Source organism: Lactuca saligna, chromosome 9 (assembly GCF_052625555.1).
Source record: "Lactuca saligna cultivar CGN05327 chromosome 9, ASM5262555v1, whole genome shotgun sequence".
Taxonomy (NCBI): Eukaryota; Viridiplantae; Streptophyta; class Magnoliopsida; order Asterales; family Asteraceae; genus Lactuca; species Lactuca saligna.
Window position 1 is genome coordinate 179,144,431 of NC_136425.1, and position 72,089 is coordinate 179,216,519.

The 72,089-nt window shown below is 38.4% G+C and overlaps 1 long non-coding RNA gene, 1 other non-coding gene and 1 pseudogene across 2 annotated transcripts; 1 reads left to right on the forward strand and 2 right to left on the reverse strand.

Moving 5' to 3' along the window:
- Nucleotides 1-8,345: 8,345 nt before the first annotated feature.
- On the reverse strand, nucleotides 8,346-9,378 carry LOC145018028 (uncharacterized). Its single transcript, XR_013666793.1, has 2 exons — nucleotides 9,041-9,378; nucleotides 8,346-8,556 (listed from the first exon to the last, which is right to left on the reverse strand). It is a non-coding gene; the product is annotated as an uncharacterized LOC145018028 (long non-coding RNA).
- Nucleotides 9,379-9,536: 158 nt separating this feature from the next.
- Nucleotides 9,537-10,836, forward strand: LOC145018027 (protein IRX15-LIKE pseudogene; annotated as a pseudogene).
- Nucleotides 10,837-22,294: 11,458 nt separating this feature from the next.
- Nucleotides 22,295-22,401, reverse strand: LOC145019107 (small nucleolar RNA R71). Its single transcript, XR_013667426.1, has one exon. It is a non-coding gene; the product is annotated as a small nucleolar RNA R71 (small nucleolar RNA).
- Nucleotides 22,402-72,089: the final 49,688 nt, after the last annotated feature.

The following is a 72,089-nucleotide window of genomic DNA, read 5'->3' on the forward strand; positions in this document are numbered from 1 at the left end:
TTATATTCAAATTGTGATCTTCTCGCATAAAGGGTAATATAAAACTATATTTTGGTAATGATAGTCATATTTGGGAAAAGCATTTACTTTTGCAGAGAAACAAACATACAAAACTGTCGGATCTTGGTAGAAGACTACTTTTTATACTAGTAGAAAATATAGGATTTTATAGGAGTTTTCAAACATATACAAACATTTACATTGAACATTTACAAACATTTACATTGAACATTTACAAACATTTACATTGAACATTTACAAACATTTTCATCGAACTTATACAAACATTGACACTAAATACTTATGAACTTACCAGCTTAAATGCTGATCTACGCTTTCAAAATAACTTGTATTCTCAGGTCATCAGTAGACAGGTACTGATGACAGGTTTTGAAATACGGAGGGCAGTCAAGACTCGTCTTTTATTTTGATTCATGTTTTGGTGTCTTATTACATTCAAAGAACACACTTGTATGAAATTATACTATTAATACAATGGATGATGTTGTTGCTTGTTCACTACTTTGCAATGTTATGATACTGTACATGATGTCCTCCACCCTCGAACGTTTCCGCCATTCTGGTTTTGGGGTGTGACAGATATTCACGAGTTTGTGAGTTTTTATAGGGTGTAAAACCTTGAATTAGATGGTAGAGAAGCCTCGTGAGCGGGAGATGGAGTTGGACTTACGCATAAAGCGGAAGCCAGAGAAGGCACAGACAGTAGTAGGTCAGGCTAAAAAGCCTACGACCTCAGATTCTTCTAGTATGGGCCACTAGGGGCATGGCCGGTGTGCCAAGTGTTGTAAATCGCGCAGTGGGGCTTGTTGGATAGCGGGGTTAGGATGTTATGCTTGTGGGCAGCTGGGACACCTGAGATGGAGTTGACCAAAGAAGGGGTTATTTATTTTCACTGCAACCAGATCAGCCACAAAACGGGCCGATTGTCCGAGGTTGCGGGGAAGGGGAGGAGCAGTGGCGGTGCCCGCCCTCGTCTCGATGAGGATTACCAATAGCCACCCTACTAAGGCGGTTACTCCATCGGTGAAGCTGCACGTTTCAGTTGAACACCGAGGAGGCTCGGGCAGTGCCAGACGTTGTGGCTGGTACACATTTTATCTTCCTACTCTATACTTGTTGCATTGCTTATGTGTATATTGTGCTTATGTATGGGGCCTTTTTGGTCAATGGTATGTCAGCCCCCATTTTCTTCGATTTGGGAGCTACCCATTCTTTTGTATCTATTGTGCTTAGCAAGAAGTTTCAGGATGCGCAAGGGACTCTAGATTCCCTGCTTGAGATCAAGATTGCGGATGACCGCACTGTGGGTGCTGCGAGGGTGTATCGGGACTGTGTCCTAAATGTGCTTGGAAAGAGGTTTCGTGTTAATCTAGTCTTGTTACCATTGCGAGGGCTGAAGGTGATCTTCGAGATGGACTGGTTGGAAGCCAATGGGGAAATGATAGATTGTGAGCACCAGTTGGTGAGGGTTCGAACCCCAAGTGGGGAAGAACTGGTTATTCATGGAGATAGGGCCTCGCGGGGGCCAACCCTCTGTTCAGTTGTGAGGGCTAGAAGATTGCTTCATCAGGGTTGTTCGGGATTTTTGGCTTATATCTCAGACACGAGGGTTAAGACCATGATGGATGTGGGTAGTGTACTGGTTGTACAGGAGTTTCGGGATGTCTTTCCCGATGAGTTACGTGGAATGTCGTTGGATAGCCAAGGCACCGTACCGACTAGCTCTGCCCGAGATACAGGATCTATTTATGCAGCTTCAGGAGCTACTAGACCGAGGGTTTATCCATCTGAGCAGTTCCTCGTAGGGAGCACCGATGCTATTCATGAAAAACAAGGATGGGTCACACTGAATGCGTATTGATTATTGAGAGATGAACAAAGTGATAGTGAAAAACCATTATCCGCTACCGAGGATCGACGATTTGTTCGATCAGATGCAGGGTGTGTCTAGGTTTTCCAAGATTGATCTTCGGTTATGGTACCATCAGATGAGGATTTAGGATGAGGAAATACCGAAGACAACTTTCAGGACCTGGTACGGGTACTATGAGTTTGTGGTGTAATAAGGGTTTTTAGACCATGGAGTTATGTCTTAATGAGCTAGGGTTTTGTCTAAACCCATTAAGAAGGACTTAGGATGGGTAAAGCTGGAAAATTTAGCCTTAATAGGTGATTTCCAGAGTGTTTATGAAGTTTAGAGTTCAGATCTGAAGTATAGGTGCTTAATCCTTTAAGATAGTCCAGCAGACCGACGAACTCGACGAGTCTAGGGAGGGACTCAATAAGTTTAAGCAAGTTGTCCTGTTTTCCAGTTATGGGTCAACTCGGCGAGTTAGGTGAATGACTCGGAAAGTTGACTTGGTTTATCACAAGTCTGGTTAGCCAGGGAACTCGACGAGTTGGTTAGCGATTGCATGATTATGAGCTTTTGAACTCGGCGAGTTGATGGAGCAACTCGGGGAGTCAAGTTAACCTGGAAGCATTGACTTTCACCATGGACCGTTGACTTTGACTTTGGCCAGAGTTGACTTAGTTTGACTTCTGGAGGGCATTTTGGGACTAAGTGTTATGTTGGTATTGGCAGCTCGGGGAGTCGAGTGACCAGCAGTTCGAGGGTCTGCCAACTAGCAGTGAGGGGTTATTTGCAGGATTCTACAATCAGCTTGTAAGGTGAGTTTTCTCTAGTAGGAACGGGTCTAATGCACCAATGTCGGCCGTTTATGTATGTTAGTGTATACCAGATTTAGATCCGATGTCGGGGTTAGCCCGATGCAGTCTATACGTTCTGGATTTCAGTACGATAGCGGGCGAGGCCCGAGGAAGGGTTATATATATATATATATATATATATATATATATATATATATATATATATATATATATATATATATATATATATATATATGGGTTATGATTCGATGATGGGTGGTACCCGAGGCAGTAGTGTATGTGTAGTTATACTTGTTGTCTCTATGATACTTGTATGTGCCTGGTAGGGGGATGAGTGTGGGAGGGGGCCCGTATCTCATCAGTAGCTGAATGTGGACGGGGTTCCATATCTCATTAGTAGCAGAATAGACGCGGGGCCCAAGATAGGTGGGACCTTGAGACTAGCAGTTATAGTATAGTGATTGTGTTAGCATGTTTATATGTTATTGTTGTATATGTGTAGTGAGCGGGGCCCGAAGACAGGCGAGGCCTGGAAGAAACTGATTTGTATATCGAACGGGGCTCGATGTCAGGCGGGGCCGGATGTCAAATTCATCCGATACCGGGCGGGGCCCTATGTAGCGGGCTAGGCCCAATGTTTGCAGTATGTGATTATGTATGGTATGTGGTAGATTGGGGAACTCACTAAGCTTCGTGCTTACAGTTTTCAGTTTTTGTTTCAGGTATTTCCGGTAGCGTAGGGAAGAGCTCGGGATGATTGCATATCACACACCAATAAGTTTTAGCCTGGGATGTTTACTCTAATAAAAAGAATAAGTTTTGATATGATGCTCCGATTTGATATGGTTTTTATTAATGTTTTAAAATGAAATATTTGGTCCGTATTTTGGGATGTTACAATAAGTGTGGGGTAAACATTCAATATTGAGCAAAAATAAAATGAGGAATCCATTGAGCTATCAATGCTACATATAGGAAAAAAATACTAGAGACCGATCGAGAAATTAGCTACTTCCAGACTAGTCGATTCATTCAGCAATGAAGAGTTTACATTTTTTCACGAAGACACGAATTGAGCCTAGCTACCTCGAGACGTGATTTACTATTACATCGCGATGATTTTCCTGAAATTTGAAGACCCTAACGCGCCAATTCTCACTGTGCATCGTGACGAAGATTTTCTCGTGATTGAAGTTCCAGATTTTACAAAAACCATGTCATGGCCCATTATTTGCCATGACGTGGCAACACCCCATTCAAAATATTTTCTTGAGCTTTGAAGTTTAGTTGTCTGCCTCATATTTTATTTGCAAAGAGACCACCAATTTCAGCAAGGATGTTCAGATTCCTGAGTGTTCCAATAGACAAATTCAAGCTTAGTATCAACAAGCAACTCACGACAATCATCCAATCTTGCAACTTCATAACCAAGGCAACTTTGTTCCTTTTTTACCTCTTTTATTTTATATGCTTTAATTATTTTTATACAATGAGGTCGTTGTATAAAAGTGTGGGGTAGATGATCGAATTAAGGAAAATAGCATACTAGATTGAAATAAAATATAAAAATGCTAAAAAAATGAAAATATAAAGACTTGAAAATGGTCAAAATTAGAAAAAATATAGAAAATTCAAAAATTTTGTTGTGTTAGAACTAAGTTTGCTAGTATTATGTGGGATAATTTGATGTGAATTTAAAGGTTTTGTTTAGCTTTTATGTTATAGTATATTTGTGGTTTCCCAATTCTAATGAAATCATGAGACAAAAATACGAACTTGTATAGTTTGAGAGACATAATATGTTTTGCATCGTGTACTGAAATGCATCCATAATTTATTTATTTATTTTTTGTAGCATTGCATTTTAGACTAATATATTTAACCAATAAAGGTTGAGGTTAAGTTCCCTTGCTTAAGCATATGTTTTTTTAGCTTTTAGTTTGAGAGAAAAAAGGTGAGGTATCAAAAAAGAAAAAAAAAAGTTGAGAAAAAAGGAAAATTTTGAAAAGAAAAAAAAGTTTTCAAAAGTTTGTTGAGTGAATAAGAGCTATAAAAGTATGAAGATCTTGAAGAAGTGAATAAATAAGGCAAATTGCTAAAAGCCAATGGCTATTGATTGTAATTTTTCTTTCTAACTTATTTTGATCATATGCTTGAAAACTTAACAAAAATACATTGAGGTTAAGAAAATATTCCGAGGATGTATTTGGAGAGATGCAGAAATGAATGTTGTTCAAAATGAGTGGGGAACGTTTATGAGGATTGTGAGTATTTCGGATATGGAAAGTATTTAGGATTTTAAACACACACACACACACACACACACACACACACATATATATATATATATATATATATATATATATATGTGTGTGTGTGTGTGTGTGTGTGTGTGTGTATATATGCATTTAGGCGAGACATAATTGGAGAACTCAAATTAGGTTATTCTATGTGATGTTGGTGAGAAAAGTTTTGATATAGCATAATAACAATCTAATTCGCTTGTGGACAAACAAAAGATAAGTGTAGGGTATTTTGATATTGTTATATTTATACATCTATTTATGCGTTATTGTAATACATTTGAGCTATAAAATACTATATTTTTAGATATATGATACTTAATATACTTTAAAATGTTCAAATACAGTTAAAATGAAAGGTGAGATGCAAAAGGAGTCACACGGAGCTATAAAAGACACAAAAAAGGATGTTGCTGACAGCTTGACCCCTTGTGAATGTTTTGACCATATCTCATGACTCATAACTTTGACTGACGAGATTCAAGATGTTCCAGAAACTAGAAAAATCTTCGGATGACTTTCGTGTTTGTGAAAAAGTCTGATTCTCAGTTCCCACGCTGTGGAAAATACATTTCCACGACGTGGAAAAAAATCGTGGACGCAAAGATTCCGTCTACCACGTCATGGTCCAACCTTTACCGTGTCGTGGAGCCAAAAAATCTATAAAAACACAAGATTTCAAACCCTAATTGGTGTACAGGATTTGGAAACCTATAAGTGCAACTTTTACTTCGATTTGAAGTTAAGAAACCCTCCAAGGGTCGATTTTGAAGCTAGAGAGTCGATTAGAGTAAGGATTTGAATATTCAAATGCCAATGCATCAAGATTTTGCTTCGGGGTTTCCTTGATGATCATGTCTTGCAATCTTTCAGTGATGTTTTTCTGCTTTAGTTTACTAAATATGGTGTAAAAACATCGACTTTTGTTTAGATTAGATGAACTCTAAATATATGTGTCGATTTCATAATTGATGGAGCTATAAATTTAGTTTTTGCTTTAAATATTGTTTGATAAATCTCAACCTAGGTTGTTAAAGTTTCTATTTTATTGCATTGCCTCAAAATTATCTAGTTAAACTGTAGTTAATTTCATGAACTTCATTTACCTAGTTGTTTTGTGACCATTAAATTGTTTGAGTTATAGATTGACCATATTGACCATATCCTAGTATATGTGGTCAAGTTAGTTGTTTAAGTGTGTTAGAAAGTAGTATTTAACCATAATATTTTCTTGAATACTTCACTTGACGTAGAATAGTAGTCAATAGATGTTATCATTCAGAGTCCAAATGATCTTTAAAATCAATGTAGTGTCCTTAACTTGCATGACGATTAGGGTTAAAGTTCATGAATTGACTTATGCTAGTTAGCCTGACCATGATGATTGGTAACTTTTTTTTTTGTAGCTAACTGAATTAATTCATTGCCTTGAAATCAACCATACGAAAAAAGGAGGGATTCGAAGTTAAAAGGAAGTATTTTTTGTCCTTGGTTAAAAAATGTTTTTCTAGTTGTTTACTTTTGTTAAAGCAATTAATTAAGTGTTTCACTTTAATTTTTTCTGAACTTGTAAAATCATATAAGAACCCTATTTAAAGTTTGTTACTTTAGATTAATTATTAGTATTATTTTCTTAGTTAGAATTTTGTTTCCTGTGTTCGACTCTTACTTACTTTACTTCACTACTACGTAACTAGGTACACTATCTATTGAATTTTAGTTGAGTTAAATAATCAGGATATAAATTTAAAGCTTTTTAAGTAAATTTATAAACCACATCAATTTATTTAATTTATAAATTTAAAGCTTTTTAAGTAAATTTATAAACCACATCAATTTATTTAATTTGGACGAAGAACATTACAAACATGGTTAATATCTTGCAGAATGAATATATCCAACTTGGGATGTAGTTGTGAAGTCATATTCACATCCAATAACGGAGAAAACAAAACAATTCAAGATGACACAAGAGTTCGCATGAAAGGACGAAGAACGTGTTTTTTGGGTTCTTACAACATGTTGTAACATATTACAACAATCGATAAGGTCTTTGTTGTTGAAGCGAATAAGAGATATAATGTACATTTGTGTTATATTACACAATATGATACCGCAAGACGAGGGTGCTGACATATCTCATTTGCATCAGCCTGTTTCCCTAATGAAAAGGTCATTATCCCAAAAATGTTGCATGAATTGTGTACCGTTGAAACCCACCACCATCTTTGATCCGATTTTTCTGATAACATTAGGCACGCCTACCTTCCATCTATGGATAAGTAGTTAATTTTAATTGTTATTTTATGTAAATAGTATGTTATTGTAGTATGTTTTTTAATTAAATATTATTTTTATTTTTATAATTTTTTTTATTTAGAAAAAATTAAACTAATTTTTTTAATGAAAATTAAGTAGGTTGTGAGTACGGAAATATGAGATTCCATTTGTTTGGAATGAAAAAGATAGTGATGTCTCCACCCTAAGATACTTGGTGTCATAAGGCTTTGAGGAGTGCCTTGACATTGAACTTGGCAATTCGGTGGCAAGCTCGGCATATACTGCCCCACCATGGCGGCATGTCGAGGAAAGAGGAAACACACGACAATGGGCTGCTGAGAAGAGAAGACATGTATGTATGTATTTAGATCCCATATTTTTCCACGATATTTTCTTCATGTATTCCTCAATATCCTAACACCAGTTTTCTTGCTAGATAGAACTTATACGAAGTCTATGTAAAGCTTAGAAGAAGCTTTAGATTGATTTGCATTATGCTTACATTGCATCTCTTAACACGTGTTATAACATGTGAGTACCGCCGCGTCTCCATATGTTGTTAAGTCATATTATGCTCATAACATCTGTAAAGGGAAGAAGCAACCATTCAGACTTCTTCTATCTTTTTTTTCTTTCTCTTAACAAATGTTATAACATGTGAATAGTGTGTCAATCTTCATGTAGTAAAGATATATTATGATATGGGCATATAAAATAGACAAAATTTTAATGTTACCATACCCACCAGCATTATAACCAAGATAAACATGAAACCATTTCTCAAACCCTAATAATTTTTTGAAAAATAAATAGCAAAGTAACTTATGGCCTGTGCTTTGGCCTTTGGATAACTCGTCCGTTTATCCAAACAGCAAGTTTGGGTAAAAAGAGATGTAGGCCCCGTTTGATAGTTACTGAATGAGAAAGTGCTGATTCAGAAAGATCTGTCTGAGTAAGAATTTCTGACTGATTAAGAAATCATGTTGTTTGATTGTACATCTGACTAAACGTGCTGATTGATACAAAATGACCATTTTACCCTATGCTATTCATTTTTATGCAATATAATAATAATAATAATAATAATAATAATAATAATAATAATAATAAATCCACACCAAATAATATAACCAAACATCACAAGTTTACATCTCACAAAGCAATACCGTCATCTTGAGTCCATAAAACATACTAGAAATACAATAAATTCTGCCAAATTGATTTCTTGAATGAATATTGTGCACTCATCTCAAAATCACTGCTCTTTTGTGATTTTCAAACCCTACAATCAATGAAATACAATATGTTCATCAGTAAGTAGAATGACATTTTTACCCTCAAATTATTGATTTGCAGACCATAGATGATACTCTGATATTGGCATCAACAAAGGCATCTTTGTTAATCATTGTTAATCATTGTTAATCACTTGAACATACATATGTATGTGTCCAGGTATGAATAAAATCAGCAAAGCACATTCAATATCATACTGTGAAGTGAACAACAAATCACTTGGAACAAATCAATTGAAAATTCAAACCTTTTAACTATTCTCAACAGCAAAATAACTTTGAATAGCAAAATAGATGCAAAAAACGAAACAACAACAATTGAAATAGCAAAAATCAAGAAGTAAAAATCGAAGGTTTTAGAGAAACAATGGCAGAAATCGGAACTATTGATGCAGAAATCGATGCTTCCTAGTCCATGATGGCAGAAATCGGAAGTATTCATGAGAAGAGGAAAGAAAAATTGATGCTTACCTGATCAGAATGGGAACTATTGGTGCAGAAATCGATGCTTGCTTGCTGGAGCTCGAACGGAGGGATGATCTTTCTGGTCGATAGTCAGACTGAGGAAGGGAGTTGTCGATGGAGAGCCGATGGAGAGTTGTGGATGTTGGCCGCCAATTTTCCTTGTTGGTATCTCTTTTAGGTTACGATGGGAAGAAAGCAAATAGAGGGTATGAGCGTAATTTTTCCAGTCAGCTATATTACAAAGTCTGAGCGAAAAAGTGATATGGGCCAGACCTTCTGATTGAGAAAGCTACTATCAAACACATCTTGTCTGACGGAGTCAGCCCAAATCGCTGACTCGGTCCCAGTCAGACGGTAACAAACAGAGCCGTAAATTGTAAAATAAGGTCCGGTTACACAAGAAACGGTGCCGTGTTGCTACTCGTAGGTCCCACAACTAAAATTAGGGATTTTGGGGTATAATACCCTCGTGATTTGAGCCCCCACTCTCTGTCACCTTAAATTTCTCTCCACTCCCCCCGATATAAATCAATTCTCTCTTACAACTTTCTCTCTCTACATTTCCGATGAAGCCCACCACCAAGTTTATCCTCCTCCACCCTTCCATCCAAAAGCAAGCTGGTACCGGTGGCAGTGTCGGTGGTGCTGGTGGAGCTCCTCATCCTCACCACCGTCTCTGGCTTTTCACTCTTCTCTCCCTTCTATCATTCGCCTTCACATTTTCCCTCTTCACTACACTTCCTTACTCCAGAACCACCGCTTCCTCCGCCACTGCCGCCGCTTCCTCACCCCCCTTACCCAAACCCGTATTCGACGCCCTCCTCCACTATGCCGGAACCACATCAAACTCCACAAACCCATCGCGTATGTCTTCTGCTGAACTCAACTCCATAGCTTCCGTCCTCCGCCGCTGCTCCACCCCCTGCAACCTACTTGTTTTCGGTCTCACCCACGAAACCCTCCTCTGGCACGCCCTTAACATCAACGGCCGGACGACATTCGTCGACGAGAGCGCTTACTTCATTTCAAAACTCGAAGAGAAAAACCCAGGGATCGAAGCTTACGACGTTCAATTCACAACCAAAGTGAGCGATCTACACGAATTGATCGAGTATTCGAAATCGGAACGCCGGAATGAGTGTAAGCCTGTACAGAACCTCCTCTTCTCCGAATGTAAATTAGCCATTAATGACTTACCAAATCACGTATACGACGTCGCTTGGGACGCCATTCTGATCGACGGCCCACGTGGGTATTTCCCAAAAGCACCTGGAAGACTGTCGGCTATATTCACCGCCGGCGTACTCGCCCGGAGCAAAACCTCCGGCGCCGACAAAACCCATGTGTTTGTTCATGAGTTTGATAGAGAAATGGAGAGAGTGAGTAGCAATGAGTTTCTCTGCAGCGAGAATCTGGTGGAGACGGTGGGTTTATTGGGGCATTTCGTGGTGGAAAAGAGGAATCATCGTGTAAATAATTTTCAATTCTGCCGGAAACCGCCATCATCGGCGGCGGAAACGGAGTAAGTACAGTAATCGTCACATCCAGATGGCGGCATTGGGTAAAAGTAAAACCCAAAGTAGTTTTATGTAAATACAAAAGTATTTCATGTTCGATACAAGCTCTTAATGTTTTCAAGCTTTTACTTTTGATCTAATTGCAAGTTTCATGATCATCGATTTAAAACTCATATCGATTGATCATCGACTCGATTCAAAGTCTAAAGAAGCATTTCTTGTGAAATTCAATCTTGGTTTCTTGAATTAATGTATTTTCATGACGAAAATGTCAAGTATTTAATATTTGATATGCAACATTCTTAATGAATTTACAATTTGTGACAATGTTACATTCTACTATTACATGAAATCGAATATAATTATTACATCGGTTGTTAATTCGTTTTAAAATGATTTGGACCAACACGTTTTGGATTACGTTGTTTTCAAATTTGTTTTTCAAGAAGAGTAAATACAAAGAAAATCAATTATTATATACGTCGATGTTTAAAAAACCTTAAAGCTGGACCCAAGTGATGTTAAAGTGTATAGAATAACTTTTTTTTAAATGTCGGATTAGTGTATGCCTTATATAGAATAACATTTTATTTTGGTTTAATATCGTCTTAGGAGGTGTTAATGGATTATTGGTTTTTTTGTTTAGCTAAGTAAACCGTTAAATATTATTTTGTAGAATACGAAATTAACTAGTAGTTAGAAGAACTGAATAGTTGATAGTTGAAAAGAATATGTTTTATCTGTGTAAAAGTGTTTCGGTAAAATAGTTAGTTTTTAATTGTGTAAAGTTCATTGTTTTAAAATTGGGTAAATTAATAGTTCTTATGGTTTGGGGTAATCTGCGTGGTTGGTCCCTAGAAAATTTTTTTAACTCGGGCCATCCCTACAATTTGTTTTTGTTTCGGATTTAGTTCTTTTTTTACTTGAAATGACCATATTACCCTTCTTGATATTTTAATCAGATTTTATTATTAAATTAAAATTAAAAAACATTAATAAAATGAGAACCCAATCCCACCATCTCAATAGTCACTCCACCTAGTCATCGTCGACACCTGCAACACCGTCACCGCTTTCGGTATCATTTACTACACCACTGTCGGTCTCCTCCACCACTACTACCTAACTTATGACGATCCTTTCTTAAAAAGTTGAAACCAGAAATTTATGTTTTTCTTTCATTGACATCGAAATTTTTTGATACAGACCTCTGTATCTTGTAATCACTCCAGCAAACACCAACAACCTCTTATTCAGCTATCATACATCAGTTCTTGTTAGCAAAACCAACAAAACAAAATTTAGATACCATATAAAGCTAAAGAGTGATTTTGATTCCTATTTTCATATACAACCCCTTTCCAATTTTCTAATTCTCACATACAAAATCCTAATTCGCAACCCTATAAACCGTATTATCATCTACCATATTCCTGATTCAATAGTATTTGCTCCACCCACCACCGAATTCTAGTTTGCAAAAACCTACCTACAAATTCATTACATTTACTCCAAATTCACTATATTGCATACTTGCTGAAGTCGTTTTTGGCAGTCAAGAATATGTGATCTCTAAAAACCAGATACGACACCAAAGCTTCATTTTAAACCGAAGATAAAACATACGCAAAGCTGATTTTGCAATTAAAAGGAACTTATCTCAGGTCATCCCCAGAACCTGAAACCAGATCAGTACACAAACATTGACAATCGATTTGTCAATAGCAAGATTATCGAATAACCAGTAATAAATACTCGATTATTGCAAATTACCCATTGATGTTTGTTTACCGGTGAAATAGAGAGCGGCAGAGTACATCGACGGAGTAGAGAGAGGTCGATAGACGATTTATGGATAATAGTGGTTAGTGGATGTTGCTTGACGTTGACGATGGGGTAGGCGACAACAACATTGTGGTGAATCGCAGGCTTGCAGTGATATTTAGGTCACAAAGGGGTTATTTTGGGGTTCGATCACCGATGAAGTGAGAGTTGGAAAAGGAGAGGAATCAAAGGCAGCTTGCCATTGAAGATATGAGAATGAGGAGTTCAAGGCGTCGGTGAGGAGGGTCAGGGAGGCAAACTCGAGAGTGAGGAGGTGAGGATATGAGATGCAAGGTGCAGATTCCCAGTATGAATTGTTTTAACAAATACCTTTTCTAAATAAAAAATTAAAATCTGAATATTAAATTGAAAGGGTAAAATTGTCCTTTATGTTTAATAAGGACCAAACGCGTGATAAAAAAACATATAATAAGGATGGTACGACTAAAAAATTCTTTCTAGGAACCAACCACGCAAATTACCCGAAACCATAAGGACCATTCGTGTAATTTACCCTTTAAAATTTTGTTTTTCACTTGAACCAATATAGCAATTGGTTCCGGTCCGAGCGTCGGATCAATTCTATTTGGAAGTTTTATATTTTGTTATCATTTTTGTTTTTATGTATATATACAAGTTCAAATATTAAAATAACATATAAAAATAAATTCAAGCATAAAAAAAATTCATTAATCTACATACATTAAAAAGAAAATAAATTGTATATCGATGCGAAATATAATTTTACATGAATATATAAATCAGAAAACTTTATAACATTTATCATGTGTTGTAATTTAATTTATGAGAAATTTAAATAGATATGAAATGATCATCAAAATTTGTTATGCAAAATCGTTTTATTTTTATATGTTTTTATTCAATTTAACCGATTTAATTAGGTTTAAGCATTTGAACGTGAGACAGAAATTGGTGGACAATAGACCGAATCTGTGTAGGCTTACTACGTCCAAGTCTAGGTCTGGATTTTTCGATTCTTGTACTTATTGGACCAATACAACTTTAGTTGCATATGGTATAACACATTGAAGCCTTGTCAAGGTTAGTTTTGTCTATTACTTTAAAACAAAAAAAAAATGTTGGACGGAACCTACCCGGTTTTGTACTCGGAACGATTTTGCATGATTCAAAGAACTGAGAACCGGACCTAATATAATATAACTGGTCCACGTCGTTCTCGGTCTAGTCTTGTCCGATCCCGATGTCCAAAAAAAAAATTTTATTATAAAAACCAACAAGTTCATTTCTGTCTAGAAATAAACATAAATCCGGTGCTAGTTGAACTACTATTTCTTCAATTCCCAATCCAAACAATTGGTTTGACCGAACTGGTTTTTAAAACATTGGTAAAATTGGATAAAAAAACACACACGCACCAAAAAAAAAAAAAAAAAAAAAAAAAAAAAAACACTTAAATAGCTTTTGGTATAAGTTTTTTGTTTACAATCCTAACACTAAAATATCATATTGCCTAAAAAAAGTTTTCTTTTTTAAGTTTTTTTTTTCCTTTTTTAATATTAAAAACTAAAAGAACTTTATACTTACTTTTAAATATATATATTTTTATCAATTTAACATGTTATATTGTTGGATGCATTAATTCTTCTCAAAAGCAACAAAAATTATAACATAGCATAAATAAAAAAAACTTTTATTCGTATTTTATTTTATTCACATTATATAAATCATTGGATTCATCAAAAGCATGTTTTTATTTTGTGAATTTTATGGTCTAATGCACCAAAATACCATATTTTGTGGAACTATACGTATTCTAAAGGCAAAGAGTAACCCATTAATCTGAATAAACTATATACAATTAAACACCATGCAATCATATTAGATATTTCCTATTGTATTTGTATAGGTTGATAACAGTGAACGCATTTTGATATAAAAAGATTGTCGCGAAATCAAGAAAGCAAAAGCAGATTTATAAAATAGTAAAAAGAAACGAGTTGTTCCCTAATTTCAAATACTAATCGATTGGTTGATAATAACAGCATTGGGTGATGCTTAATATTCAAACGTTAATTATGTGTTTTAACGGATTAAAATGATGCAACATTGATTTGATGTTTAAACAAGCATTTGAATAATCTGAAATTAAATTTCAACAAATGTTAATCTAAAAAAAATAAACGCTCAAAAATGTTAATAACGTTTAAAAAATGTTAATCAAGAAAAAGTAAACTCTCTAAATATAGTAGTATACATGCATGTATGCTTCTATGTTAATAACGTTTAAAAAATCTTAATAAAGAATTTATTTCATTCAAACGAGATTAAATACGATATAGTCACAACTAGGCAGTTGAACCGAGGTTTGAGAGTATATCTACCAAGTATTGGTCCAATACAATAAAACAATATACAAGACAATAATGCATTAATACGTCTTACACAATTTCATACGAATGTCCAAACTAAAAGATCAAATTGTTGAATTTAGTGGGTGAACACAGGTCATTTTGATCGGTTTTTGCCTAATACCAAATCCAAACCGCAAAGTAACGTTATTTTATTTTCAAACTCAAACATATCGGTTTCGGTTCTAGGTTTTTGGTTTTTCTCAGTTTAGTTTTAAAACTGCTACTAACCATGAAATTATTAGGTTAGGATTTAACCAAATCCAACGATATAGAAATAGATATTTGGGCGAGTTTCTCACAGCTTCGATATGTGACAACTCTTATTGATATTTAAAATATATTGGTTAACCTGTCATTTATACAATGTTTAGCTCTTATTGATATTTAAAATATATTGGTTAAACTGTCATTTATACAATGTTTAGCGTGGAGTTTCACCCCAACGTCAATGTGTGATAAGCTAAGATTCTAGAAAAATAAAAATGTCAACAACACTCAATGAGAATGGAACCTAGGTCTATTTTGTATAAGAGATAACAACCTAGCAAGCCACCAAAACATTGCTTGTGTTCTTATTTCTAAGAATATATATATATATATATATATATATATATATATATATATATATATATATATATATATATATATATATATATATATATATAATATCAAGTTTATAAACCGTGGAAACCCTAGTTATAAAATTAATTAAATTTTCATATAAAAACTTAAAATTATTAATTAATTTTTTAAAATAAACTATTAATTAAAAGATATTGTTATTAGTTATGTAAAATTATAATCATTAATTTAAATAAATATATGAAATTAATTTTCAATATATATTTGATATTTTTTATTTGTGAATTAATGAAAAAAGTAATATAAAATATAAAATATAAAATGGAAAATAGATAGATTGACAGGTATCACCATTAATCAGGAAGTCTACTAAATTTAAAATAGATAATTAATATATTAACAAGTGTCATTATATTAATTGAGATGTTTAATATGATGACGTATGGCAAAAAAAAACTATTCTTTTATTAGTATATGAGATATGAAATAAGATGAGATATGTATAAAACATGTTTACTATATATTTAATATACTTTGGTTCAGTTCAGTTTTTATTAGTTTCTTAAATTTATGAAACCATCCCAAACTGAAATTTTGGGTTTTTGAAAATCTCAAACGCAAACGTTGGTTTCGAAGTTGGTTTCAGTTTTGTCGGTTTTTCAATTTTCGGGTTCGATTTTGCTCACCACTATTAGATTATGATGGCTTTCTAAACACATAGTAAGAGAGGTATGAGGGGAAATTTCATGTTAACTAAGTGGTAAGGAGAGGGACGCCAAAATGGTTGCCTTAAATAGACAAACTCTAATGCCAAACTTCTCTGCCAACCAAACATTTTAATTAGTGACGTAGTTATCTATAATTAAATAGATAATCATCTAGTCATAGTTAAATATGTCTAATTGAAAATTAAGTACTGCTTTTTCAAAATTTCCAATCAAGCCATCCAACTATGGTGAATAATAAACTCATCATTTATTTATTATTCTCACTTTAGATTATACTTTGTGTGCAACCCGATATGCATATATATTTTTTGGGTTAATATCATATTAGCATATCAAACTTATCTTGTTTGTTTTAAAAAGTCATACAATATTTTCTTTTTGTACTTTAAAAAAATGAACTCTCATTTTTCTGTTTTAATACACCCTTATATGATTTTGTATATTGAACAAGAAGAACCAATCGAAGAAAACGAACTGGAAAAGAGAGAGTGAAATTATCAGTGAGCCGCTGGAATCAGAGTGCTCTAGGTTACCACAGCCAGAAGACGCTAGGGTTTTGCGGATAGACGAGGTTGAAGAATGTGATGATGATATCAATGAATGGGGAATTAATGAGGTAAAATGTGTAATTGGTTTGCAATTGGGAATTGGTGTTGGCTTAGTTAATGTCGAGAACTCTCCGATCTTCGATTATGATGGTGCATGTAAATCTCATGAAAAACATCATGTGGAGGGTCAAAGTTGAATCAAGGGTATACGGCCGCCATTACTTGCTCCTCCACCGGGTATATCAATGTCACGAGTGGTGGTGGATAACCTGAGTTCCAGTTGGGAGCTAATTTGGGGTTTTGCTACAAAGGATGATGAAGACTCTACATCGCTTGGGGCAATTCAAATAGTTGGGGATTCAAATGAAGATGACAAAATCGATGTTCATGAATGAATTGGTGTTAAGGAGGAAAAGTGTAACACCGTAAATTTTCAAACTAAAATTTTCATTTTTAAACATAATAAAAACACATGTCACATTTTCTCAAGAATCACAAGTATCAATTTATCAACACATATTTCAAAATTGTTTATCACAAATCCAGGATCCTCCAAAAAAACATATCTCCAACTCAATTGTGTGTACAATCAAGCTGGTGCCTTCCCATGATCCTGAGAAGTACCTGAAACACATAACACATAACACGGTAAGCACAAAGCTTAGTGAGTTACCCAAAATACCACACACAGCTCATTAGCCACCCGATGCTATAACTCAATAAGACCCTCTGGTCAATATGTCTCAGTGGGACCCTCTGGTCCCACAGCTCGGGTGGACCCTCCGGTACTAACTCAGTAAGCTCAGAATAAGACACAACATAGATCACAAAGACATAATGCATGATATCACAATACTCGATATAAACACATAAGACCCTCCGGTCACATAGCTCAGATTACCACTCTAGGTATGTATAGTGAGAAGATTCACCTCGTAAGAACTCGGATAACCTCGAACTCGAATCACCGGTCTAGCCTCCGCCTAATGTAACATCCAAAAAATTTCAACCAATTTAAACTTTTCAAAAATAACCCATATTCATTAATTCATTACAAAAAGGTTTTCAATTCATTTATTATCAAAGTATTTCCCAGAACCACATCATAATTACATAAAACATAAGGAGCGGTACGATCACGCCTTCGCCTTGCCACGATCTCCTGAAGTACCTGAAACAATACACTGAAAACTGTAAGCCCGAAAGCTTAGTGGGTTACCTCTAAAATACCAACCACATTGGATTTATGGGCTTTGACTTATCGAGACCCACTTTTGGGCCATTGGAATGGAATTATGTATTAAGCCCAATCACAGCATATGATTTATTTAGAAGAGTGATGGACTTAATGGATTAAGTCCTTAATGGGTTAAGTGAGAAACACTTAACCCTAATTATCATTTTTTGTGAAACCCTAATTTCAATTGGGTTTATTGTTGTGCCTTTCTGTTGGGCCTTGATGATTGGGTTATTAATAGGCCATCCAAGAATAATCATATGGACTGGAATATATTGATGGGCTTAGGGTAAGGCCCCTATGAGGTTTTGTCTAGATTTATATCAGAGTTTTGCATTTCTCAACTCATTAGGATTAAATTTGGCCTTTGAGAGATGTTAATATCTTATGAATCTAGTATCCAATTTTCAATCATACACCTCATGTTTTGTTTGACAAGAAAATAAAAGTAATTTGTTTTTGGTTATTTAATTATCTATTTTTAGAACATCATTCTTTGGAATTTATTCTTGCAACTGATGATGTGTTATTAAATTATCTACTCTGAGGGTAATATAGTCATTTTATATAGTAAGTCAGATGCAAAATCAAAAAGCAAGTTTCAGTCAGAAGTTAACTTAGTCAGAACTTCTAACCCAGTCAACTTCTAACTCGGTCAGCTCTAATCCAGTTAGCAACTATCAAACGAGCCCTAAGGCACCAATGTCGACTCACTAGTAGTTGATCATAGTTAAGATGATTGTCTTTATGATAATTGTCTGTTTTGCTACTACCTATTGTGTTCTATGTTCCAGTATGATATGTGATATGTGATAGTGGTAGTAGAATGGGAATAGTCCCCCGATTCGGTCGTTAGGACCGAAGGGTAGGTCGGACAACCCAGATATGTCTAACAACATGATTATGATATGTTATTATGTGATAGTGGTAGGGGTGAAATAGTCCCTGTGGCCGGGTGAGATAGACCGGTGGGCAGGCAAGTACCCCAAAATGGCCTGACACGGGTAGGTCAGCACCCCAAAATGGCTTGACATGGATAGGTCAGCACCCCAGAATGGCTTGACATGGGTAGGTCGGGCACCCTAGAATTGCCCGACAGTATATATGATTGTATGGTGTGAGGTATGATGGGGGAACTCACAAAGATTTGTGCTTATGGTTTTCAGTTTTGGTTTCAGGTACTCGTTTTCAAGGGAAAGAAGTCGGCTTGATCGCAGTGCATCACAGTATGTCTTCCGCACATGAGATCTTTGGGATTACACTCTGATATTATTTCATGATAACATGTTTGACTATTGACACTTTGGTTTTGACATGAGATGTTATTATGGATGTTTTATTACTTATGGTTTCATAATAACTTATTCAAAAATGAAATTTTTGGCCTTAAATTTTGGGATGTTACACAAGGACTCAAAAGCAGTTATCTTCTCAGATTGTGCTCTTTCTACTTGGTAGAGATCTTGCTTTAGTTGTTGATATTCTTTCGTTTCTCCACCTTGATAACCTACTCGAGCTCTCTGATATTCATAATCTCTTGTAGGATAGGGTCCGCCACAAGCTACGCATATATCGTGTGACATCCCTAAAATCTCGGCCAGAAAAGACCGGTTTCGTTTATGCTTTTAAAAAAAATTTAGAGTAAATCATTTTGATTTAAAAATGTTGCGGAATTTGTTCTCAAAAACAAAATATGATAAAATAATATTTACCAAAGCATTTCATAAAGAAATGTATTTTCATTGTATAATCAAAACTTGGGATGTCATGTTCCGATACAGACACAAAAGCATAAACAATATAACATAGACCTTACACGGTTACATACAACTACTGGTCTATAAACAAAAACATCTTCACAAGTTCTTCAGCTTATGCTCTCGCACCACTACATGTAATACAAAGAAACTGAGTGTATGTAACCGTGTAAGGTCTATGTTTTATAGTTTATGCTTTTGTGTCTGTATCGGATCATGACATCCCAAGTTTTGATTATATAATGAAAATACATTTCTTTATGAAATGCTTTGGTAAATATTATTTTATCCTGAGTCAGGCTTGGGAGCCTGGTGAGTGATATGTGCATATTTAGTTCATATGAAGTGTAGATTTTTATTCATTTATTAGCTAAATTATTTCATTTCATGGACAAAAGGTACTTAATAGTGCTTGAATTATGTTTTCAGTCCAAAAGTGAAGCTCGGAAGCAAAAGGAAGTAGGAGAAGCGGTTAGGAGCTCGGGAATTGAACAAAGAAGAAAAACACTAAAAACAACACCTACTCGACGAGTAGGGTCGTCTACTCGGCGAGTCCAAGTGATTATTTGAGAAGATAAAGATTCAAAGACCCATAGACTTATCGCATACATGGATTGTGAGATGGACTCAACGAGTCGGCACTTGACTCGACGAGTCGTTGCGTGTATATAAAGATAACTTCTCAGATCGATAGAAAAAAATTCTGGAACCCTTCTGGAGAGATTAGCTGCGATTGAAGAACCAGAGAAACCTTAGAGAACGAAGTTACAAGCTAGAATCCAATTCCGAATGAGATTTGAGGCAAATTTCATCATTCTACTCAATCTTTTGTTTTCCATTATGGCTAGACAATTAGAATTCATTTGTTTGCTGTTATTTACTTCAATCATGAGCTAAAACTCTTAAACTTCTGTTTCGGGATACAAAATTGAGACTATGGTTTGATTATTGGTAGGATTAATTCAATGTTGGTGATTTTTGTTATTTTAACTTGCTAAAGAACCTTGTGTGTGAATGATAATTAATTTTCTGTTAATAGGAAGGTAATTAAATAGCATGAACATCGTTTGATTATCAACCTCATATGCCATGTGGCCACTTTGTTATATGTCTAGGATTAATGAACATGAAACTAGAAATAATAAGAAAATTAAGTAAATTCATGTGTGAGCTTGTGTGATGACCATCAACAAGAAGTTAATTAAAAGCCAAATTAGTTAACTATTGTAAGTCTAAATTAACCCGAATAATTAATCTAGTGAATTGAATTAAATTAGACAACTGATCACTGTTTGAGTTAGTTTATTCACTAAGGATTAGTGTAGTGAATGTGAATCTAATCACTTGAATCGGTAACCAACAAAAGAGTTAATCCATTGCACCATTACCTTGAAATCAACCATAGGATCACTTGAGTTGAACTAAACAGAAGTTCCTTCCCATTATTGAATCTAGTTAATTCTTTGTTTTTCTAGTTTTTAGATTAAGTATTAGTTAGTAAGTTTCTAGTCTTGTAAAACTAGAGAAAACCCCTTACTTATTAATTAATTTAGATAGAATTAGTTTTTATTTTAATAATTTACCGTTCTCTGTGTTCGATACCCTACTTATTTAGCTTTACCAAAATTGATAGGTCCACTACCTTTGTGTGTTTATTTTATAATTAAAAGGAGGTTTAAAACTAGTTGAGTTTACACACATCAAGTTTTTGGCGCCGTTGCCGGGGAACGGTTCTAAAATTAATATTAAATTCTAATTTAATCGATCCTTTGTGTGTGATTTATCTTACACAAAGTTAATTAAAAGGTAATTTAGCAAGTAGTGTAAGTTTCAATAAAAAAAATCTGTTTTCAAAGTAACTAGAAATTTTTTTTCTGTTGTTACCTCGGACTCGCCGAGTGCACTCGTGCCGACTCGGCGAGTACATCGTTGTTTGCAATTTTAATTTTGTATTTTATTTTTGTTCTTTTTACGCGTTTTTTGTTTTGTTTACAGTTGTTTCATGACCCGAGGATCTGATACACCTCTGGTCCCTCCTCTTGAAGACCCGGAATCCACACTAAGGAGGAGCAAAGGCAAAACCGTTAGAGAATCCGCTTCTTCAAAGAACTCACCACTCAAAAACCTCAAGTCCATTTTCAGCAAGAAGAGGAGCAGCAAATCAGGAGCATCCAGTGCCTCTTTGACAATCGGAGATCCAATTCAAGAAGACACCGAGTACGAGACCGAGGAAGAAGAAGAACCCACATACGAGCATGAATCCGAGTTTGAAGACGATTTAGCTACCGCTATGGCTAATATCGATGAAGTCCTCATGGGGGAATTGAAGAAAAGGATGCGCGATGACACCGGCCCGGGACTTGTGCAGCCCGCAATTCCTGCAACTGCTACTTTCGAGCTAAAGGGCCATTTTCTCGCTCAACTCAAGGAGATTCCTTTTTATGGGAAAGACCACGAAGACGCCTACAAGCACTTGGATGAAGTAAATGATGTGGATGACTACTTTAATGTACCAAATGTGCCTCGCGAGACCCAGCTACTTCGCATGCTCCCAGTCACGTTCAAGGGTGCTGCAAAGGATTGGCTCAAGTCACTTCCTCCCGGATCGGTCACCACATGGGCCAAGATGAAAGAAGAATTCATAGACCGCTTTTGCCCGCCTTCCAAGATAGCTAAGTTGAAGAAAGCCATCGCCAACTTCGAGCAACAACCCGAAGAATCTCTTTATGAAGCGTGGGAAAGGTACAAAGGTTTTCTTAGAAATTGCCCACACCATGACCTTAATAGCCAACAAGAGGTCTCCATTTTCTATGATGGATTCAACGTCACCACAAGGCAATTGCTCGATTCACAAGGCCCGCTCACTAAAAAGTCGCCTCCGGTAATCAAGGAGTTAATTGAAGAATTCTCTAAGCATTCTAGAGAATACCAGAATCCGAGAAATGAAGTAAGTCGTGGAGTAGTGAACTCGGCAAATGATAGCATGGCAGCGGTGATAGCTAAGCTCGATAGTCTAGATAGAAGGATGACAACAATGGATCAAATAATCCATGCTATTCGAGTTGGATGCGCGAATTGTAGAGGGCCCCATCTCACAAAGGATTGTGATTTGGATGAAAATGGAAACAAGACGGCTTAAGTGGTCTACTCAAGTGGCGATAGATACGACGAGAATTGGCGGAAACCGAAGAAGGAATGGCTCCCATACGAAGAATACAAGAAGGCTAAGGAGGAGAAATACAAGCAGAAGGAAAGGGGATTTTATCAAAAGGAAGAACCGGTAATGGAAAAGAAAGCCGATTTAGAAGAAATGCTCACTAGATTCATAGCCGTGTCCGAAAAGAGACACAATGATCACGATGTTGCAATGCACGAGATTAGAAATATGATAAGGAATCAGCAGGCGTCCATTCTCAACATTGAGAAACAGCTGGGACAACTTGCACATCAAGTGAACGAAATAAGACCGGGTCAACTTCCAAGTAACACCGAAAATAATCCAAGAATGGAGAATGTGAGTATGGTGACTTCCAGCTGTGAAGAAATTTTCACACATGCACAGAGGGTCTCCAATAGGAAGACAGAAAAGACAGAAGAGTCGGCTCCAGCTAAACCCGACCAGACTCGCCAAGTCCCTCTAATGGACTCGACGAGTCCATGCGCTAATGACAAAACGTCCATTCCCTTAAAGCCATATAATCCCCCTTTGCCATTCCCAATCAGAGCCATGCTTGTTGAAAAATTTGCAGCTTATAGAGCTTTTATGGAGCATGTTAGAGCCCTACAAGTCAACGTGCCATTTGTAGAAACGATGCTTCAAACGCCCAAGTATTTTAACTTACTAAAGGGCCTCTTTGCTGCTAGGAAAGATTTAGCTGAAGTCGCAGAAATAATGTTGAGTGAGTTACCCGAAAAGAAGGGCAATCTGGGGAGTATCATAATTTCGTGCCAATTTGGAAATGCACTTGTCACTCAAGCATTGACCGATTCGGGTGCAAGCATCAACCTGATGCCTTTCTCTTTCTTCAAGAAGCTGAATTTACCAGAGCCAAGGCCGGTAAACATAAAGATCCATTTGGCTGACAAGACAACAATTCATCCAAGAGGCGTTTGCGAGGATCTTCTCATTAAAGTTGATAAGTTCATCTTTCCAGTAGACTTTGTGGTGCTTGATATGGAAGAAGACCCCGAAGTTTCGATTCTTTTGGGGAGGTCATTTTTAAACACCGCATGCGCTTTAATTGATGTATGTGAGTCTACACTAACATTAAGGGTAGGAGACGAGTTAGCGATATTTAGAGCTTTACCAGAGATCAAGCAAGAAGAGGAAGGAAAAGAAGAGCACTTATTTATCGATTTGGATGATGAGATACTATAAAAAAAACTTGCACTTTTGCAAGAAGAGGATCCAAGCAAGTTTTTGCTACCTTCTGGAGGTAATGGAGATATTGACAAAGACTTGGAGGAGATAGAAAAGCTGCTGGAAGGAGCCAACTCAGAAAACGCAGTGGAAATGGTAAAATACGATCCGACTCGCCAAGTCACTCTCCCAGACTCAACGAGTCCAGTCGAAATTACCAAAAACCTGGACGATTTAGATCTGCATGGTGTTAGTTCTCTGCATGTATTGGATATGGATGTTTTTCCTCATGCCTTAGAGGAACAAACAGCAGAAGGAGAAATGGACACTAAAGTTCAACACGTTCTTATAGCATGTCTTGATGCAATTCCGCTTGAAGATGAGGTAAGCATTGAAAAAGAGGAGAAGGCAAGGGATAGGAGAAATGATGCTGATCCACCATTCATCACTAAACCTAGAGCACGAGTTCTCACCAAACATGAAGTAATTAAGTTTAAGGAAAAGGAAATGCAAGAGAAGGTGCAAAAGAATGGGGTGAAAAAGAAAAAAAGGAGAAGGGAATTTCAAGTAGCTGAGGATGATACTATGAGAAAGAAGCAAGAAAGCTTGAAACAAGCTTACAAAAAGAAGATTCACGCTTACAAGACAAAGTAAAAACCACAAAAGATTGGGCGTGTGTTCCCGATGTTGGAAGATGACGAGACGTAGATGGGAAGGAGTCCAGCTAACGACTCCTTAAAAAGAAGCGCTTGGCGGGAGGCAACCCGTCATTTAGAGTTTGCTTTCTTTTATCTTTTTAGTTTTGTTTGATTTTTTTCGTTTTTAGGATTTTAATCTTCCAATTCATCGGACATGTCTGCTTGAGAGTGCGTATGGACTAAGTGTGGGGTGGAATAAATTTTCTTTTCTAAACAAATGGCAAAATGATTTAATTTTCTGAATTATTTGCAAGAGACTCCCCGAGTCTAACCATGACTCGACGAGTCGCTTAATATTCCAGATGGTTTTCAAAAATCGCGACCAGACTCGCCGAGTCTGAGCCTGACTCGACGAGTTGTTTTATTTATAGAAAAAAATAAATTTAAAAATTATTTACAGCCGGTAACTAGGCTTTTAACCCTAAAAAATCAGTTTTTCCCCTTCACTCGTCGTGCGCCTCCATCCTTGCTATCTGTCTCAAGCATTCAACTTCTTCAAAATTTCTTCAAGTTTTTCAATTTCCATCACAAAAGGTACTGAATTTATTCCTAATTCTGTTAAAGGATGATGATCTAGGGTAAAAATCTCATAGAATACCCGATTTTGAGGAATAGTGAATTTCTAGGGTTTTGATTTTACAACAATTAAGATGTTTTGGATGGTTATTTCTCCTTTAATACATCTTAGGAACATCCCTGGACAATACCCTTGAAGTAATTTTAAGATTTCATGGTCGGATTTTGACAAACTCGCCGACTGACTCATGCAGTTCTTGCGACTCGCCGAGTCGTTCATGGACTCGACGAGTCCAGTCGGGGACATAGGTGTAATATGTTTTGATGATTTTCTATGTTTTCTGGGTTGTGTATTCTTTGTTTTGCAGGGACAATGTTTCGCAGAGGCCAAGGTTCCAGTGGATGCCAAGAAGATTTTCCTTGGTTGAATTTTCCTCAAATCGAATCAGCTTCAACCATGTCGAGATGGAAGAAGAAGTTAGCTAAAGAAAGGAAGAAGGAGATCTATGTGCCAAATAGGGTTGATTAGGAATGGTTACAGAATGTGCGGTATGAGGAGGAGTTAGCACCTTATCTTGTGAAGGAATTTACATTTGAGGGGGAAACAATGGTTTGTGACGGTTGGAGCAGGGTCTTTCATATTCAAGAACCGGTGTATCGGGAACTTTGCTGGGAATTCTTCTCTACGGTATCTTTCCGTGGAAGTGACGATTGATACCACCCGAAAAGTTTCAGTTTTTGCCTTGGGGGGAATATCATCACTGCTCAGTTATTGATCTTGCTTGTCGGATGGGAATTTATGACCGGCCATTGGTCTCGACTGCTATTTTTCGCACCTTTATGGAACATTATCACAAGGTGTTCCCCAATGGTGTTACGAGCACGGGATGGTGGAACACGATCGCCAATAAAGTTTACATTCCAAAGTCGACCCAAGAAGGAAGTATTCGGTCGCCTACACACCGTCTCATTCACCGCCTTATCTCCACTACCATCAACCAACAAAAGGATGATGACAAGGTTTCTAACCTTGATGTCTTTTATCTATGGAGAATTATCACACCGGACACTTTTTGCAACATTCCATGGTGTTTGGCTTCCTATTTGTCGGAGGGTACGGTTAAGGATCGCAAGACATCAAAAATTAATGGTGGTATGTTTGTCACCCGGCTAGCCAACTCGTTTGGGTTGATGACCCGCAGTGCGTGCAATTTCATGACGGTGATTCCTACCCTCCATTTAATCCCATTCTTTTTAGGAGGGCTAGGATTATTAAGGACTATGGTGCTGGTCATTATGCTATCCCGCATAATGATCTGGTGTTTGGTCCCAAGGCGCCGGGAAGGAGGGTTAGATCGAGGAGAGAGCGAGATGTGGAGGAGGAACCGCTGGTAATTCCGGTGGATAATGAGGAAGTGCCAATGGATTAGTATAATATTGAAATGAGGAGAATGCAAGATCAAATTGCAATGGGTCTCAATTTTAGCAACCAATCCCACATTTGACTTTTTAACCACTTCCATATTCCGCATATCGATGGTGGTAACTTCCCATATATTCCATCCTGGGATGAGAGGATTAATGCAAGGAGGAGTGGCACAGGTGGAAGTGGAGCTGCTTATGATGAGGAGGAGGAGGAGGAGGATTAGTTCTTTATGTTTTTGTTGAACAATTTTTAATTTGTTTTTGTTTTTGTTTGGGTTTGGTGTGTTTAAATTTAAGACTTTTACTTCATGCTTGATGTTTAATTGCTTTGATGATTTTCAGATTTTGTGTCAAAATGCTTGCATAGAAGGGTCTAGAGTTTGAAAGAGAAAGAAAAATTTGAGAGTTGAAAAGATTCAAGAAATGGCGGAGTCTAGAGTTAAGGTGTCAAGTCCGGTCCCTAAGGACATGAGCCAATGAGTCTAGAATTTGTGATAAGTTTTGAAGATTTATCAGAAGCTGACACAAATGCAGAATGTGATTTTTTTTCACCCAGTGGTCTACTCGTCGAGTGCACTAAATTGACTCAATGAGTCGCCTTGTATTTTCGCATATTCAAAGTTGTCCGCGCCTATACTCAACGAGTCGCATATCAGACTCGACGAGTCACTCATTTTTGTACCAAGAGGATTGTTGATTTGATGCTGCTGAGTGTACCATTTGACCATTTATTCTTCCATATCGATTCTTGAAGATCTTACACTGTTTTCCATACCTATTTGGAGCTGCCACATGTGATTTGATGCCCAAGACATGGATGAGCTGTTTCCATGGCTAAAGTCAATAGAAGTTGGAGCTGAAAAGAAGAGTTATCAACCTATCGACTACTCCCAGGGGAGTTTGTTCCAATTCTCTCTATATTTGCATTTTTATTTTTTGAATAACATGCAATGAGGGCATTGCATAAAATAAGTGTGGGGTAGGGGGTTGGTCGCATATTAGAAAATTTAGAGTCTTAATTTAGGCTAATTTTTTTTAAAAAAAAATTGTGCATACCAAAAATATTACTTAGGAATTAATTGAGAAAATTTTGGTAAAAGCAAATTAGGATTCCATGTTAGAATTGTGTTGATAATTGCATGAAAACCCAAATGTTTAGTTGAGCCTATAGACGTTCTAGTGCATTTGTGGCTTCCTTATTCCAGTGAAATTATGGGACAAAAACACGATCTCGCTCAGCCTGAGGGATGCAATATGTTTAGCATTGTGTACCAGAAATGTATCTAGGAAAATTATTATCGTTAGCCAATAAAGGTTGAGGTTGAGCGCCCCTGCTTAAGCATGTAGGGTTTTGAGTGAAAAAAGAGAGGTACATGTAAAGAGAGAGAGAGAGAGAGAGAGAGAGAGAGAGAGAATTTCAAGAAAAGTTTGAAGAATTTTGGAACAAATAAAGTGAAGTTCAAAGATCAAAAATTCCAAGAACTTCAAAAATTGAAGATACCAAAAATCAAACAACAAAAGTGGTGAATTCAAAGAAATCAAAGAATCAAGGAAATGAAGAATTCAAAAGAGCTCCATTGTGGTATCATAAATTGTAATTCTAGATTATGTATGCTTGGGTTGCTCAACTAAAAATACCTTGAGGGTAAGAGGTTTTCTGAGGATGGATTCGGAGGGATGCATAAAATGGGCAGAGTTCGGGATGAGTGGGCGAATGTTTATGAGGATTGTGAGTATTTGGAGTATGGGGGATTATTAGGAAAATTTTAGACACAAATGCATGCATTGCGATCTTGGCACAATGGTTGGGTTAGATTGGAGTTGTCATATGTAATTCTAATGTTTTAAAATTCAGTTTTGCTTGGGGGCAAGCAAAAGTCAAGTGTGAGGTATTTTGATATGTGCATATTTAGTTCATATTAAGTGTAGATTTTTATTCATTTATTAGCTAAATTATTGCATTTGATGGACAAAAGGTACTTAATAGTGCTTGAATTATGTTTTCAGTCCAAAAGTGAAGCTCGGAAGCAAAAGGAAGCAGGAGAAGCGGTTAGGAGCTCGGGAATTGAACAAAGAAGAAAAACACCAAAAACAACAACTACTCGGAGAGTAGGGTCGTCTACTCGGCGAGTCCAAGTGATTATTCAAGAAGATAAAGATTCAAAGACCCAGAGACTTATCGCATACGGGGATTGTGAGATGGACTCGACGAGTCGGCACCTGACTCGACGAGTCGTTGCGTGTTTATAAAGATAACTTCTCAGATCGATAGAAAAAAAAATTGGAACCCTTCTGGAGAGATTAGTTGCGATTGAAGAACCATAGAAACCTTAGAGAGCGAAGATACAAGCTAGAATCCAATTCTGAAGGAGATTTGAGGCAAATTTCATCATTCTACTCAATCTTTTGTTTTCCATTATGGCTAGACAATTAGAATTCGTTTGTTTGCTGTTATTTACTTCAATCATGAGCTAAAACTCTTAAACTTCTGTTTGGGGATACAAAATTGAGACTATGGTTTGATTATTGGTAGGATTAATTCAATGTTGGTGATTTTTGTTATTATAGCTTGCTAAAGAACCTTGTGTGTGAATGATAATTAATTTTCTGTTAATAGGAAGGTAATTAAATAGCATGAACATCGTTTGATTATCAACCTCATATGCCATGTGACCACTTTGTTATATGTCTAGGATTAATGAACATGAAACTAGAATTAATAAGAAAATTAAGTAAATTCATGTGTGAGCTTGTATGATGACCATCAACAAGAAGTTAATTAAAAGCCAAATTAGTTAACTATTGTAAGTCTAAATTAACCCGAATAATTAATCTAGTGAATTGAATTAAATTAGACAATTGATCAATGTTTGAGTTAGTTTATTCACTAAGGATTAGTGTAGTGAATGCGAATCTAGTCACTTGAATCGGTAACCAACAAAAGAGTTAATCCATTGCACCATTACCTTGAAATCAACCATAGGATCAATTGATTTGAACTAAATAGAAGTTCCATCCCATTACTGAATCTAGTTAATTCTTTGTTTTTCTAGTTTTTAGATTAAGTATTAGTTAGTAAGTTTCTAGTTTTGTAAAACTAGAGAAAACCCCCTACTTATTAATTAATTTAGATAGAATTAGTTTTTATTTTAATAATTTACCGTTCCCTGTGTTCGATGCCCTACTTATTTAGCTTTACCACAATTGATAGGTCCACTGCCTTTCTGTGTTTATTTTATAATTAAAAGTAGGTTTAAAACTAGTTGAGTTTACACACATCAGTGAGCATATAAATAATTATATCTAGTTTCACCAACCAACAATAACCCGATTTCCCATTCCCGTTATCCTCACTTCACGTCCCTGAAACAACAACTATCACAAGGGACCTAGTCTAGGAATTTTCATTGGGACGGACATTATTGCAAAGGGGCTTCCTCAACAATAAATGTCCTAAAGGCAACCATGAGGGGGATAGAATACAGCAAATGAATACCCAAGTTCAATACACCTACAGGTTATGAGCCTACCAGCGTTCCACTGAACTGTCTAGAAAAGTTTGTGGTCTTCATCCATATTCTGCTGGACAACTAGATCACAATCACATCGAAGCCTCTTATTAGCTTATCACACATCAACTATCTACCTAAGTTCTACCCTACATTTTTGTAGATAACAACATACAGATGCATTCAGATGCAACTTAAAAACTGATAAGATACTCATTTAATACTCATTCCAAATAAACAGATAACACACACACACACACATATATATATACACACACACACACACACATATATATATATATATATATATATATATATATATATTTATACACACATAACACGTATTCTAAAGTAGATACATCATATCTATGTGTTAGAAGAAAGGAAATATACACTCACTTGATTAGAAGATGATCGGGTAGCACTACGGCTTGTAGAAGTAGTATTATTCGGTGAAATTGGAAGATCTTCACACACCGGGCTTCTCGCAAACAGAGCTTCAACTCAGAAACTCTTTTCTTCTCGGGATCTTCGGGCTTCAGGACTCGCTTCGGGTCTCGGGAATGATACCGAGGCTTCAGGGGTCCTTCAAGAGGGCTAGAGAGGGTATCAGGAATGAGAGAGTGAAGGGAATAACAACCAAAATCAGCTTCCTTTGGATTTCTATTTATAGGGCTGAAATATTGAATTCACGTAGTGAAATCTCAAAATTCATGTCGTGAGTTCGGTCAGGCATAGGTCATTGCATTCGCCGTCAGTCCACTTGCTTTGGAAGGCTCCAGAAGTCATAAATACTGAGTTCACATCACGAACACTATATTCACGTCGTGAACTCTGACACAACTTCGGGGTTCGTGCCCCGAACTTCAGAAATTCATAACTTTAGCATACGAACTCCGTTTTCAACGTTTTTTTTTCATGCGTAGGTAAAAACAAGATCTACAACTTTCATTTAGACTTCATCTGCTAATTTTGACTTTATTTTTATTATATTATTTTTAGTACGACAGGACAGGAAAACCTCGTTAGAAATTCATAACTCCTTCGTCTGGCGTCCGTTTTCGTCTGTCTTTCTTCTATTGCACTAATATCGATGAGATATTCGATTCTCATTTGGAAAGTTTTGGCTAGAAATCACTCAGTCTCAAATTCGAGTTTCAAGCTGCATACTGCTAAGTCGAAACTTTGGAATATCATAACTTCCTCATACTAAGTCAGATTTATACGTTCTTTTCATGCACGCTCTCGTTTTAACATATTCTACGACTTTCATTTAGATGTATAAGGCTAGATATCATTCTATCGTAAATTCACTATTTACGTCGCGCTGTGTCGTACCGGTTCTGTCGTGAAACTTCGACAGATCATAACTTATTCGTTATAACTCGGATTTTGGTATTCTTTATATATTTTGAAACATCATCACGACCACTACGTCTTTATGTATCGATATCGAACTTATTTAACATTTCATTTTAACTCATATTTTTATTCTTAATTCATTTAAGCCACACAATTAAGCAATTAAGCATAAAACACATAATACTCAAATAATACATTCTTATTATTTCAAAATGGGTTACAAAGGTTAACCTAGACTATTACATTTCTATTAATGACAAGCCCAGAAACATGGGCGTTACATATTGTGTACCACATTAATTGATTAATCCATCTTTGTGATCCTATTTTCCATGGTGTCGAATTTCGCCATTATCACCAGTAATACTTCAGAAGCTCCATCTCTATTTGATCTTCATCTCATGATATCCTCCCGTGGGTTGTGATACTCCCTTGAATGCTTGGCAAAATCTTCAATTAAAGCCTTATTAGTGGCCAGATCCTTATTTGTCATTGGCCTTTGAGAGTCTAGAAGTTGGCAAGTGCATACGTTGACTCCATCATAAAAAATTAAGATCTCTTGTTGCACACTAAAGTCATGTTAAGGGAAATTTTGTAATATTTTATTATAGCACTCCCAAGCTTCGTATAGTGACTCCCCCTCCAATTGTTGGAAATTTTGGATATTTCTATTAACTTTTTCTACCTTAGAATGAGGGGTGAACTGGTGAATGAATTCAGTCCTAAAATAAGTCCATGTTGTGATTGCTCCAAAGGGAAGTGATTTTAACCATTCGTTAGCCTCACCCTTCAATGTAACAAGCAAAAGTCGAAGCATCACCGCATCTTAACTCATGTTTGGTGTATTAAAATAGTTCGAAAATTTCACCACCTTTTCTATATGCTCAAAAACATCCTCACATTCCTTCCAAGAGGTAGATCTTTTAGCATACTAAGAATGTGTCCCAGAAGCTCAAACTTTTTTGTAGTTGGGATTTTTGGCGGAACAAGACCCGTCCCAATATCGTTACGCATTCTCCACTTGTACTCTTCCATTGTCATGGTCGTGATGTCCTATAACATCCCAAAAATTATGAGGTAAAAATTTCATATTTAATTCAACCAAAACATTAATTATATTTAAGTCAAACATTCATTATCCTTTTTCTAAATATTCAAAAGTAATTTATAAGAAAGCAATTATCAGAGTACAATCCCAAAATCATCATAATGCAGAACATAGGTGGATGCACTACAATCAAGTCGAGCCCTTCCCTTTTGAATCGAAGTACCTGAAACCATAACCATAAAAACCATAAGCACAAAGTTTAGTGAGTTACCCAAAATACCACATACCATACATACCATTAGGTCTATCCCTTACATTGGTCCCCACCCATATATTGGGTGTAACCTGCCATAATGGGCCTAGCCCTGCCAAACTCTTGGGCCTAGCCCGATCATACAAATGCAAAAGTCACAAAGACAGTTAGCACCTACATAACATACAATGGTCCTAGCCCTTCCTTTTCCACGAGCTTAGCCCAACATACAAATGGGCCTAGACCGTCATATAATGGGCCAAGACTGTCATATATATGGGCCTAGCCCAACATACCATGAAAGAGTCACAAAGACATCTAACATAACATAACCTAGTGGGCCGGCATTGGTGCCTTCGACCAATGAGTACAATGAGGAGACTCGCCTGTAGCTGCCGAAACACTCGAATAAATCTCTGACTGTTGGTCCGGAGAATCCTCGTGTTATCAACCACCAAATGACAACCAATTATTAATTGGATTCCGACCCTTAACCAAGAGTCTAAGATACTTAGCCTATAATCAGGGTAAAAGACCATTCTACCCTTCATCTCACTTGGGCCAAAGCTAATGCCCAACTTAACTACTTCTAAGGCCCAAATCCTAAACGATATTCTGAAGCGCAATATAGTACAATCTTCAAAATTGGGCCAAAAACCCATCATGGGACTAAATCCAAAGGAGCCCAAAAATACAAACCAGAAGCCCAAGATAGAAGTCTAATAGCCCAACAATGTCCAAACTAAGAAAACCCAACCAATGGCCCAAAAAAATGGTGATTCTTGAGCATGACATGCTATTAATCAAATAATTCGTCCTTTCAGATCTAATGAGGGGTCTTGAGTCATAAAAATGTGGTCTTGTTGCATAGTTTTTCTGTAACAGCCCAAAATCTTAAGTATTGTTTAATAGCATTTTGGGGCGTTTTTAAGGGGGGACTCGGCGAGTTGGAGCCAGACTCGCCGAGTAGGGTCGCAGTTGTGGTCGCGGGTTCGTGGCTGGACTCGACGAGTCCAGGTATGGACTCGGCGAGTCGACGCTGTTCAGCGGAAAACCCTAGCCGTTCAGTTTGGGACGTATATAAGGGATCTTATGCCGTCATTGCTCGTCTTTTGGCCAATTGAAGAGAACCCTAAACGTCTGAGGCGTCTAGAGCAAGCTTGAAGGCCATGGGTGACCTTGAAGGAATTGTTGTGCAAGGAGGAGAAGGGTTTTAGTTAAAGGAACTGCAGGGAGTTCGAGTTCTGAAGTTTGGGGAACATGGAAGGTACATCATTCAGGTAATAACTCGGATTACATTCTCCTGTGATTGATGTGTATATAGATTTAGGGTTTATGGAACCCATTTGGAGTCTAGATGGTTTGTTGTGTTGTTATTCAACGTTTATAACCTTGCATTAGGACCCTTAGATGTCCAGAAGGATCCATGTTTGTATATTCGGGAAAATATGTACCTCAGGAAGCAGTTCGATCGACTGCATGGCGTGGACTCACCGAGTCGGATGGTCAGACTCGGCGAGTAGCTTGAAGATTCACTGGGACTCGCCGAGTTTGTTCTTCAGACTCGGCGAGTGGAGTCGGGGTGGTCCCGCGATTCTTCCAGGAGTAACTCGTCGAGTCAAAGGGGATATTCGACGAGTAGAAGGGGAATTTTAGAGGATTGAAGAATGACCAGACTCGCCGAGTCGCCAAGGAACTCGCCGAGTCCAGTCGAGCTGACAATGGATTGTTGACCAGAGATGACCGGTGTGATTTCTTAGGGTCAGTTAACGTGGAAGGTAGAAGTGTTAATAAGAGATATATGATGTTACAGGGAGCTTGTAGCTCGGAGGATCAAGTGCAAGGGACTTCAGGAGTTGCTATCTCCCAGCGTCCGCGAGGTGAGTCTTCTCACTATACTTCACCCGGAAGGGTTTGATTGTGTGACCGGAAGGTCAAGTATGTTATGTGTTATGTTTATATGCTATAAATGGAAAGTTAGCTGCTACGCGTGATATACATGTTTATATATGGGCCGGAAGGTAAAGTATTATGTGACAGAAAGGTCAGGTATGATATATGATATATGTGTTTTATGTGTTAGAGTATGTTACGGGCCGGAAGGCAGGTTGATATATTATATATGTGCTTTATGTGTTAGAGTATTTGTATTATGTGTTATATATGTGTATGGGCCGGAAGGCAATTAATTTATGGGCCGGAAGGCAATTATCTTATGGGCCGGAAGGCAATTATCTTATGGGCCAGAAGGCAATTATTTTATGGGCCGGAAGGCAAATATCTTATGGGCCGGAAGGCGATTATCTCATGGGCCGGAAGGCATTGTGCAGTGGACCGGAAGGTCAGGGCCTGGAAAGGCGTACGTGCGTAAGGTGTATATTGGGGAACTCACTAAGCTTCGTGCTTACGTTGTTTATGTTATGTTGTTTCAGGTTCTTACAGTAGCGCGGGATGGCAACGATTCGATTGTACACACCGAAGAAAGAGTTGTGTTTTGGAGGATCCTGGTCTTCTATTATAATGAAAATGAAACTATGTTTTGTAATTCGAATGTGAATAAGATATTAAACAAGTGTTTTTAATATTAAATTGATTATTTAAATGAAAAATCTTGTCTTGAAAATCACGGTGTTACAATTGGTATCAGAGCCTTGGTTTGAGGGATTCGGACGCGCCTACGGGTAAATCTGGACTCAAACTGAGGAAGTAAGAAAAAGTTTTCCAAATAAATGGTTTTCTAAAAGGGAATAAGAGTTCAAAAAGAAAGCAAGAAAGAGCAGTGTGTACAATCAGCCAGAGCCAGACGGTGATTTCCCAAAATACCCTTACTTTTGTGTTATGAAATATTTATTATGCACTTTATGAGATATTATTGCATGCTAGAGACAGGCTAGGTATTTCATATCTTAGGACTAGAGTGGCCTGATTTGTGATGCCTTAGTCTAGGGTTGGTTGTTATATGTGTGTTATGCTTTTGTGTGTATGTGATGAGTGAGGGTATCTAGTTAGAACGCACGAGGGGTAGAGCTACAGAGTACAGTAGTACTTCCGAGGATGAGCTGAGAAGGTGGAGCTATCACAGATAGGGAGTCCTATGTATGCTTCGATGCTCGAATGCTGCTTGCTTCGTGCTTTGTGGAGTTCTCGATGATGGGAGTCAGCTACTAAGTGAGTATGACGATACTCAGGAGGTAGATGGCTGACATCATTAGGAACTCTTCAGCAGCTGATAGCAAAGAAGTGGGGGGACGGCGGAAGGGACTAAGGAGTAAACCTAGCCAGATGAGTGCGCTGGTAGAGTAGAGGATTTCGCTGGAGAGCGAGCACGCGCGATGGGATTGGTGAAAGAGTAGATTGATCAGCTACTTAGGAACTTTGGGATGGTCCGTGTAGAAAGTATGGGTAGATGTGGCAGGTAGTATGGGCTCGTACTACTGAAAGCAGAGGACCCATACTTGATACAGGGAGCATTCTGAAGGTCCTAAGGAACGGAACGAGGAGTGATGTTATGGTTCGAGTACCATACATCGGAGCAGATTGCGGAGTGATGTTATGGTCCGGGCACCATACATCGGAACAGATTGAGTTAGATGTTGTGGTCCGTGTGCTATACATTGGAGCAGATTGAGGAGTGATGCTATGGTTCAGGTACCATACACCGAAGCAAATTGAGAAGGGATGTCATGGGATGAGTACCATGGTTCGTAGTGGATGATGCTGGTGACTATCTTATTATCCGGTTATGATCGATGAGGTAAAGATCGGACGCTATGGCTTTTAGGCCAGTAGATCATGATTGAGGATGGAGAGGCGTTCCTTGAGGGGAAAGGCGAGTACCTATCAGAGTATTGTGGTAGGGAGTTAAAAGGAGAGGAAATTTCGGTCTGAGTCGAGAAATCAGTCGATAGAGGAGAGGCCACCTTCTAGGTGGGTAGTGCCATTTATGTTCGTGTGCAAGACACGAGAGGTCTGGTGTTTCAGTTTTGGATTGGAGTATACCCTGCAGGTAGTTATCGATAATGATTTCCCTCAGAGCATCAGGTGGCGGGTGTGCCGTGAGGCAGTGATTTACTGTGAGCAGACAGTCAGTTGGGACTGAGGTAGTCGAGAACCACACCACACCTAATTGAGAATAATAGGTTGTGTTATAGTGGTAGCCGTGAAGAGTTCAGTCGAGTTTTGCAGTGCAGAGAGTTTTCGTCTATGTTGAGAGTGAGTTCCTGTCCTTGGGACAAATCCGGCGTTGGATATGGGTTGATGAGTTGAGATGAGAGAAACGATGATTTTGCGGTGCAGTCTACGAGTCAAAGACGTTATCGAGCAGTGCAGATGCTTAGTATTAGGTTGGTATGGGATTTGGAACGATTGGAGGCAGCCGTGATGAGAAGTTCTTGGAGAGTTAACCAGAGGTTCAGAGTATAGAGGGTTGATCGACTTTATAAGGGGAGGGACTATTGGGTGTTGCATAGCACTTTCCTGGAGCAGGTACGATTTCGCTGGTGAGAGATAGTCGTGGGTTGATGGTATGCTAACTAGTGACGGTTCGAACCCTAGTGGGGGAGAACCGGGTGCAGTACGTAGAAAACAAAGAATTGCCAAGAGTAGTTATAAGTGGAGTATAGAGATGCAGTAGGAAATCATGAGACCAGAGGTGTCGATGATCGAGTAAAGGGGTCAGAGTGAGTTAATGCGGGAAGTACTTGAAGAGGAGAACGAACGTATTCATGACAGTTGATTGGTGTTGTTGCAAGAAGATAGAGAATGATTGGGCAGTCAACTTCCGGAGTCGGTATGTGTATCCTTGTTTGGATTTTGAGTGTCGGGAAAAAGGGATTGGAGAATTATCAGCGCATTTGGTACGTCAACGTTATCTCGCATTCCAATCGAGAAATTATATGCACCAAGGTTGTAAGGCGGGGAAAATATAGATTAATTATGGGGTGCAGGGGATCAGTGGTGGTGGTAGTATTCTGGGATATTCGGGTATGATATCCTTATTTTGGAGTTATTCGGGAATCCCGAATTGAATTGACGTGTGGCATATTAGGTATCTGCAGATTTAGTAGGAGTCTTCGAGTATGGGCATTTAGGGAGATTATTTGAGAGGATGGATTTTCGCAAGATGGGCGTTCGTTATGTTGATTGCCTCCATAGTCTGTGGTGGATGTTCGAGTCGCAATACTCATTAGTCATAGGGTGTTGTGATACTGCGTGGAGTTGCAGTACTCACTGGGTGACAAGAGAATTTTTATGTTGGAATATTTTCGAGCAGCGTATGAGGTGGAAGAGTTTCGAGTTTGGGTAGCCCTGGTATTGAGTCTTTGGAGCTTGGATGTTGAGTCGGGGGCGAGACGGGGGTCTTCGTCTCTGTCGGGAGATGCGGGGCGATACGCAAGGAAGAGGCACAGCAGAAACCAGAGATTAGGGTTGAGACGATCCTCAGTGGGATTGTATTTTCTCTCGCGAGGAAAAGAAGATTTTGTGACTTACGTGTCACTGGGTCGGGATAGTGGTCACGGGGAGAAAAGTTAGTGGAATATTTGGATCGCGATATGGGTGACCGTTGGGGGCTCAGAGGTGGAGCCAAAAGTTGATCTGGTACTTAGTCTTGAAGAGGAATATGGGAAAGGAGCTTATCATGATGAGATCTGAGGACACATTAGAGAGGGCGAACGATGCGGACGTTCGAAGACATGTTTCGGGCATGTGTATTAGCTGTCGGAGGAAGCCGCGGTACGTAATTATCATTGGTTGAGTTGTTCCATATTAACAGCCATCATTAGTGCATTAGTATGCCGCCCTTTGAGCTGTTGCATGGAAGGTGATGTCGGAATCTCGTTCGTTGAGGAAAGGTAATGCATGGACCCGAGAGTCCTTGCGAGCAGATCCGGAACGGGTGCGGTACATGGAATAGTGACAAGGTCGTCAAGCGGATTTCCTAGGTAAGGGAAGAGAAAGGTACGTGGGGGGCGAGTGCAGCATGTGTATACGATTGCAAGAGGAGAACTCGTGAGAGTTGCCCTGAGAATTGAGAATGGGTCCCTCAGTTGTCCGATATGGATAAAGTGGGCTTAGGAACGGGGAACCGGTGATTCAGAGTTTCATAACCCTTATGGGTCGTGTGATCATTGAAATTTAGATCAGAGTCGCGTCTTGGGTAATTCTCGGTTGCAGGAAGCGGTGGACAGTACAGCGATCGTGTTTTGGTCGACAGAGCAGATGCAGCAGGATTAACCAGAGGTTAAAGATCGTTAGAGTTGACAGAAAGGTTATGCTGACAGACGCCGTTTCGAGCATGGGTTTCAGGTCGGCGACCTCGTATTCCTGATAGTCTCTCCCTGGGAAGGGGTGTTTCGATCCAGGAAGTGGGGTAAGTGGGGGCCTCGGTATGTTGGGTCTGTGTGTGAAGGTGCGAAGGTAGGAAAGGTGGCCTACCGGTTGGAGTTGCCAACGGAATTGGGATGGATCCATGACACTTTTAGGTGTCGCCATTGAAGAGGTGTATAGCAGATGAGTCAGCAGTGGTTCTACTAGAGAACGATTAGGTGGATGCGAGCCTGTGTTACGCCGAGAGGCCAGTGGCCATCAGGGATCGGAAGATCAAGTTTCTGAGGAACAAGGAGGTACCTATGGTATTGATTCAGTGGCAACCGCGGAAGAGATCGGAAGTGTCTAGGGAAGCCGAAACGTGTGGTGCGGGAGCAGCAGCCAGAACTATTTTCAGAGTGAGACTTCGAGGGCGAAGTCTAATTCTAGTGGGGGAGAATTGTAACAGCCCAAAATCTTAAGTATTGTTTATGTAACAGCCCAAAATCTTAAGTATTGTTTAATAGCATTTTGGGGTGTTTTAAAGGGGGGACTCGGCGAGTTGGAGCCAGACTCGCCGAGTAGGGTCGCAGTTGTGGTCGCGGGTTCGTGGCTGGACTCGGCGAGTCCAGGTATGGACTCGGCGAGTCGACGCTGTTCAGCGGAAAACCCTAGCCGTTCAGTTTGGGACGTATATAAGGGATCTTATGCCGTCATTGCTCGTCTTTTGGCCGATTGAAGAGAACCCTAAACGACTGAGGCGTCTAGAGCAAGCTTGAAGGCCATGGGTGACCTTGAAGGAATTGTTGTACAAGAAAGAGAAGGGTTTTAGTTAAAGGAACTGCAGGGAGTTCGAGTTCTGAAGTTTGGGGAACATGGAAAGTACATCATTCAGGTAATAACTCGGATTACATTCTCCTGTGATTGATGTGTATATAGATTTAGGGTTTATGGAACCCATTTGGAGTCTAGATGGTTTGTTGTGTTGTTATTCAACGTTTATAACCTTGCATTAGGACCCTTAGAGGTCCAGAAGGATCCATGTTTGTATATTCGGGAAAATATGTACCTCAGGAAGCAGTTCGATCGACTGCATGGCGTGGACTCGCCGAGTCGGATGATCAGACTCGGCGAGTAGCTTGAAGATTCACTGGGACTCGCCGAGTTTGTTCTTCAGACTCGGCGAGTGGAGTCGGGGTGGCCCCGCGATTCTTCCAGGAGTAACTCGTCGAGTCAAAGGGGATATTCGACGAGTAGAAGGGGAATTTTAGAGGATTGAAGAACGACCAGACTCGCCGAGTCGCCAGGGAACTCGCCGAGTCCAGTCAAGCTGACAATGGACTGTTGACCAGAGATGACCGGTGTGATTTCTTAGGGTCAGTTAACGTGGAAGGTAGAAGTGTTAATAAGAGATATATGATGTTACAGGGAGCTTGTAGCTCGGAGGATCAAGTGCAAGGGACTTCAGGAGTTGCTATCTCCCAGCGTCCGCGAGGTGAGTCTTCTCACTATACTTCACCCGGAAGGGTTTGATTGTGTGAGCGGAAGATCAAGTATGTTATGTGTTATGTTTATATGCTATAAATGGAAAGTTAGCTGCTACGCGTGATATACATGTTTATATATGGGCCGGAAGGCAAAGTATTATGTGACAGAAAGGTCAGGTATGATATATGATATATGTGCTTTATGTGTTAGAGTATGTTACGGGCCGGAAGGCAGGTTGATATATGATATATGTGCTTTATGTGTTAGAGTATTTGTATTATGTGTTATATATGTGTATGGGCCGGAAGGCAATTATTTTATGGGCCGGAAGGCAATTGTTTTATGGGCCGGAAGGCAATTATCTTATGGGCCGGAAGGCAAATATCTTATGGGCCGGAAGGCGATTATCTCATGGGCCGGAAGGCATTGTGCAGTGGACCGGAAGGTCAGGGCCTGGAAAGGCGTACGTGCGTAAGGTGTATATTGGGGAACTCACTAAGCTTCGTGCTTACGTTGTTTATGTTATGTTGTTTCAGGTTCTTACAGTAACGCGGGATGGCAACGGTTCGATTGTACACACCGAAGAAAGAGTTGTGTTTTGGAGGATCCTGGTCTTCTATTATAATGAAAATGAAACTATGTTTTGTAATTCGAATGTGAATAAGATTTTAAACAAGTGTTTTTAATATTAAATTGATTATTTAAATGAAAAATCTTGTCTTGAAAATCACGGTGTTACAATTGGTATCAGAGCCTTGGTTTGAGGGATTCGGACGCGCCTACGGGTAAATCTGGACTCAAACTGAGGAAGTAAGAAAAAGTTTTCCAAATAAATGGTTTTCTAAAAGTGAATAAGAGTTCAAAGAGAAAGCAAGAAAGAGCAGTGTGTACAATCAGCCAGAGCCAAACGGTGATTTCCCAAAATACCCTTACTTTTGTGTTATGAAATATTTATTATGCACTTTATGAGATATTATTGCATGCTAGAGATAGGCTAGGTATTTCATATCTTAGGACTAGAGTGGCCTGATTTGTGATGCCTTAGTCTAGGGTTGGTTGTTATATGTGAGTTATGCTTTTGTGTGTATGTGATGAGTGAGGGTATCTAGTTAGAACGCACGAGGGATAGAGCTACAGAGTACAGTAGTACTTCCGAGGATGAGCCGAGAAGGTGGAGCTATCACAGATAGGGAGTCCTATGTATGCTTCGATGCTCGAATGCTGCTTGCTTCGTGCTTTGTGGAGTTCTCGATGATGGGAGTCAGCTACTAAGTGAGTATGACGATACTCAGGAGGTAGATGGCTGGCATCATTAGGAACTCTTCAGCAGCTGATAGCAAAGAAGTGGGGGGACGGCGGAAGGGACTAAGGAGTAAACCTAGCCAGATGAGTGCGCTGGTAGAGTAGAGGATTTCGCTGGAGAGCGAGCACGCGCGATGGGATTGGTGAAAGAGTAGATTGATCAGTTACTTAGGAACTTTGGGATGGTCCGTGTAGAAAGTATGGGTAGATGTGGCAGGTAGTATGGGCCCGTACTACTGAAAGCAGAGGACCCATACTTGATACAGGGAGCATTCTGAAGGTCCTAAGGAACGGAACGAGGAGTGATGTTATGGTTCGAGTACCATACATCGGAGCAGATTGCGGAGTGATGTTATGGTCCGGGCACCATACATCGGAGCAGATTGAGTTAGATGTTGTGGTCCGAGTGCTATACATTGGAGCAGATTGAGGAGTGATGCTATGGTTCAGGTGCCATACACCGAAGCAAATTGAGAAGGGATGTCATGGGATGAGTACCATGGTTCGTAGTGGATGATGCTGGTGACTATCTTGTTATCCGGTTATGATCGATGAGGTAAAGATCGGACGCTATGGGTTTTAGGCCAGTAGATCATGATTGAGGATGGAGAGGCGTTCCTTGAAGGGAAAGGCGAGTACCTATCAGAGTATTGTGGTAGGGAGTTAAAAGGAGAGGAAAATTCGGTCTGAGTCGAGAAATCAGTCGATAGAGGAGAGGTCACCTTCTAGGTGGGTAGTGCCATTTATGTTTGTGTGCAAGACACGAGAGGTCTGGTGTTTCAGTTTTGGATTGGAGTACACCCTGCAGGTAGTTATCGATAATGATTTCCCTCAGAGCATCAGGTGGCGGGTGTGCCGCGAGGCAGTGATTTACCGTGAGCAGACAGTCAGTTGGGACTGAGGTAGTCGAGAACCACACCACACCTAATTGAGAATAATAGGTTGTGTTATAGTGGTAGCCGTGAAGAGTTCAGTCGAGTTTTGCAGTGCAGAGAGTTTTCGTCTATGTTGAGAGTGAGTTCCTGTCCTTGGGACAAATCCGGCGTTGGATATGGGTTGATGAGTTGAGATGAGAGAAACGATGATTTTGCGGTGCAGTCTACGAGTCAAAGACGTTATCGAGCAGTGCAGATGCTTAGTATTAGGTTGGTATGGGATTTGGAACGATTAGAGGCAGCCGTGATGAGAAGTTCTAGGAGAGTTAACCAGAGGTTCAGAGTATAGAGGGTTGATCGACTTTATAAGGGTAGGGACTATTGGGCGTTGCATAGCACTTTCCTGGAGCAGGTACGATTTCGCTGGTGAAAGATAGTCGTGGGTTGATGGTATGCTAACTAGTGACGGTTCGAACCCTAGTGGGGGAGAACCGGGTGCAGTACGTAGAAAACAGAGAATTGCCAAGAGTAGTTATAAGTGGAGTATAGAGATGCAGTAGGAAATCATGAGACCAGAGGTGTCGATGATCGAGTAAAGGGGTCAGAGTGAGTTAATGCGGGAAGTACTTGAAGAGGAGAACGAACGTATTCATGACAGTTGATTGGTGTTGTTGCAAGAAGATAGAGAATGATTGGGCAATCAACTTCCGGAGTCGGTATGCGTATCCTTGTTTGGATTTTGAGTGTCGGGAAAAAGGGATTGGAGAATTATCAGCGCATTTCGTACGTCAACGTTATCTCGCATTCCAATCGAGAAATTATATGCACCAAGGTTGTAAGGCGGGGAAAATATATAGATTAATTATGGGGTGCAGGGGATCAGTGGTGGTGGTAGTATTCTGGGATATTCGGGTATGATATCCTTATTTTGGAGTTATTCGGGAATCCCGAATTGAATCGACGTGTGGCATATTAGGTATCTGCGGATTTAGTAGGAGTTTTCGAGTATGGGCAGTTAGGGAGATTATTTGAGAGGATGGATTTTCGCAAGATGGGTGTTCGTTATGTTGATTGCCTCCATAGTCTGTGGTGGATGTTCGAGTCGCAGTACTCACTAGTCAGAGGGTGTTGTGATACTGCGTGGAGTTGCAGTACTCACTGGGTGACAAGAGAATTTTTATGTTGGAATATTTTCGAGCAACGTATGAGGTGGAAGAGTTTCGAGTTGGGTAGCCCTGGTATTGAGTCTTTGGAGTTTGGATGTTGAGTCGGGGGCGAGACGGGGGTCTTCGTCTCTGTCGGGAGATGCGGGGCGATACGCAAGGAAGAGGCACAGCAGAAACCAGAGATTAGAGTTGAGACGATCCTCGGTGGGATTGTATTTTCCCTCACGAGGAAAAGAAGATTTTGTGACTTACGTGTCACTGGGTCGGGATAGTGGTCACGGGGAGAAAAGTTAGTGGAATATTTGGATCGCGATATGGGTGACCGTTGGGGGCTCAGAGGTGGAGCCAAAAGTTGATCTGGTACTTAGTCTTGAAGAGGAATATGGGAAAGGAGCTTATCATGATGACATCTGAGGACACTTTAGAGAGGGCGAACGATGCGGACGTTCGAAGACATGTTTCGGGCATGTGTATTAGCTGTCGGAGGAAGCCGCGGTACGTAATTATCATTGGTTGAGTTGTTCCATATTAACAGCCATCATTAGTGCATTAGTATGCCGCCCTTTGAGCTGTTGCATGGAAGGTGATGTCGGAATCTCGTTCGTTGAGGAAAGGTAATGCATGGACCCGAGAGTCCTTGCGAGCAGATCCGGAACGGGTGCGGTACATGGAATAGTGACAAGGTCGTCAAGCGGATTTCCTAGGTAAGGGAAGAGAAAGGTACGTGGGGGGCGAGTGCAGCATGTGTATACGATTGCAAGAGGAGAACTCGTGAGAGTTGCCCTGAGAATTGAGAATGGGTCCCTCAGTTGTCCGATATGGATAAAGTGGGCTTAGGAACGGGGAACCGGTGATTCAGAGTTTCATAACCCTTATGGGTCGTGTGATCATTGAAATTTAGATCAGAGTCGCGTCTTGGGTAATTCTCGGTTGCAGGAAGCGGTGGACAGTACAGCGATCGTGTTTTGGTCGACAGAGCAGATGCAGCAGGATTAACCAGAGGTTAAAGATCGTTAGAGTTGACAGGAAGGTTATGCTGACAGACGCCGTTTCGAGCATGGGTTTCAGGTCGGCGACTTTGTATTCCTGACAGTCTCTCCCTGGGAAGGGGTGTTTCGATCCAGGAAGTGAGGTAAGTGGGGGCCTCGGTATGTTGGGTCTGTGTGTGAAGGTGCGAAGGTAGGATAGGTGGCCTACCGGTTGGAGCTGCCAACGGAATTGGGATGGATCCATGACACTTTTAGGTGTCGCCATTGAAGAGGTGTATAGCAGATGAGTCAGCAGTGGTTCTACTAGAGAACGATTAGGTGGATGCGAGCCTGTGTTACGCCGAGAGGCCAGTGGCCATCAGGGATCGGAAGATCAAGTTTCTGAGGAACAAGGAGGTACCTCTGGTATTGATTCAGTGGCAACCGCGGAAGAGATCGGAATTGTCTAGGGAAGCCGAAACGTGTGGTGCGGGAGCAGCAGCCAGAACTATTTTCAGAGTGAGACTTCGAGGGCGAAGTCTAATTCTAGTGGGGGAGAATTGTAACAGCCCAAAATCTTAAGTATTGTTTAATAGCATTTTGGGGTGTTTTAAAGGGGGGACTCGGCGAGTTGGAGCCAGACTCGCCGAGTAGGGTCGCAGTTGTGGTCGCGGGTTCGTGGCTGGACTCGGCGAGTCCAGGTATGGACTCGGCGAGTCAACGCTGTTCAGCGGAAAACCCTAGCCGTTCAGTTTGGGACGTATATAAGGGATCTTATGCCGTCATTGCTCGTCTTTTGGCCGATTGAAGAGAACCCTAAACGACTGAGGCGTCTAGAGCAAGCTTGAAGGCCATGGGTGACCTTGAAGGAATTGTTGTGCAAGGATGAGAAGGGTTTTAGTTAAAGGAACTGCAGGGAGTTCGAGTTCTGAAGTTTGGGGAACATGGAAGGTACATCATTCAGGTAATAACTCGGATTACATTCTCCTATGATTGATGTGTATATAGATTTAGGGTTTATGGAACCCATTTGGAGTCTAGATGGTTTGTTGTGTTGTTATTCAACGTTTATAACCTTGCATTAGGACCCTTAGAGGTCCAGAAGGATCCATGTTTGTATATTCGGGAAAATATGTACCTCAGGAAGCAGTTCGATCGACCGCATGGCGTGGACTCACCGAGTCGGATGATCAGACTCGGCGAGTAGCTTGAAGATTCACTGGGACTCGCCGAGTTTGTTCTTCAGACTCGGCGAGTGGAGTCGGGGTGGCCCCGCGATTCTTCCAGGAGTAACTCGTCGAGTCAAAGGGGATATTCGACGAGTAGAAGGGGAATTTTAGAGGATTGAAGAACGACCAGACTCGCCGAGTCGCCAGGGAACTCGCCGAGTCCAGTCAAGCTGACAATGGACTGTTGACCAGAGATGACCGGTGTGATTTCTTAGGGTCAGTTAACGTGGAAGGTAGAAGTGTTAATAAGAGATATATGATGTTACAGGGAGCTTGTAGCTCGGAGGATCAAGTGCAAGGGACTTCAGGAGTTGCTATCTCCCAGCGTCCGCGAGGTGAGTCTTCTCACTATACTTCACCCGGAAGGGTTTGATTGTGTGAGCGGAAGATCAAGTATGTTATGTGTTATGTTTATATGCTATAAATGGAAAGTTAGCTGCTACGCGTGATATACATGTTTATATATGGGCCGGAAGGCAAAGTATTATGTGACAGAAAGGTCAGGTATGATATATGATATATGTGCTTTATGTGTTAGAGTATGTTACGGGCCGGAAGGCAGGTTGATATATGATATATGTGCTTTATGTGTTAGAGTATTTGTATTATGTGTTATATATGTGTATGGGCCGGAAGGCAATTATTTTATGGGCCGGAAGGCAATTGTTTTATGGGCCGGAAGGCAATTATCTTATGGGCCGGAAGGCAATTATCTTATGGGCCGGAAGGCAAATATCTTATGGGCCGGAAGGCGATTATCTCATGGGCCGGAAGGCATTGTGCAGTGGACCGGAAGGTCAGGGCCTGGAAAGGCGTACGTGCGTAAGGTGTATATTGGGGAACTCACTAAGCTTCGTGCTTACGTTGTTTATGTTATGTTGTTTCAGGTTCTTATAGTAACGCGGGATGGCAACGGTTCGATTGTACACACCGAAGAAAGAGTTGTGTTTTGGAGGATCCTGGTCTTCTATTATAATGAAAATGAAACTATGTTTTGTAATTCGAATGTGAATAAGATTTTAAACAAGTGTTTTTAATATTAAATTGATTATTTAAATGAAAAATCTTGTCTTGAAAATCACGGTGTTACAGTTTAATAGCATTTTGGGGCGTTTTTAAGGGGGGACTCGGCGAGTTGGAGCCAGACTCGCCGAGTAGGGTCGCAGTTGTGGTCGCGGGTTCGTGGCTGGACTCGACCAGTCCAGGTATGGACTCGGCGAGTCGACGCTGTTCAGCGGAAAACCCTAGCCGTTCAGTTTGGGACGTATATAAGGGATCTTATGCCGTCATTGCTCGTCTTTTGGCCGATTGAAGAGAACCCTAAACGTCTGAGGCGTCTAGAGCAAGCTTGAAGGCCATGGGTGACCTTGAAGGAATTGTTGTGCAAGGAGGAGAAGGGTTTTAGTTAAAGGAACTGCAGGGAGTTCGAGTTCTGAAGTTTGGGGAACATGGAAGGTACATCATTCAGGTAATAACTCGGATTACATTCTCCTGTGATTGATGTGTATATAGATTTAGGGTTTATGGAACCCATTTGGAGTCTAGATGGTTTGTTGTGTTGTTATTCAACGTTTATAACCTTGCATTAGGACCCTTAGAGGTCCAGAAGGATCCATGTTTGTATATTCGGGAAAATATGTACCTCAGGAAGCAGTTCGATCGACTGCATGGCGTGGACTCGCCGAGTCGGATGGTCAGACTCGGCGAGTAGCTTGAAGATTCACTGGGACTCGCCGAGTTTGTTCTTCAGACTCGGCGAGTGGAGTCGGGGTGGTCCCGCGATTCTTCCAGGAGTAACTCGTCGAGTCAAAGGGGATATTCGACAAGTAGAAGGGGAATTTTAGAGGATTGAAGAACGACCAGACTCGCCGAGTCGCCAAGGAACTCGCCGAGTCCAGTCGAGCTGACAATGGATTGTTGACCAGAGATGACCGGTGTGATTTCTTAGGGTTAGTTAACGTGGAAGGTAGAAGTGTTAATAAGAGATATATGATGTTACAGGGAGCTTGTAGCTCGGAGGATCAAGTGCAAGGGACTTCAGGAGTTGCTATCTCCCAGCGTCCGCGAGGTGAGTCTTCTCACTATACTTCACCCGGAAGGGTTTGATTGTGTGACCGGAAGGTCAAGTATGTTATGTGTTATGTTTATATGCTATAAATGGAAAGTTAGCTGCTACGCGTGATATACATGTTTATATATGGGCCGGAAGGTAAAGTATTATGTGACAGAAAGGTCAGGTATGATATATGATATATGTGTTTTATGTGTTAGAGTATGTTACGGGCCGGAAGGCAGGTTGATATATTATATATGTGCTTTATGTGTTAGAGTATTTGTATTATGTGTTATATATGTGTATGGGCCGGAAGGCAATTAATTTATGGGCCGGAAGGCAATTATCTTATGGGCCGGAAGGCAATTATCTTATGGGCCGGAAGGCAATTATTTTATGGGCCGGAAGGCAAATATCTTATGGGCCGGAAGGCGATTATCTCACGGGCCGGAAGGCATTGTGCAGTGGACCGGAAGGTCAGGGCCTGGAAAGGCGTACGTGCGTAAGGTGTATATTGGGGAACTCACTAAGCTTCGTGCTTACGTTGTTTATGTTATGTTGTTTCAGGTTCTTACAGTAGCGCGGGATGGCAACGGTTCGATTGTACACACCGAAGAAAGAGTTGTGTTTTGGAGGATCCTGGTCTTCTATTATAATGAAAATGAAACTATGTTTTGTAATTCGAATGTGAATAAGATATTAAACAAGTGTTTTTAATATTAAATTGATTATTTAAATGAAAAATCTTGTCTTGAAAATCACGGTGTTACATTTTCCCCATGCATACTCTAGAAGGTGTTAAGGTGTTAAGAAGTTGGGATTTTGTGCATTTAGCACTTAATGGGCATGCAAAATCATAAAGTTGGAAACTTTATGACTCTTCATGATATTTTAGCCTTGGATATGTATTTGGACATATTAAGTCAAAGTAACAAGCTCTTAATAAGTTAAGAAGGAAAACTGTTACGTACGTTGGGCGTATCAAATGGTAAGTTGCGCTTATGAAAATTTGGCCCTAAAGTCTCGGATAGCTTATACGCCTTGCATACATATGGAGTACGCCTCACATATGAGCCCTGAGTTGACTCATCTAGGTTGACTTGGCTGGGTTGGCTCGGTTGACTTGATGATTTTTACCTGTTTGGGCCAAGGATATTTTGGGAAAGTGTTATTAATTTAGAATGGGAAATGATTTAACATTTAGGATTTAGGTTGAGCCGGTTGATGGAGCTGGGAGTTATTTAGACTGCATTCAGTCTGTGAGGTGAGTTTTCCTCACTATACTCCTGGGTCGAAGGCACTAATGTCGGTCCACTAGATTTTTATCCTGGTCAGGATGGTGATTTGAAAGTTGTAGTTGTTCGGTGGATCCGTATGATTATCTGTATTTGTTGGCTTTATGTTTATGTTTGTTTGTTGCATATGTCAACATGTTGTGTTGGGGTGAGGCTATTCTATTTTGTGTTGTACGCCAAGACACCCGGGGACGATTGGATAGGCTGTAGGCCCTGCGAGGCGATCCAATCAGGTTGGTGGCCCGTTGAGCGGTCTGGATAGGATGTAGGCCCTACGAGGCGGTCCAATCAGATCTGCTGCTCGTAGAGCGGTCCAGATAAGTTGTAGGCTCTGGCGCCCTGCGAGGCGGTCCAGTCAGGCTGGTTGTTCATATTGTATGCTTGATTGTTGTGGTGTGTTGGTACATTGGGAGAACTCACTAAGATTTGGCTTACAGATTTAGTTTGTGGTTTCATGTACTTTCGAGGATCGTGGGAAAATGAATGTGTGATCGTACACAGTTTCCGGTTTTTATGTCTTCGGGTCTCGGGAAAACCCATATTTGAAATAACGTTTTTGAAATAAGAACTATTTTTTTTTAAAACAAGATTGATTCATGGTTGGTTTTATATTTTTTAAATTTATTATGATTGCCCAAATTTAAACATATACCTTACATTTTTTCCATTGGCGACACTATAAGTTAACTTCTGTATGTGGGTCGTGACATCGATTGACGGTGCATCCAAGGATGGTGTGTATCATTTTACTTTTACCTGGAGATAGCAAATTTTAGACATGTTAACTTTTACTCGATAAACCAAATTGAAAAGGTAAAGAAAATCATTATATTTTAACATCTTATTCAAAAAGCATTTACCTTTTCTATTTTTATTTTGAAAAGCCATTAATATTTTGAAATTTTTCCGGATTACCTTGGCACTCGACCACTCGTAACATTTTGCAATTTAGCCATTCTTGAAGGCACGTTTCTTATTTTTGAGGGTTTGTTTATTGATAAGAATTTATGTTATATGAAAATACAATGAATTTTCTATTATTTGACTTGATTATAAATATCTACAATCTTAAAATTCAAAGGCATTTGAAAAGGCGGGAAAGTTTCTTAAGTCTTGAAAATAAATATGTCATGTGCCTCACGTGACTATGAGAGAGAGAGAGAGAGAGAGAGAGAGAGAGAGAGAGAGAGAGAGAGAGAGAGAGAGAGAGAGAGAGAGAGAGAGAGAGAGATTTGTCGGTGTAAGGATTAAAAGACAAAATCACGAAATTGGACCCGAATGGACCAAAGGGAAATGGGTTCGATGTGGTTCACACAAAATGGAACCCATTTTATGTGTGTTGTCAATGGTGTGGAACAGGGTACAAATGGGTTTGGTCAAGTGTCATTTACAAAATACAATCACGGTCTCTACTCTAATTCTGGTGAGGTTTCAACATCAAAAGGGACACTATACATTGATGGTGTCTTAGAATTGGTAGTTGAGTTCTACTCGTTTTTTGTCACATTTAATTTATGCAATAATTTATTTTCATTCTTTTTAATATAATTTATATGTGTGTATTAACAAAGGACAAACACAGTTATTGTGGGTTCTCTTTTCTGAAGTCGTAAGACCCACAAATAAAGAATGGAGAATAGTGAAAGAAGTAAATAAAATGCAAATTTGAGATTTTTTATTTTGTCAAACAATAGTTGCAAATTAACCCAAAAAAATAGGGATCTTTTATTTTTTTTCAAATTGTTATCAATTTTCCGTTGGCAAAGAGCCAAAGACCACGTCGGTGGAAATGTGGATTTGTCCTTTTTCTTTTTGTTTTTCTTTTGCAAATTTTATGGAAACAAAATTATAATTTTATCATTTAGAAATTAAAATAAAAGTTTAAGGCCCGAGGTGCCTAGTGTCAATACGCCTATTTATGTTTTTTCATAACTCCCTTTTTTTCATAACTAAAAGGTGGGATGGAAGTTTTCCTCATATTTTATGAGTTATATCATATTTTCATCATTTTCTTTTCTCTCATCTAAAACCCAAGGAATTTATAGGAAGGGTTTCTCTCACTATTTTTTTTAAAATTAAATTAATTTTTTTTATGATTTATAATTTGTAAATTAATACTAAAAATAAAATTTAATTAAAAATAAAAAACATTTCATTAATTAAAATAAAAATTACATTAAACCTAATATTTAAATAAGTAGACAAAAAAAACACAAACAAAAAATCAAACAACCCACAACATAGAAAACATAATTAATATCCTAATTAAAATTAAAAAAAAAAAAAAAAAAACAAAATACGTCATTTGGAATCATCGTCCTCGTCATCGACCTCATCGTCTTCATCATTCTTCCGAACGTCACTCTCGTCATCGGAAACTTCACTCTCGACGAACATATCATAATCTTCGTCTGATTCTTCAAACAAATCATCGTGAGAAAACTCTATGGTGCTGAATATGAGCCATATAAATATGCTCCATCAAATCAGCACGAAGGGCGTGATGAATGTTGCGATTGTGTACTTCTCTTCTATTCACCCTATACTCTTGTGTACCAACGGCTACTCCTTCGACATTTGGCAAAACTTCATTTTCGTTGTACCGACATATTGCTCTTCCTGCATCTTCAAGAATCATATTATGCAATATGATACATGCATACATTACGTGTTGTAACATTTTCACTTCATATGACCTTGCCCCGATTGTTAGTACTTCTCAACGTCTTTTAAGTACACCAAATGTTCGCTCCACATCCTTCCTAGCTGACTCTTGCGCCTCTTTAAACCTTTTCCTTTTCGGGTCGTTAGGACATATAAACGATTTCACAAAAACAGACAATGGAGGATATATACCGTCAGTAAGATAGTATCCACACTTATATCCTACCCCATTTGCTTGAAAATATACATCGTGCGACTTTCCAAGGTAGATATCGTTGAATACCAACGACTGGTCTAGCACATTGATGTCATTGTTTGCACCACCTGGACCAAAGAATGCATGTCATATCCAAAGATCATGTGATGTGATAGCCTCTAGAATGATCGTCAGCTCTTTGTAGTCACCTCTCATGTACTGACCATGTCATGCGTTGGGGCATAATCAGGGCCGGTCCAAACATATATGGGGTCCATGATGAAAAGAAAAAAAAAATAGGCCTCTCAAAGACAAATATAATAAAGATTCAAAAAAATATCAGTTACTCTTCACTATAGACATCTTTAAATTGCAATAATAAGCAAACCAAATTGTTTATTTTTTGAATTAATTTGAGTTTGAACCAATTTTAGGTTCTAAAAACCATTTAGGTAATAGTTATATATATATATATATATATATATATATATATATATATATATATATATATATATATATATATATTATATCCCATAAATTTTGCCCCCCCAGAGATGTGGGCCCTGGGCGGTCGCCCGGGTTGCCCACCGTCTGGACCGGCCCTAGACATAATGACCAATCCCAATGCATGCAATCGATACTACCAAGCATTCCATGGAATCAATGCTTGCCTTCATGCACCGTGAACAATTTGTGGATATCGTTGATAGTTGTTTGCGTAAATATCATTGCTCGTAAACCAAACAGATCGCTTTGCAGAACTTGTACGCACACTCCCGCACGGTACGCTCTGACATCCTAAAATACTCATCTCATTTGTCTGCGTCCATGTTATATGCTAACCAACGAATTGTAGCCGTGCATTTTTTAATAGGAGAGAAACATTTTATCTGTCTCGCATCCATTTTCCATTGGAAATATGGAAAGTGGCCTTCCAAATCACCAACAATACGTAAGCATAGTTCATTCCTCATCCGGAACCGGCGTCGAAACTTTACAGCGTAGATGACGTCATCTGCAAAGTAATCTTCTATAAGAAGACGATCGTGTCCGGCTTCGTAATTTCTACGCAACCGCGACTTTCTTGGTTTAGATCGGACACGTGATGTTTCGCCTAGTCGGTTTTGATAGTATGCAACCGTTTTCGTCATGACGGAACCGATAAACTTAGCCTCTTCTAGAGCCGTCGAATCGGATGATGAAGATGATGACATTTTGATTAATATTTTTTGGAGAGAATTATAAAGTATGGATAAAAAAAATAGTTGGATGTTATGGTATTTATAATTTAATAAAAAGATATATATATATATATATATATATATATATATATATATATATATATATATATATATATTAACGACTATATAGCCGTTTGAAGTAAAAAAAGAAAAAATAATAATAATAACGGACGAATAGCATGAAGTGTGAGAACGCGACATCTCCATCCCTACCCCCTTTCATGCGCTTCGATTCCCGCACCGATGGTGTGGTTTTCCCGCATGTGGGACGCTTCCCGCACCCCTCCCACATACCATTCCGTCCGGTCTAATAAAGTTGTTAGAATATATACGAGAAATAGGGTTGTTGAAAAAATATTTTTAAATATAGTGTAGTTTGAAAAATATTTACTAAACTAGTATTTTTTTTTTTAAGTTTTTCTTATGTTTTTTTATTCTTTATATTAAATATTCTTTTTTGCTTTTTCTTTTATTTCAATTTTCTACTATTTTTGTTTTTTATTTTTTTTTAAATATCTGTTTTTTTTATTTCATGTTTTCTCTATGTTATTTTTAAATGATTAATATTATTGTTGTACAACAAACTATTGATTTTTTATTTCATCCATCAATGTTTTTAGTATTCTAGGTATGAAGTTATTTCTCAAAACATTTGTGTTTCTGTACCTGCTCGTCAAAGCTTTCTATATGAGGAAAACAAATTAAAAGATAACCCCATTTATGTGTCTATATCTTCACTTCAGAGGAAATTAAAGCCTTCCAATGGTATATCCAAAAACAATTGTGCATTTCTTACTATATCTCAAAAAACATTTATGTTTTTTTTAGGTTGGGGTTTTAAGGTTTATCTTCTACTTTGATTTAGGGGTTTTTTATACTGGGTGGAGGGATGTAGACGGTGAATTCGATGTTTGATTTAAGGTTTTCTGATTTTTGAGATTTTCAATTTATATGAAAATAAAGACGATATTTCAACTTTAATTTTGGGTGGAAACGAAGACAAGGAAAAAAAATACAGGTATGGTTCTAGTCTGGTAAATAATATATATATATATATATATATATATATATATATATATATATATATATATATATATATATATATATATATATATATATATATATATATATATATATATATATATAATTATGCTCAAATATGAATCATACTTGTATGAATGTATAATTAAATTCTTATCATTAGATTAAACAAAATAAAAAGTTGTGATAAATAGGGCACATTTTGCAATCACTATATAATTATATCTATATAAATGCAAGGGTAAATTAGTCAAATTGGTTAACAATCATTTATGGAAAATAAGGATATTAAATGATGCAGTTTTGAAATTAGATTTCCAAAAAATAAAATTATATATTATACATTTTATTTAATTACAATATTTTTTAATATGATTAGTAAAACCTAGAGATGTTTTTTATTTTTATTTTTTTATATTGGATATTATTCAAATATTCTTTAAGAATATGGTGTAATAAATTTTGTATATTGAAAAGTACTTCCGTATTGAATTTTGTAAGAATACAAGAATATCTTTTAATCTATTCGTGACGAATATGCAATATTCATGGTTAACTTTTTTAAAAAAAATCTTGTTATATGATATGATAATGGTTAAGAATGAGTAATGTAGTTAAAACATTATGTTTGATAATGAGAATAGTTAATATTGATATTCTCATAGGATTCTTAAAGATTTAGAAATCATTCTCTTAGAATTATAATTAATTCAAGAATGCATTGTAGAAAATATGAATTACAAGTATATAAATGATATTCTTGAAGAATAAACATGATCCAGATACACAAATTACATTTAAAAAAAAAAGTATAACATTCTTGAAAAAATAAAAGATATACATTGAGAATAATACATGAAAAACAAAGAAGGAAATTTTTTTACAAATACATGAAACATTCTTGTTGTATACATGCTTAATTTGTAGCTTCACTCAATAATGAATCAGTTTTCATTCTGCATTTCATTTAAATGTATTCTATTCTTCAAGAATTAGTAGAAAACTCGATGGATAATAGTTAAGTAGGAATTGTCCACCATTTTATCGAATACTAATTAAACATCACTATCCAAACAACATATAAAAAGAAAATGAAGAAAATGTCATATGTTTGATTACATCTCATCTCCGATTCGCAGTAAAACAAAAGAATTTCACAAATGGTCTCCCAAGTCCTAATGCCAATGCCACAAGACGCACAATAGCATTTAGTTTTTATATGTGTATAATCTTAAGGGTTTTTTTGCAAAATATTTGTAAACTTAAGAGTTTTTTCGCAAAAAATAACTCATGATAACCTGGAAACCTGCTATTACAGGTTAAAATAGCAAAACTGACAAAAAAAATGATAGGTTTGCGGTATAAACAAACCAAAAATTTGTCGCATGATAAAACTAACATTTTTCTGCCAAACTTAAAAAAAATTTATGGCATTATCCCTATTGCAAATTGTAATGATAAAGATGACAAAGTTGTCCATACCGTGAAAAAAAAAAACTAAAATTAAAACAAGCATAAGCTTCATTTTTGTTATAATTAAACTTGTTTATTTTTAAAAAACAAAGTACATATTTACAGTATTTTTCAAGTAATTTTGGTATATTCGCAAGTATTCCCTACGAAATTATCAAAAATAACATGCAAAAATACCACAAATGGGTAATTCGTAGGTAACTCCGTATTTTTGTATATATAACCCATGGTTGTCAAAATCGCGATCCTGATCGTAGGATCATACGATCCTGATCGTAGGATCGTACGATCCTATGTATGAAAAACGATCCGGATCGTAAAAGGATCGTATTTTGGGTAGGATCGCAGGTAGGATCGTAAAATTGTAGGTAGGATCGTAGGATCGAGATCCGATCCGATCCTATCTTCCTTTAATTTTTTTTTTCAAATGAAATTTTTTTACCATTTTACGTCTTTTACCCTTTACCAATCTACCATTTATCATTTTTATTGTGACTTATGACTAATATTTTAAAGTTTTTATAACTTTTGAACGAAAAAATTAAATGTTTGAAATATTTTTTATGATTAATATTATAAATTAGAATTATATTCTATTTTGTGGGATCTTAGGATCTCGATCCCGATCTTACGATTCCGATTTTGCAAACCCAAAAACGATCCTAGGTAGGATCCCGATCTTGACAACCTTGATATAACCTACAAAAATACCAAAAATTACCAAACAAAAAAATGGGCAAAAAACAAAGCAAAATAAAAAAAAACAAATTTTTGGCATAATGGGCATGCAAACATGTTTTCTGGCCCAAAAAATTTTGGAACCATAATGTACAGGTGATTAGTATATAATAATTTTTTTTATACATACACAAGAATTTATGTTTTATAAAATTATATAATACAACATTTAAAACACAAGTTGTTATATATGGATAAAAAATATTGTATACGAATCAACTATACTCCAAAATTTTACCTATTTCTACATAGGATTTAAATCCTCTAACTTCATAAAAAAATTATTAGAGTAAGAGAGGATTTAAATCATCAACCTATTGAACTCATTTCATCTGTATCATTCGGTCTAAATTTGAGAAAATAAGATAAAAATACTTCAAATATGGGGACCGCTCCGTGCAAGGTAGACCCATTTTGCGGTACTTTCTTTACGAAATTGGTTGGCTAGTTTGGTAAATATCTTAATTTTCACCTTTTTTTTTGTATTTTTTCAAATTATATCATTCTTATCATAATGTCTATTCTAAATTTCTTATCACCCTAACCCAATACACAACACAATCATTCAAAACAATTCTGGATTATATCAATACCTGAAGCAATCCCATTTTCATTGTCCATTTAATCTTTAAAACCTCACAATCAAATACAAAATACATCTTATCATTATTCATTCACAGTAATAAAATTATCAAGAGGGTGAAGAAAGGAGATAATGTCCCAATTTGTATCGGGAATCATCAATAATCCAAAATTGTCATTTCACTCCCTCCGATCGTACTAAAATATTCTTTTCAAAAAAAATGTAAAATCTTCATGTAACACTCGTGACTTGAGGTAATAATAAGTATTTAATAATTATGTAATTAATTGTTGGGCTATGAGATAAATAATGGATTATTAAGTGGGCTTTAGCAAGTGGTTCGATAGGATTTGGGTTGCCCGAAGACATACGTTGGGCGTAAGCTTGGCGTACGTAGGGCGTAGTGCAACATTGGATGCAGGGGCGGAAACTCAAAACCCTAATTTTTAGGATTAAGCCATATAAATACAACATTACGACTCAAACCCTAGCCTCCTTACCAGCCTCTCAACCTCAGAAACCCTAGATAGCCTTCCATTCCTCATCCTTGTGTGTTTTTGGCCTTGTGAAGCTCATTGTGGTGTTTAGAAGCTTGAAATGGAAAGAAGAGGTTGAAGAAGAAGAAGAACTTGAGTAGCTTTAGCTCAAGGATTTGAGATAACATCATCACTTGGCATGCATTTGAGGTAAAAAGCTTTCAACTTGCTTTAGGAATGCTTAGATCTATGTTAATGGAGCTTTAGACCTTTTTAGGTCCCAATAATGGATTTTTATCGTTCAACTTCGTATCTAGGCTTAGGGTTGCCACCCTTAGTGCTATATGAGTCCCAATAACAGTAAAGTTTCGATCTTGAAGGTCCTTTTTTGGTCATGCATGAGTTCTATCCATTTCCATGGAAGTTAGTTGTCATATTTCAGTTTTACGTCCATTTGGTGGGTTGCAAGCCACTTAGTAATCGACTTTATGGATTAAGATACTCTAATAGACTCAGATCTATGTTTGGAGCTTAAAGTCTTAAGGGATTAAGCCCTTTTGAAGTTTGTGGCTTAACAGGGTAGTACGTTGGGCGTACAAGCCTGTACACTTAGCCTACGGAGGAGTACGCCCTGCGTACTTACTGATTTTGGGCTCCACATCGTTTGGGCTTCGGTTTGGGCCAATCTTTGGAATTCTTAGCTTTTGGGCCTTAGTGGAGTAACATCCCCAAAAACACAACCCAAAAAGTTCATTTTAACTTAATAATAAAACCACAAGTGCTAACAATTCATTCAAGACATATCACATCAGAGTATCATGTCTAAAACATTATTTTATTTTATCAGAGTAAACATCCCAGGTTGGATAAACAATGGTGTGTGCCATGTGATCATCCTGAGCTCTTCCCTCCGCTACCGGAAGTACCTGAAACCAAAACTGAAAACCGTAAGCACTAAGCTTAGTGAGTTCCCCAACCTACCACATACCATGCATAATCAAATATTGCAAGCACTGTGCCTCGGCGGCTACATCGGGCCCCGTCCGACCCCATGCCCCACCTGGCTTCGAGCCCCGCTCGGTTATACAGATCTGTTTCTTTTAGGCCCCGCCTGTCTCTAGGCCCTGCGCGCTAAACACGTGCGAACATATAACATACCACATAACAAGTAGCTAACATACTCTACTGTACTTCTGATATATGGCCTCGCCTACATAGGGCCTCGCCCCTGTCCTGCTATTGACGAGTCATGGAATACCATCCACGCTCCCGCTGATAGTGAGATACGGGCCCACCCACACTCACCTCTCTCCTATCTCGGGCCTCGCCTCTGCTCTGCTACTAATGAGATATGGAACCCCGTCCATACTCTACTAGTGGTGAGATACGGGACCTCGCCCACGCTCACCTCCCTACCAGGCACATACGAGTATCACAGTATAAACTAACGTACAAACATTCTTCGGGCACCCGCCCGATATCGGACCTTGGTCCGGAATAACATACTAGCATATACAGTGCCAAGGGCTAACCCCCGGATCTTCTTACTCATAAACTACATGGGCCGATATTGTGGCCTTAGACCCATTCACACAATGAGGAGACTCACCTTGCACTACTGAACCCTTGCTAATATCCCTCTGGTTGCTATGTGACAATTCCTGAACCACTGCTCCTTCGGCTTCCCGAGCTATCAATACCAAAACATCACTTAATCCAATACACTAATCCTTCATATGGTATAATGACCATTATATCCCTCCTAGCCCAACTTGATACATATCCCAGGTCCACTACCATGATTCACAAGGCCCAATACTAGGTAAGCTTCTCAAGCCCACTAGTGGCCCACTAATGTCCAAATTTGCTATATTGGGCCCAATCCCTTTAATGTGTAATGATGAGATTTTCAAAACATATTTTCATTTTTCAACAACCAAAGTTATATAAAAATATTCTCAAAAAGTATTCCACAATAGTTATCAAATCAAAACATATCCCAAGATCACAAAATCAAATATCCTCTATGTGTGTACGGGTCACACCAGCGCCTTTCCACGGTCCTCGCTAGTACTTGAAACACATAACACAACAACTGTAAGCATAAATTCTTAGTGAGTTCCCCAAAATATCACATACAACACATACGCCACTCGAGGCTACTGTACGACCCTCCGGTCGATGTGTCTCAACGGGACCCTCCAGTCCCGTAGCTCGTTGGACCCTCTGGTCCGGTCATAGCTCGTTGGGCTCTCCGGCCCGACCTGTCTCGTTGGACCCTCCGGTCCAGTCTATACAATTATATATCATACATACATCACATAGCACATAATCTCATACATGGAACACAATGTCATACATAGCACATAAGACCTTCCGGTCAACTCATAATACCACTCTAGGTAATGTATAGTGAGAAGACTCACCTCGTGTAACTCGGTAACTCAGAAATCTCGGACTCCGTGAAAATAAGATCTAGCCTCCGCCTAAACATACGAAATAAACACTCGGCATCAACACATTTCCCAAGGCTAGACCATTCCCTCTCTTAGCACTCTCAGGAGGGTAAAGGACCATTTTACCCCTCTCAAGGCTCAAATACTCAAAAGTCGACCAAAACCTAAAAGTCAACAAAAGTCAACCTTCTGGGGTACGCACCGCGTACCATATCTGTACGCTAAGCGTACCCGATGGCTTCACAGAATCAGGGTACGCGGCCCCTTACGCCGCGCGTATTGGGATTACGCCCAGCGTAACTCCCAACTTTCTCCTCCTCTTCATTCAGGTCTTAATCGGTTAAGTCTTGTGTCCAAAATCTAGATCCGACTTCTCTAACACGACTTAATCCATAAATTTGGTGACTTTAAGCCTTTGCATGGTTGTGGAAGTCACAAACACCCAAAACACTCTATTTCCAACCTTAAAAGGTCCATATCTCATGCATGAACAACCTTTAACAACCAAGACTGGATTTTTATCACATAATAACACTAAATGAGCTAGTATGGGACAGATCTCGGCTTCTAAGAGCTCAACCACTCAGAAAGCTATGAACTTGGGGACCAAAAACCCTAAAACTTCTCTCTACAAAGTATGAACAGAAAAGATGCAAAGCTTGAAGCTTTTTACCTCAAAAGGGATCTCCAACCACTGTAGAACTCGGATCTACTCTTGCTCTTCCACTTCTAGCTCCAACAATGGCTTCCTCTTCTCCTTCTTCACCTCAAAAGGTACCTTCAAGCTTAAGAACACACACAAAAGCTTAAACACGGGTTTATGCACTCTAAGGGCTCACTCAAGGGGGTATGGTGGTTGGGGCAAAGGACTAGACGTTCCTTTTATATGCACAAGCCAGAATTTAGGGTTTGCATCTGGGCACACTACGCCCAGCGTACCCGGGCGAGTCCACGTCGAAAATAAGCGCGTGAGTACAATATACTTGTAAGTCCTTAACCTTATAAGGTACTCACCTCGCAGATGTCGACTCAGAAGCTAAACTCCAACTCACGGATCACTTGACACCGACTCCACCACCTATTATCATAGTACAATATACTCGTAAGTCCTTAACCTTATAAGGTACTCCATAACCCACTATTCAACCCCTGATCAAAGTCAAAGCCCTCAGTTAAGGTCAAAAGTCCATGTTGACCCCAACTCGCCGAGTAACCTCGGCTACTCGCCGATTTCCTTGAAGTACAATCCAACTCGCCGAGTCATCGGGGTGACTCATCGAGTTCCTTCGATTCTCGTTCAAACTTTAAGGCCACCCGTCGAGTTCCCTCCTTGCAACTTGACGGATACACACGCATACATATTCTAAGGGAAAACTCATCCAACTCGTCGAGTTGTTCTTTAACTCGTAGAGTTTATGGAAATCTTCATCGGACTCGCCGAGTTGTTCATCCAACTCGTCGAGTTCACGGCCATCTTCATGTGACTCGCCGAGTCAAACTTGCGACTCATCGAGTCCATTCAGTCTAATTTCCATACAGACTTGTTTTGAGCCATGCAGCGGCTCCAAATCATAGATCCAAGCTTCTAGGGCATGCTTATCACGTAAAGTTGCAAACTTTACGTGCAAGCATGGCTATAAAGGCTCTAAATGCCTATTTTAAGTTCTTAATGGAACTTCATGCTCAAGAGGGACCTTAATCATGACCAAAATTGAAACTTTATGCTTCTAGAATCCAAGGAGGGTCCAGATCTGAAGTTACAACCTCAGATCTAACCCATAGCTCGTCTTTCCAACTTATGATCTCACCAAAAACCTAAAACTCAACCAATAGAAGAGATTCACAAGGTAAAGCCGATGTGGTTACCTCTAAAAGATGATAAATAAGATAAGAGTTGATTCCCACACTCTACTTGCTCCAATTTCCTTCTTCTCCAAGCCTTCTCCCTCCAAAGATCCTCTTTTCAAGTTTCAAACACACAATGGGCACACACACGCGTATTAGGGTTTTAAGGGGCTCTCAAAGACTGCAAAGAGGCCAAAGGAGGCTGAGGCTCCTTTAAATAGAGGTGCAACCCCCAGAATTTAGGGTTTCATCTACCAGCTCCTACTTGCCGAGCCCCAATATAAACTCGTCGAGTAGGTCACTTAACACGCGATCTCATCCAGCTGCTACTCGACGAGTAGGTCAACCAACTCGTCGAGTAGAGCTTAACCCAATAAATCTTATTTAAGCAATACCTGAGAATCGGGGCGTTACACACTAACTCCATAGCCACCCGTGTTTACCTAATAGGTGCTAAGTCCATAGCTACTAGTGTTTGTCCAATAGGCACTAAGTCTATAGCTGCCGATGTTATTGATTAGGCACTAAGTCTATAGTTGCCAATGTTTACTCACATCATCTTTTATCTCTCATTATTCATCTACCCATGTCATACCCAACATATTTGTAGATATAAAATACATATACAGTTTATATCATTTTAAAACATGTATAAAATCATTCATCCATCGTAGACAGCAAGTATTCCGATAGTATGCACACAAAGTACGTAATTTATATAAAATATAGTTCATATTTATGAGTAAGATGAAAGTAACTATGCACTCACCTGAAAAGGTGGTGACTTGTTACTCGGACAGCACTTCGTTTACTTTAAAATAATTTCCTTCGACGAAACAAGGGGGTTTTAGCTAGGAGTCGAGCTCTGCAGGGGCAAAATTTGTTGTTGAATCTTTCGAAGAAAGATTCATGCAGTGCTTCGGTGCTCACCTTACTATACTAAAACTACAGAAAGAGAAGTCGAATCACGAGGGACCAAAATGCTCCGGGGATAAGAAGAGAAAGACTCTTGAATCAATAGAATGGTGCAACAAATATGAGAGCCCAAGGCTCTTACTTATAGTAATTGAATTTACAAAACTATCCTCCATAATTACTTAATGACCTTATAGTTATATAAACGACTAAGCATCCCTTCATAATACTATTTTAAATAGATTTAACGATATTTGTATTAAAATAATGTCAAAAGTATTCAACACTAGTCTTATAATGACCGCATCGTCGATACCTTTCTAATGATATATACATTTGTGTATATATATATATATATATATATGTGTGTGTGTGTGTGTGTGTGTACGTATATATGATTTATATTTTATTTTAATACGTAAATATGCTATTATAATTTGTAACTCGTTCATACGAACTCCATTTTTGACGTTATTTATATCCACGCTTTGGTATTTACGAGTACTACAACTTTCATTTAGACGCCGTCAGCTAATTCTCATTCTATCTCAGATTTACAAAACTGTATCAAATTTATCGCGCTCGAAGAGTAGGGACCAAGTTTCTTCCATATCTTTAACATACGAGATCTACTCTCGACATTATTTATATCCACGCGTAGGTAAAAACAAGATCTAAAACTTTCATTTATACTTCATCGGCTAATTCTCGACCGATCTTAAAGTTAACAGTAGGAGGAGATTAGACTGTTAAATGACCGCGAAAAAATCGTAACTCCTTCATACGGACTCCGTTTCCGTCTGTCTTTTTATTGTTGAGTTTCTATTAATGAGATCTTCAACTCTCATTTAGGTCGCATAGACCAAAAACCGCTCGAACTAAAATTCGAGTTTCGGGTCGTGCACTACTATGCCAAATCTTAGAAAATTCATAACTTCCTCATATGAAGTCAGATTTGGGCGTTCTTTTTTTGTATGTTATCGGTTAAACATATTCTACAACTTTTGTTTATATTACTAAGGCTAAAAATTCTTCTATCGTAAATTCACTATTTACGTCTCCCGGTGCCGTGCCGGTTTTGCTGAAAAACTTCGACGGGTCATAACTTCTTCGTTATAACTCAGATTTCAGCGTTATTTATTTGTACTGAACCCTTGTAACATATACTACAACTTGGTTAAGATTAATCCTTCTAAATAATTTTTCATCAAAAACTCATTTTTGATGTTTATTGTCTCTAAATTGACTAGCCCGAATCTGCGAGCGTTACACTAAATCTCATGCAATAGCTCATTGGAACAATTAAGATTGAGACTTTACTGCTTATGGGACATTTTTAGCTCTAAGAGTGGCAACCTCAAGCTTAAAGACGAAGTTCCATCATAAAGGTCCATCCTTTGGACCCAAAAAGGTCTAAAACTCCATAAACCTAGATCTAAGCATACTTAAGGAAAGTTTCAGACTTTATACCTCAAAATGATCTGAAATGGAACCACTGTTTTCAAAACCGGATCGGACCGGCTGGTTGAACTGGTTCAACCGGGAACCGGTCAGGCAACCGGTTCTTTAATACAAAAAAACCGCCTAAAAGCAAACCGGTAAGAACCATAGGTTCAACCAAAAACCGGTAGCAAACCGGACTGGTCAAACCGGAGAAAACCGGCCTGAAAAAAAAAAATTATAAAATTTTATACTTGAAAAAAAAAATAGGACACGCCTTTTATGGGAGATCCATGATCAGGCTTGTGAGCCATTTAGACATTTAGCCTCCATCCCTTTTATGGAGTTTTCAAGGCTTCCTATGTTTTTAGTCGATGTGGGATATATAGCCTAAACAATCACTTGCTTCATCTCTCACCTTCAAATGACTACATATAGTTCTTTTATTTTTTTTTTCAAATGTTTCAAAATTACCGAATATTTTTTTTTAGTTTTTACGTAATCTTCATAATATATTTTAAAAAACTCAAATATAATTATTAGAAATTGGCTTTTGTTGTTTATTTTAAAAGTTTAAAACTCATGATATTATATATATATATATATATATATATATATATATATATATATATATATATATATATATATATATATATATGACGTCGTCCGGTTCATCCGGTTTTTGAGACCGGTCGAACCACTTGAACCATCAACCCAGTAACACGACCGGTTCGATGTCCGGTTCGGTTTTCAAAACATTGAATGGAACCTAACTCTTGGATCTACTACTTCCCCTTTGATCCACCACCTTGCTAATTTCTTCACTTGCTTGGGAAATGGCTTTACAACACCCAAAATGCTCTCTAATGACCCCCAAGGTTTAGAGAACACTCAAGAGAGGTTTAGGGTTTCGTGGTGGTTGTATGAAGATGAGATGGAGGCTGTTAACCTATGTGTTATGTTCTATATATAGTGGCTTGGCCCTAAAATTAGGGTTTCTGGACATTGGGCATACTTCCTGTACGTTGGGCGTATGCCTTAAGCACCCACGATGCTTTTACCCTTATACGTTGAGTGTACCCTAGCCTTACGTTGGGCGTACTCACGTGTTTACCACCTTGCATGCATGGTTCTTCTAGTCATTTATTTCCATTAGGGGCCATTTCTATCAATAACTTCAAAGTGTCATAACTCCTTCGTTCCAAGTCTGTTTCCGACGAACTTTATATCCACGAAAAGGTGGCGAGAAGCCCTATGCTTCTAGTGACACACCCCGGCCCAAAACCTATTGAATACAAACTCAAAACCCATTAAAGACCGAAATGCCTCTAACCTTGGCCTCTGAAATCCATAAACGTATATTTTCATAACAGGGTGTTACTAGTGGGCCATCAGGAGTCAATTATTGGGCTAAGGTTATGTTTGGTCTTAAGGGAAGCCCCTTTTGAGGATTTGGGCCCAATTTATAAAATTAGGCCATTAGTGAGCTTGGAAAGATTAGATGGAATTGGGTCTAGGATATGGTCTAAATTAGACCAGGGGTAAAATGGTTTTTTTTACCCTAAGAATGATTATTGGATTTTGACTAAGTGTTATTGTGATAATGATAGTCGGGGAGTCGTTGGAGCAGCCGTTAGAGATTCCTTATCGTGAGATTTTGCATTCAACTTTGCGATGTGAGTTTCCTCTTGTAAGAATGGGTCGAAGGCACCAGTACCGGCCCGTTTATGTATGTTAGTGTGTTCCGAACTAAGGTCTGATGTCGGGCGGTGCCCGATGAATGTTTATATGCTTTCCGAACTTCGGTCCGATTCCGGGCAAAAGCTCGAGGAATGTTTGTATGCTTGATGTTTTCGTGATTCTTGCATGTGTTTGTTTTATATGTTTCCGGACTTCAGTCCGATATCGGGGAAAGCCCGAGGAATGTTTGTATGCTTCCGGATTTCGGTCCAATGTCGGGCGGGGCCCGAAGAATGTTTATATGTTTATGTTATGTGATTAATTGATATGCTTATATGTATATCTAGCTTTGCTCGATGTCGGCTAGGACCCGATGCTGGATTTCAGTCTGATGCCAAGCGAGGCTCGATGTCGGACTTGTCCGATGCCGAGCGAGGCCGATGTAGCAAGCATGGCCCATGTTATGTTATTATGTGATTATGTGATTATGTTTATGTTATGTGGTAGTTTAGGGAGAGCCACTAAGCTTCGTGCTTACAGTTTTCAGTTTTGGTTTCAGGTACTTCTAGTAGCAAAGGGAAAAGTTCGGGATGAATGCAATGCACACACCATGATTTTTGCCTGTGATGTTTTTCTCTGATATGTTTGACAGATGTTTATGATGTTTTGAGAAACAATGACTTATGACTTTTATGTGATGATTTGATAACTATGGTTTTATTAATAATTAAAAACAAAAATTTTAGACCATATTTTTGGGATGTTTCACTTCAGCTAACAGCTAGTTTTTCAGCTAGCATGCCGAACAAAGCCTTTAAATAAAACACAAGTTTGATCATCTTAATTACAAATCTTATAACTCGGGTATTTTGGGTTGTTGCAGTAAACCCGATGGTTTCTGTTATTCTGCCTTGACCTTGGCGCAGGTCAAACACTTTCTCACATAGTTAGTGATTTTTTCCTTCAAGTTAGGCCACTGATACCTTTTCTTTAAGTCAATATACATCTTATCAGGTCATGGGTGAACTGAGTATCTTGTCCTGTGAGCTTCGTCCATTACTAGGCTCCTAATGTCGCCAAATTTTGGTACCCAAATTCGTTCCATGAAACACAAAATTCCATCTTCCTTGGACTCGAATTGTTTCTCCATGCCTCGTAAGCATTCTTCTGTATTGTTTTCTTCTTTAAGTACTTCTACTTGAGCTTCTCGAATTTGGGTAGGAAGGTTCAATTGAATTGTTAGAGTGAGCGTTTTCACTCAGCGAGATTTGACTCGTTCCTTTCTACTTAGGGCATCGGCTACTACATTAGCTTTGCCCGGGTGGTTTCGAATCTCACACTCGTAGTCATTCAGCAGCTCAAGCCATCTTCGTTATCTCATGTTGAGTTCTTTTTGGTTGAAGATGTGTTGAAGAATTTTGTGGTCTGTGTATATGACACACTTCGTGCCATACAAGTAGTGTCGCCAAATCTTTAAGATGAAAATCACAGCTCCCAATTCCATGTCATGGGTGGTGTAATTATTTTCATGAGTCTTGAGTTGGGGTGAGGCATAAACAATCACTTTATCTCTTTGAATAAGTACGCATCCTATGCCCTAATGTGATGTGTCGCAATAAACAACAAAATCTTCGGTTCCTTCTGGAAGTGAAAGAATTGGCGCACTACACAACAAGTGTTTCAACTTCTGAAACACAGATTCTTGTTGTTCTTTCCATTTGAACTTCGTATCTTTCTGTATAAGTGTTGTGAGAGGTTTTTCTATCTTTGATAAATTTTCTATAAAACTAATTAAAAACATGCAAACACAATTTGGTACAAGTTTTAAAGCATGGGGTACAACTTACCAAGCGCAAAGAGTATAGAAAATCCATATATATATATATATATATATATATATATATATATATATATATATATATATATAGAGAGAGAGAGAGAGAGAGAGAGAGAGGGGGGGAGGGGGGGGGGGGGACAACAGGTTCAACAATCCGCAAGGAGCGTCTTCTAGCTATACAAATGCTCGACGAAATCATCATCCCGACGGTACTGATAGTATTGTGGTCCCTTTATGTCAGCCTGTCGTCAACACCCTCCATCTAAAGGATAAAATTCGAAATATTTCAAAAAATGTATGTTTTTAATAAAATAACATTTTCTTGGTCTAACAAAATAATAAAAATCAATAAAATTTGCTCTTGAAGTTGTGGACTTTGGTACATGTGATTCTTCGATTATTTACATTAACTTGAGAACCTCTAATATTTATTTAGGCATTATAATCAACAACATTATGATATGATAAACCGCTATTTGTCAACGCTCATCGGCTTCTCCTGGGGTTGGTAATGAGAATTTGATTCGTCCAAATATCTCTTGTGCATGTTTAAATAAGTAATGAGCTCCATTGTTGTATTGTTAACAAGACCGTGTTGTCTAACTTCAAACGCATATCACTTCAAATTGTAATGATCAAGATGACAAAGTCGTGCATATTCTAACCTTGAAAAAAAAAAAAAACAAAAATTAAAACAAACATATGCTTATTTTTGTTATAAAAACTTGCCCATTTAAAAAAAAAAAGTACATATTTATAGTTATATTTACAGGTAACTTTTGGTATAATCGTAAGTATTCCCTACGAAATTACCAAAAATGTCATGCGAAAATACCACAAATGGGTAATTCGTCGGTAACTTCTGGTTTTTTCACAGATATGACCTATGAAAAAAAAACACTACAAAAATGGGCAAAAGCCCTTGTTGAAGCAAAATGGAAAATGGAAAATGAAAGATAGCCAAAAACGTATTTAAACACTAAAAATTGGGTGAACACTCATTTTCTCATTTTCACATGACATTATGGCATAATGGGCCTGCAAATATGCTTTATGGCCCGATATTTCTAAAAATGGCGATCACACATTTTAATATACTCCAAAATTTTCATCTATTTTTAAACTGGTTTAAACCCTCAACTTCATAAAAAAAATATATTATATTCAACCAATCTTATTGTACTCCTCTTCATCTATATCATTCAAAATGTTTTCTCAATCTAAAAAAGAAAAAAAGAATAAATAAATAAGAATTTTTCTTTTTTACCTATGTTTGTTTACTTTTGTAGTTTCTCAAATTATTATCACTCATCGTTATGTCCAATCGTATAACCTAACCCATTATGTCCAATCGTATAACCTAACCCAGTACACAACACAATCATTCAAAACAATTCCGGATCATATCTACAGAAACTTCGTCAAATAATCATTTATAGGGGTTGCTTTAACGATTTAACCATGAAAATCGAAGTTTTGTAAAATGACCATAGGATCCGCAGAGGGTGCTCTGCGGATCGAGTAAAGCCTCTGAGGAACCGGAACACCTCTGTGGATCTTGGGTTTTTTAATTTTTTTTTCGTTTTTTTTGTTTTTTTATTTTTGTTTTCGTTTATTAATATTAATTTTTTTTAATACACTAATATCTTATGTGATTATTATGTAAAAAACTTGACAAAAAAAGGTTAAAAATAATGAACTTATATTTAATATTAGCCCACAGAACTGTTTGGAAATCCACAGAACTGTTATCAGCAGATCAGTCTACACCTCTACGGATCAGTGTATAAATTGTCATACCCGTTAAATATTGTATCAACTCACCCCGGTATTGAAAAATATATAAATGGTCTCCAATGCACCAACTTCTACGAATGTAACATCGTCGTCCGATACTCCACGTTCATGGACGACAAGAGAGGTGATGATTATAATACGATGTCGGTTGAACATTTTTGAAGGTGTAACAACAATGGTTACCCCTGATTACCTTGGAGGTGATGAATGGACTCGCATAACAGGTATGTTCAACCTCTCATTTAGATAAGGAGAATATCGGGTACAAGTAGATATTCTTAGTAGGTGGATGGAGTTAAAGAACGAAATCACATGGTCCAATCGATAGTATCATCCTCTTAAAAATAGTAATAATTATTATTACTCAAACGAGGAAGCTCTTGTAGTATGTGGATGCTTGGAATCTGGTTAAAAACCACTAGTATTTCATGTCAAAGGGTTTTTTATGTGAAATGTTTTATGTAATATATTTGCTACGGATGTATGTTTTCCATGTATTTGTATTATTTTGTATTTTATGTTCTATGGAATAAACATGTATTTGTATTATTTTGTATTTTATGTTCTATGGAATAAAGTAGAAGTTAACTCATCTGGTTCCGTAAATAACCTAATACAAACCAAATACATATAAATAACGTAATACAAAACTGGTGCATATAAATAACCTAATAAAAACAAACTACATTAAAATATCCTTCTACAAACGCAATACAAATTAAAAATACGGGAGATCTTTTAAGAGATTTCAAGGGCCTTCAAACTCGAATTCTAACCCGTCACTAATGGATATGTATTCCACTTTTGCCGCGTCCAGGATGACTTCCTCATCTTCATTCGGACGTACGTCATCAATTTTGGTATAAAGATTGTTGAAAACCAAGACTTCTGTTTTATACCATTTTTTGTGATGTCAACGGTGTTGCGGTAGTTTTCTGGGGTAGTATGAGGGTCAGCATTGAAGGTATAAGTTAAACGGGTCCAATAACTTGGATCATTCACCCTAGTGGTCTCGTGGATATTAATGTATGCACGAGTTAGACGGAGGTTACCCTCAACGCTCCATGGTATGGAAGCCATTATGAGGGAAAATATAAGGGTTAATTTTTCAAAAAAATGAAATGAAGAAGAAATGGTATAGAATCGATGAAATGATACGCATGGTAAAGTGATTTTATATTACTTATTCCGCAGAACTATTTGGGAATCCTCATAACTGTTACGGAATCCGCAGAGTTGTTTGGTAATCCACAAAGCTATTTGTCAGTCCTTTTTCTTATTTAATTACCTGTTTAAAAAATTTGTGTGTTAAAATTATACAAAGATTCCATGTTTTTTATAAAATTACACACACCGGTATTCTGAATAATAAACATACTTTAAGTAGGTTACAAAATATACTTCAGAAAACATAAACATACAACCTTCATAATAAACATACTTTGAAATAAACTTCATTCATTCAAATCGAACCACGAAAACTTTGATCTGTTTTCGTATTCCGGCCATGGGTTTTCTGTTGCTTGTGTCCCTAGGTTTACTGTCGCTTGCGTCCATTGGTTATCTGGCTCTTGCAGCCATTGGTACTCAGTGCAACCCTCCCATTGGTTATGTGGCTCTTCCTGCTATTGATATTCGGTCCCTTGCGTCTATTGGTTATGTAGCTCCTGCTGCCATTGATGTTCTCTGTTGTTTCCATTGGTTGTCTGGCTGCTGCTGCCATTGATGTTCGGTCTATTGTATCCATTGGTTGTCTGGCTGTTGCCGCCATTGTTGTTCATTGCATCCATTGGTTCTCTAGCTCATGTTGCCATTGGTTTTAGGTCGCTTGCGTCGGTTCCTCTTTTGTCGCTTTTGTCCCACTTCCTGACGCCCCAGTACGTTTTTTACTTGTACTTTGGTTCTGGAATGATTTCCTTACATGTCCTTGCATTATGATTTGTGTTATGACATCTACTACACCTTCTTATTTTTGGTTCCTCACCTTGAGAGGGAATACGATTGGTGTTTTTTGGTCTACCGGCTTGCCGTATTTCTGTCACAGGAGGGTTAACAACCATAAGGTCATCCAGATCCTCTCAATCATTAAGTTATGAAAGAGGGTATATGGTCTGCTCGTACGTTCTTCGATATGTTTCGATTTTATAAGCATTTATAGCCATATGCCCACAATGATCATTTTTCAAGTGTTTTAAAACCATTATCACATGACCACATGGCAAACCAGTTAGTTG